General features: G+C 48.4%; 2 protein-coding genes across 23 annotated transcripts; one reads left to right on the top strand and one right to left on the bottom strand.

Annotated features, from left to right (window-relative positions):
• Positions 1-13368: 13368 nt before the first annotated feature.
• On the bottom strand, positions 13369-38612 carry Dhcr7 (7-dehydrocholesterol reductase). Of its 13 annotated transcripts, none has more exons than NM_007856.2 (9): positions 38239-38612; positions 31514-31640; positions 25050-25141; positions 23795-24017; positions 21256-21346; positions 20408-20621; positions 18461-18665; positions 16207-16338; positions 13369-14726 (listed from the first exon to the last, which is right to left on the bottom strand). In NM_007856.2, the coding sequence occupies exons 3-9, from the start codon at positions 25133-25135 to the stop codon at positions 14262-14264; spliced, it is 1416 nt and encodes a 471-aa protein (NP_031882.1). In that variant the 5' UTR covers positions 25136-25141; positions 31514-31640; positions 38239-38612; the 3' UTR covers positions 13369-14261. The 13 variants fall into 13 exon arrangements, with proteins under 13 accessions (NP_031882.1, XP_006508541.1, XP_030097935.1 ...); XM_006508478.1 differs by lacking the exon at positions 38239-38612 and adding an exon at positions 32040-32148; XM_030242075.1 differs by lacking the exon at positions 38239-38612 and adding an exon at positions 31877-32096.
• Positions 38613-38916: 304 nt separating this feature from the next.
• Nadsyn1 (NAD synthetase 1) lies at positions 38917-66190 on the top strand. Of its 10 annotated transcripts, NM_030221.2 has the most exons (21): positions 38927-39120; positions 40547-40607; positions 42570-42686; positions 45552-45605; positions 46104-46193; positions 48338-48389; positions 48928-49016; positions 49172-49289; positions 50479-50610; positions 52913-52987; positions 53670-53794; positions 54344-54392; positions 54797-54899; positions 55696-55864; positions 57630-57765; positions 58477-58583; positions 61857-61988; positions 62669-62738; positions 63196-63324; positions 63778-63954; positions 65723-66188. In NM_030221.2, the coding sequence occupies exons 1-21, from the start codon at positions 39036-39038 to the stop codon at positions 65828-65830; spliced, it is 2178 nt and encodes a 725-aa protein (NP_084497.1). In that variant the 5' UTR covers positions 38927-39035; the 3' UTR covers positions 65831-66188. The 10 variants fall into 10 exon arrangements, 9 of the variants coding, with proteins under 9 accessions (XP_011240324.1, XP_011240325.1, XP_006508718.1 ...); XR_378612.4 differs by lacking the exon at positions 58477-58583 and having other exon boundaries at positions 38919-39120; positions 65723-66190; XM_011242021.3 differs by lacking the exon at positions 40547-40607 and having other exon boundaries at positions 38938-39120; positions 65723-66190.
• Positions 66191-70696: the final 4506 nt, after the last annotated feature.

Below are 70696 nucleotides of genomic sequence, written 5' to 3'. Positions count from 1 at the left end.
GAAAGGTTCCAGTCAGCAATGCAAAGGCTGACAGACTGGTACTAGCACCTGCCTCATTGCTTAAAATCCATTGGTAATATGGCCAAATATTTTCTTTCCCTGTAGCATCTCCTTTATCGTTCATTATAGCAAAATCTAGTGGGGGTGACAAGACAAAACCCTTTGCTATTTCTTTCCGAGGAAAAATTTTTGATTGACAAGGTGAAAAAACTATAGGAAATGCGAGGTCCGGATGACACCAAGGCATGCTGCGTATAGCAGTAGCATTGCCAACAGGCCATCGTGATCTTTTGGGAATGGTCACCTTTCCCTTTATCATAATAGTGGTGATGTTTATAGGTGAAGTTATATTATTTTCAACATCACCTGAGCCTGATTGCGCTCCTTGAGCAACTTGCGTTAAAGCATTAAACAACACTCCAGAGCTCACCTTATTTTGGCTAATGGGATCTGCCCAATTAGAGATAATCTTTTTCTTTAAAAATATACAGGGTGTAAAAGGTTTATCCACATTATGCACAAAGCATAGTGTATAATTCAAATGAAAACTAGTACTATTATACACCCGTGGCTCTTGAGGAGTTTGTCGTGCACAAGGCGCATCCAAATAACATTCCGTTGCAAAAAATAAAGGCAAGGTAGAAGAATTGGAATGTACCGGTAAAGGTACTGGCCATGATCTTACTATGGCCCACAAAGGTATACTTATCCCGGTCTCAATCATCAGGAGCAGGAGAATCATCTTGGAGTTCATCTTGCTCTTTCACGGTCCTTGTCAGTCGCGTCGGGACCCAAAGTGGATTTTCTTCACCCTGTGGGAAAATACAAATAGCTCCCCGGGATCTGATTAAAATAGGATCCGGGCCATACCATTTATTATCAAGGACATTTTTCCATTTGACCATTTCATTGGGCGATTGAGGCCATTGTCCGTGCCTTTCAGCTGGTGATCTTCCAGCATCATCCAATTTTAAAAAATTAAGAGTAAATATTGTAAGGGATAGAGCCATCTTTGGCATCAAATTTTAAAAAATTAAGAGTAAATATTGTAAGGGATAGAGCCATCTTTGGCGTCATAGCCTCTATTCCCCCTTTCTGTTTTTGCAAATATTGTTTCAGAGTGCGATGGGCTCTCTCAATTATGCCTTGGCCCTGTGGATTATAGGGCAATCCAGTAATATGTTTTACTTGCATTTGTTTGCAAAATTGGCTAAATTTAGAAGAAGTATATGCAGGACCATTATCTGTCTTTAACACTAGGGGCTTGCCCCATGCAGCCCAAGCCTCTAAGCAGTGAGATATGACATGAACTGCTTTTTCCCCTGTCAAGGGAGAGGCATGTAGGACACCAGAACTGGTATCGATGGATACATGTACATATTGTAATTTCCCAAAAGATGGGATATGCGTGACGTCCATTTGCCAAACATCTAGGGGTCGCAATCCGCGAGGATTAACACCCACGGAAGGTGCATTAACAAATTCTACACATTTACCACACCGTAGGACAATATCTCGGGCTTCTTTTCTTGTGAGCTTAAACTTTTGTCGTAATGTAGAGGCAGGGACATGATAAAGTTGATGAAATTTTTTTTGCACTTTCTATAGAACTTTGTAATAGGAAAACCATGTCTCTGGTGGCTGAGTCAGCAATTTCATTTCCCTTAACCATAGGTCCAGGTAATGATGTATGTGCTCTAATATGTTGAATATAAAAGGGATGCTCACGCATCAAAATACAATTTTGTATTTTCATCAAAATTTCAGATACAGGACTGGACTGTTTAAAATTTCCGGCAGTCTCTAATGCTAGAACCGCATTAACTACATAAACAGAATCAGAGACAATATTTATGGGCATAGGAAATCTTTTAAAGACTTCTAAAACTACCAAACATTCTACCAATTGAGGGGCTCCTGGTGTAAATTGCAACCTTACAGCCTTTTCATTGATTACATAACTTCCAACTCCTGTTTTGGATCCATCTGTATAAATATCAATGGCTCCCTTTATAGGGGTATTAGCCGTTACCTTTGGAAATATTACTGGATGCAATAACATAAAATGTAATAACGGATGTTTAGGATAATGATTATCATTTAAACCAGAATAACTGCATCTAAGAATGGCCCATTCATCTATAGTAGCACACAATATTTGCATTTGTGCGACAGTATACGGGACAATTATGCTATCAGGCATTTTTCCAAAGTGAGTGATTGAAGTTTTTATCCCTTTGTGGGCCATATTTGCTACCATGGTGGGATAATGCTCTATAGTTTTATTAGGGGATATATGTGGATGTATCCATACTAAAGGACCATTTTGCCATAACACAGCAGTTGGCAGATTGATGGTGCGTAATATGCATAGGCACAAAGGTTCTTGCTCATTTATACGAGTTAACTGTGCTGTTTGGATCGCCTTTTCCACTTTCCTAAGAACATCAGAAGCCTCAGGTGTTAATTGTCTCAATGAGGTAATATGTGAGTCTCCTTCTAAAATTTGAAATAAAGGTTTTAATTCCGAAGTAGGGATCCTTAAATAAGGTCTAATCCAATTTATATCTCCTAATAATTTTTGAAAATCATTTAGTGTCTTTAGATGGTCTTTTCTAATACTAATCTTTTGTGGGGTGACACATCGTAAAGTAATAGTGGCTCCTAGAAAATGACTAACATTAGACTGCTGTACCTTTTCTGGTGCAATACTCAAACCATTATTTTTTAAAGTTTCATTAAGCAAGCCATAAGCTTGCTGTATACTTTCTTCTTCAGGTCCACAGATTACAATGTCATCCATATAGTGACAAATTTTTAAGGAGGGGAAACCATCCCTAACCGGTTGTAAAGCTTTTCCTACATATAACTGACATATGGTAGGGCTATTTGCCATTCCTTGGGGTAATACCCGCCATTGGTACCTTTTATCAGGTTCCATATGATTAATAGAAGGCAAGGTGAATGCAAATCTAGGTTTATCTTTCTTATTTAATGGAATTGAAAAGAAACAATCCTTAATATCTACTACTATAATTCTCCAATCTTTAGGTAGAGCTGAGAGTAGGGGGAGTCCTTTTTGTACAGGACCCATAACTTCCATTTGTGCATTAATGGCTCTTAGGTCATGTAACAATCTCCATTTACCTGACTTTTTCTTTACAACAAAAATGGGGGTATTCCAGGGTGATTGAGTGGGCTCCACATGTCCCAGATCTAATTGTTCTTGTACTAATTCTTTAGCTGCTTTCAATTTCTCAGAGGGTAAAGGCCATTGAGGCACCTACACCGTGTCCTCCGTATGCTACGGGATGGGCAAAGGCTCTTCAGTGGCCCCTAGAAAAAACCCAGCCCTTTCTTGTCTGCCTTTACAGTGGCTTTAACTGGTAAAATTCTACCTTGCAAAATTTTTCCAAGACCTAGTCCAGGTATATATCCCATTCCTTTCATCATTTCCTTGCTTTTCTGAGAGTAATCATTAGTCAATATAAAGTTCATAGCTGATAACACATCTCTCCCCCACAAGTTTACAGGCAAAGGGAGTACATATGGTTGAAAAAGCCCTGTCCTTCCTTCTTTATCTTTCCATTGTAAGGATTTTGCACTTATAGTTGGGGTAGCCTCATATCCTAATCCTTGTAAGCTATGTGACGATTGATTAACAGGCCAAGAAGCAGGCCACCACTTACTAGATATAATGCTTTTATCTGCTCCTGTATCCATTATACCTTGAAAGGTTTTTCCTTCTATTTGTAAAGATATGTACTTTATTTTCAAACATACTCTTTCTACCCTTTGTACATTGCTTTTGCATATTACCTGTTTTCTTATGTTGTTTAGAATAACTCCAACCTTGGGTTTCCAATTTTAAGCTAACTTTCTGTTACAAGCAAAAGGCTGCCTGCCCCTTTAAAAGCTCCATTTGCAATCAGCCTTCAGCAGGGCTTTTTCAGCTGTACTTGACTCCCAGCCACTGTGCAGCTAACTTGTCATTTTTTGCTGTGCAGACTGAGACTGCTTTTTTATTTTTCAACATGAAACACAGAACAACAATCATTCAATCATCCAAGCAAAAACAAACACGAGTTGACAGACATATAGACAATTTGGTGCACCAAAAAACAGAAAATAGAACACAGATATCCTATTCGAAGCTAAAAATATTTCCATAGGAGCCAGAGAGGAAGCAGGACGTCTCCCGTTTTCTGTCTGTCCCTAGGAGGGCTCTGAAATAGCTTATTTTCATTTTTTCTCCTTCTTCTAGGAATTCTGCACAGTGGCTGCTTCTAATAGTTACTCCTCTTTCCCTGAGAGCTATCTTTAAGCCTTTGATGAAGGCTGCCTCTTTAGTCAAAGTCCTCGAGAGGAGGGTAAATTGACTTAATTTTTTGTTCTTCATTTTTTATATTATCCTTTATATCTTTATATTATCCTTTGTATCTTTACATTTTATATTATCCTTTGTGTCTTTATATTTTAGCTTCCTTTCTTTTTTTCTTTTTATATTTCTTAAGTTACTTATTTTTCTGCGCGCGTCTTCTTTTTCCTTTCTCTCTGTTTCTGATATGCCTTCCTGGTACTCCTACAAAGTCGCTGCCCTTCCTTAACAGCTGGTCCCACACAAACCCAGCAACAATTACCAGACCCACTGCGTAAGAAAGCATACCTCTCAGAGACTTACCTTAATTTCTTTATACTTACTGGTACCACCGTTCCTCAGCTGAAGAGTTCTGAATCCACGCAGTTGAATCCTTCTCAGCAGTCTGTTTTGCAGGAACCTTTATTAACACCGCTCCCCAGCTGAAGAGTTCTGAATCCACGCCGGATCCTTCTCAGCAGTCTGTTTTACGGGAACCTTTATTAACCGCTCCTTCCCCGCAATGCAGTTCTGAATCCTCCCTGTAGCAGGGGGTCTTCGCTCGTGCCTGAAGATGTTTCTTGTCCCGGGTTTCCGGCACCACTTCTTGCGCGCGCTCGACTCGACCAGCAAGAACGACGCTGCAACAGGATCCTTCTGCACACGTTTATTGGGAGAGCTTGATTGCAGAGGCGAAAAGACTTTTTGCCCAGAGCTGGTGCTGCTTTTATAGGCCTAGGAGAGGCGTGTCTCATACCCTGATTGGTTATGCACTAAGCCTCATTTGCATGTTCCTCATCTGATTGGCTACTCTCTCTCAGTACCTCACTGAGCCTCATTATCATACCTCATTTGCATGTCTCACATCCGATTGGTTATACTCTCAGTACCTTACAGAACCTCATTATCATGCCTGGGCCAGGCAGTGTTTTTGCAAAAAACTTTACTGCATATGTACACATTGGTTGTTTGTCCAATCTTATGCATGGTGGCCAGCAGTAGTCAGTGCCACTCAGCAACGGCACATGTGGCTTCCCACAGGTAGGGACATCTTACACGCGGTCACGCGACCGGCCAGGAAGAACACAACAAACCAGAATCTTCTGCGGCAAAACTTTATTGCTTACATCTTCAGGAGCAAGAGTGTAAACCCCCCTTTGCTTACATCTTTAGGAGCCAGAGCGCCAGAGCGCCAGAGCGCCAGAGCGCCAGAGCGCAGAGCCAGAGCTCTATTGTTTACATCTTTAGGAGCCAGAGCGCCAGAGCGCCAGAGCGCCAGAGCGCCAGAGCGCAGAGCAAGCCCCAAGCCCCAAAAACGAAAGCGAAACCCCTTCCCTCTTAAGGAGAGTTATCCTTCGCCTAGGACGTATCACTCCCTGATTGGCTGCAGCCCATGGCCGAGTTGTAGTCACGGGGAAGGCAGAGTACATGGGGTGGAGAACTACCTTTGGCACATGCGCAGATTATTTGTTTACCACTTAGAACACAGCTGTCAGCGCCATCTTGTAACGGCGAATGTGGGGGCGGCTTCCCACAGGGACACAGGACAAATGATCCTTCCGGCCACTCTGAAGGTGCTCATGTCTCCAGTATGCAGTCTAGATCTGTCTGATGCCTGATGAGGTATGAGGAGACCGTCAGGGTAGCTCCACCCAGAGCACAGGTCAGCTGGCCTGTAGTGGCTATTCCTGGTTGTCAACTTGACAATATTTGGAATGAACTACAATCCGGAATTGGAAGGCTCACCAGTGACCCTTATCTGGAGGCTTGGAGATCCTTATCTGGATCTTGGTTTGAAGATCTTGAGCCATAGTGGCTATGGATTCCAGAAGATTGAATCTCCGAGTTAAGGAACACACCTTTAATCTGGGCTATGCCTTTCATCTGGGATTAAAGGTGTGGTGGAACACACCTTTAATCTGGGCTACACCTTTTGCTGGAGACAATATAAGGACATTGGAAGAAGGGAGTCTAGCTCTTGCTCTTGCTCCTTCGCCTGCTTGCTGCGTGAGACTGAGTAACTGCTAGATCCTTGGACTTCCATTCACAGCTGCGACTGAACCATTGTTGGGAATTGGGCTGCCGACTGTAAGTCATCAATAAATTCCTTTACTATCTAGAGACTATCCATAAGTTCTGTGACTCTAGAGAACCCTGACTAATACAGAAGTTGGTACCAGGAGTGGTTCTAGAGTAACAGAAGTACAAGGATGAATCTTTTAAAATTCTGGAATTGGCTTGTTGATCCACCAGCACTTTCAACTATTGAAACCTCTCCAGATTCTCTCCCTCCTGGGAGCTCAGAGAATTTTGAAGACCCATGGTTGAAACTATATTCCGAACTTAAAGAAGCTAATGCCCTTGATTTTCTTAATGAATTAGGTGATTCAGTGCACAAAGCTTTCTACAAGATGGGGAAAAAATCGAAAAATGATTTTACTGGCTGGCTGCTCTTAGTATCTGTGGAAAAAATGATGAATGAAAGGAAGGAGTTGTGTGATAAAATCGAAAGGCTCCAGACACAAGTAAACGATCTAAAAGTTGCTAAGTGTGTCCTTGAGGAGAATCTTCTCTCTTGTAGCAATAGAGCTCAAGTTGCAGAAAATCAAACAGAAACTCTCATTGTAAGGTTGGCTGAACTACAGCAAAAATTCAAGTCTCAGCCTCAGAGTGTGTCGACAGTTAAAGTAAGGGCTCTAATTGGCAAAGAATGGGATCCTACAACATGGGATGGGGATGTGTGGGAAGACCATGTTGAAGCTGAGAATTTTGAATCCTCAGATTCTCAAGGGTTTGCCCCACCTGAGGAAGTAGTACCCTCAGCCCCACCTCTTGAAATAATGCCTTCCCCACATGAGGAAATTAATTTTGCAGAGTCTGCTCACGGCCCACCAATAGTTTCTTCTAGACCTGTAACCAGACTCAAAGCAAAACAGGCTCCTAGAGGGGAGGTAGAAAGTGTAGTCCATGAGGAAATTCGCTACACTACTAAGGAGCTTAATGAGTTTGCTAATTCATTTAAGCAGAAACCTGGTGAATATGTGTGGGAATGGATTTTAAGGGTGTGGGATAAGGGTGGAAGGAACATAAAACTAGAGCAGGCTGAGTTTATTGACATGGGTCCTCTGAGTAGAGATTCTAGGTTTAATACGGAAGCTCGCATAGTTAAAAAAGGTGTCAAAAGTTTGTTTGAATGGTTGGCTGAGGTGTTTATCAAAAGATGGCCTACTGGAAATGACTTGGAGATGCCTGATATTCCATGGCTTAGTGTTGATGAAGGGATTTTAAGACTTAGGGAAATTGCAATGCTAGAGTGGATATATTGTGTAAAGCATAATTGTCCACAATGGGAAGGTCCAGAAGATATGCCTTTCACCAGCTCTATAAGACGCAAATTGGTGAGAGGGGCACCAGCACATTTGAAGGGTTTTGTTCTTTCCCTTTTCCTTGTGCCAGATCTTAGCATTGGAGATGCTTCTGCTCAATTAGATGAATTAAATTCACTGGGTTTAGTTGGATTCCGAGGTAACAAGGGCCAGGTGGCAGCATTGAATCGCCCGAGACAAGGTGATTCTAGTTATTATAATGGACAGCGTAGACAAAAGAATGTTTATAATAACATACCCAGTAATGGTCAGCACAGGAGAGGTGAAATTTATAATGGCATGACTCGGTTGGACCTTTGGTACTGGCTAACCAATCATGGTGTTTCCAGGAATGAAATACATAGGAAGCCTACTGCATATTTGTTTGATCTGTATAAGCAGAAAAATTCTCAAACAAATGAAAGAAAGGCTACATTAGATCGTGGTAAACAGCAATCTCGGCCAGTGAATCAATTTCCAGACTTGAGACAGTTTGCAGATCCAGAACCCCTTGAATGAAGGGGTGGCCAGGTTCCGCTGAGGAAGGATCTTGATAAGACACTCAAAGGTTTTGCTGTTACCCTTTCTCCAGTTCTTCCCCAGAGGGACCTACGGCCTTTTACAAGGGTAACTGTACACTGGGGAAAAGGAAATAATCAGACTTTTCGGGGTCTGCTGGATACTGGTTCTGAGTTGACACTGATCCCAGGGGATCCCAAGAAACATTGTGGCCCTCCAGTTAAAGTAGGGGCTTATGGAGGGCAGGTGATTAATGGAGTTTTGACTGATGTCCGACTCACAGTAGGTCCAGTAGGTCCCCGGACACATCCTGTGGTGATTTCCCCAGTTCCAGAATGTATAATTGGGATAGATATACTCAGAAATTGGCAGAATTCTCATATTGGTTCCCTGAACTGTAGAGTGAGGGCTATTATGGTTGGAAAGGCCAAATGGAAGCCTTTAGAGTTGCCTTTGCCAAAGAAAATAGTGAATCAAAAACAGTATCGTATTCCTGGAGGCATTGCAGAAATTACTGCCACTATCAAGGACTTGAAAGACGCAGGGGTGGTGGTTCCCACCACATCTCCGTTTAACTCTCCTATCTGGCCAGTGCAGAAAACAGATGGATCATGGAGAATGACAGTTGATTATCGAAAACTAAATCAGGTAGTAACTCCAATTGCAGCTGCTGTACCAGATGTAGTTTCGTTACTTGAGCAAATTAACACATCTCCTGGCACCTGGTATGCGGCTATTGATCTGGCAAATGCCTTCTTCTCAGTACCTGTCCATAAGGACCACCAGAAGCAATTTGCTTTCAGTTGGCAAGGCCAACAGTATACCTTCACAGTTTTGCCTCAAGGATATATTAACTCTCCTGCCCTGTGTCATAATTTAGTTAGAAGGGATCTTGATCGTTTGGATCTTCCACAAAATATCACATTGGTGCACTATATTGATGACATTATGCTGATTGGACCAAGTGAGCAGGAAGTAGCAACCACTTTGGACTCATTGGTAACACATATGCGTATCAGAGGATGGGAAATAAATCCAACCAAAATTCAAGGACCATCTACCTCAGTGAAATTCTTAGGAGTCCAGTGGTGTGGGGCATGCAGAGATATTCCTTCTAAGGTGAAAGATAAGTTATTGCACCTGGCCCCTCCTACAACCAAGAAAGAAGCACAACGTTTAGTGGGTCTATTTGGATTCTGGAGACAACACATCCCTCACTTGGGTGTGTTACTTAGGCCTATTTACCAAGTGACTCGGAAAGCTGCTAGCTTTGTGTGGGGCCTGGAACAGGAGAAGGCCCTTCAACAGGTCCAGGCTGCTGTGCAGGCTGCTCTACCACTTGGACCATATGACCCAGCAGACCCGATGGTACTTGAGGTGTCTGTGGCTGATAGAGATGCTGTTTGGAGCCTCTGGCAGGCCCCTGTAGGTGAATCACAGAAAAGGCCTTTGGGATTTTGGAGCAAAGCTCTACCATCATCTGCAGACAACTATTCTCCCTTTGAAAAACAGCTCTTGGCCTGCTATTGGGCCTTAGTGGAAACTGAACGTCTGACAATAGGACACCAAGTCACTATGCGACCTGAATTACCCATCATGAGCTGGGTACTATCAGACCCTGCAAGTCATAAAGTGGGACGTGCACAGCAGCAGTCTATTATCAAATGGAAGTGGTATATACGTGATCGGGCCAGAGCAGGTCCTGAAGGCACAAGCAAGTTACATGAAGAAGTTGCTCAAATGCCTATGGTTTCTACTCCTGTTACAATGCCATCTGCTGCCAAGCATGCACCTATAGCCTCATGGGGTGTTCCCTATGATCAACTGACCGAAGAGGAGAAGACTAGAGCCTGGTTTACTGATGGCTCTGCACGTTATGCAGGCACCACCCAGAAGTGGACAGCTGCAGCATTACAACCCCTTTCTGGGACAACCTTGAAAGACACAGGTGAAGGGAAATCTTCACAGTGGGCAGAACTTCGGGCAGTACACATGGTATTACAGTTTGTTTGTAAGAAGAAGTGGCCAGATGTACGATTATTCACTGACTCATGGGCTGTAGCCAATGGATTGGCTGGATGGTCAGGGACTTGGAAAGATCACAATTGGAAAATTGGTGAGAAAGACATCTGGGGAAGAAGTATGTGGATAGATCTCTCCAAATGGGCAAAGGATGTGAAGATATTTGTGTCCCATGTAAATGCTCACCAAAAGGTGACTTCAGCCGAGGAGGAGTTCAATAATCAAGTGGATAAGATGACCCGTTCTGTGGACAGTCAGCCTCTCTCCCCAGCCATCCCTGTCATTGCTCAATGGGTACATGAACAAAGTGGTCATGGTGGTCGAGATGGAGGTTATGCTTGGGCTCAGCAACACGGGCTTCCACTCACCAAAGCTGACCTGGCTACTGCTGCTGCTGATTGCCAGATCTGCCAACAGCAGAAACCAACACTGAGCCCCAGATATGGCACCATTCCTCGAGGTGACCAGCCAGCAACCTGGTGGCAGGTTGACTACATTGGACCACTTCCTTCGTGGAAAGGACAGCGTTTTGTTCTTACTGGAGTAGATACTTATTCTGGTTATGGATTTGCCTTTCCTGCACGTAATGCCTCTGCTAAAACCACCATTCACGGACTGACAGAATGCCTCATCTATCGTCATGGTATTCCACACAGTATTGCTTCTGACCAAGGAACTCATTTCACAGCCAGAGAAGTACGACAGTGGGCTCACGATCATGGAATTCACTGGTCTTACCACATTCCCCATCATCCTGAAGCAGCTGGGCTGATAGAAAGATGGAATGGCCTTTTGAAGACGCAGTTACAGCGCCAATTAGGTGGTAACAGCTTGGAAGGCTGGGGCAGAGTTCTTCAGAAGGCAGTATATGCTTTGAATCAGCGCTCGATATATGGTACAGTTTCACCCATAGCCAGGATTCATGGGTCCAGGAATCAAGGGGTGGAAAACGGAATAGTTCCACTTACTATCACTCCTAGTGACCCTCTAGGAAAATTTTTGCTTCCTGTCCCCATAACTCTAGGTTCTGCTGGCTTAGAAGTTTTGGCTCCAGAGAGGGGAGTGCTCCTACCAGGAGCTACAACAAACATTTCATTGAACTGGAAGCTCAGACTTCCCCCTGGTCATTTTGGGCTTCTAATGCCCTTAAACCAACAGGCTAAAAAAGGAATAACAGTGTTAGGAGGGGTGATAGATCCAGATTACCATGGGGAAATTGGATTACCTCTTCACAATGGTGGTAAGCAAGATTATGTCTGGAGTGCAGGAGATCCCTTAGGGCGTCTCTTAGTACTACCATGTCCTGTGATTAAAGTCAATGGGAAACTACAACAGCCTAATCCAAGCAGGATGACAAAGGACGCAGACCCATCAGGAATGAAGGTATGGGTCAATCCTCCAGGAAAAGAGCCAAGACCTGCTGAGGTGCTGGCTGAAGGTGAAGGAAATACAGAATGGGTAGTAGAGGAAGGTAGTTATAAATACCAATTAAGGCCACGTAACCAGTTGCAGAAACGAGGATTATAAAGTAATATGAATGCCCATTGTAAATTTACTAATGCGTTTGCGATTGTACGAGGGATAGTTATATCATGTTAGGCGTATTTACAACCTTGTTATTGTTTCATGTGAACATGAGATATTATTTGTGTCAAGTTGACAAGGGGTGGATTGTAGTGGCTATTCCTGGTTGTCAACTTGACAATATTTGGAATGAACTACAATCCGGAATTGGAAGGCTCACCAGTGACCCTTATCTGGAGGCTTGGAGATCCTTATCTGGATCTTGGTTTGAAGATCTTGAGCCATAGTGGCTATGGATTCCAGAAGATTGAATCTCCGAGTTAAGGAACACACCTTTAATCTGGGCTATGCCTTTCATCTGGGATTAAAGGTGTGGTGGAACACACCTTTAATCTGGGCTACACCTTTTGCTGGAGACAATATAAGGACATTGGAAGAAGGGAGTCTAGCTCTTGCTCTTGCTCCTTCGCCTGCTTGCTGCGTGAGACTGAGTAACTGCTAGATCCTTGGACTTCCATTCACAGCTGCGACTGAACCATTGTTGGGAATTGGGCTGCCGACTGTAAGTCATCAATAAATTCCTTTACTATCTAGAGACTATCCATAAGTTCTGTGACTCTAGAGAACCCTGACTAATACATGGCCCCACTTTGGAAGGGCCATAAAAAGCCTGGGTTGACGCTGCACGGAGAACTGCAGTGGGTTACTGGCAGAGACTACCACAGTCCAGTCCCTTTATCCCAGAGAGGGAAAAGTAGGCTTTCTCTGCTGGTAGTAGGCCTACAGCTGGCAGAGAGCAGGGAGCAGCAGCCCAGCAGTCACCGAGTACCAGGTATGAGGGCACCATGCACCAAACCCTAACTAGGCTCCCAGGCTAAAACAAACTACAACCATAGCCAATTGGCAAGCACTAGTAACATGGGAACCTCCTGCTATGGCTTGAATGTCTTTCTCCAGCTCTGTAAGACTGACCTTTAGCACACACAAACTAGGTGCTGAGGCCAAGAGAGGGTCGCCTATTTAAGGTTATATACAGCCTTCAGAAGGCACAGCCAGAGTTCACCTGTGAACTGTGGAACCTGGTGTCTAAGGTTACAACCACCACACCCAGGTTCCTTAAAAGGACTTTGCCCGAGGGAAAAATAAAGGTGCTGACTAGCACAGATGCCAGAAACCCTTTGTTAAACGTTCAACCAGCTCTAACTGGAAGCAGACCAGTTGTGCCCTGGCTGTGGGTACCACTCATCTCTCATGCACCTCTACTTTTCCAGAAACAAGAGAAGTCCAGGCCCAGCTATGTGGCTTCTCCATTCACTGTGTGGCTTCCTGTCACTGGCAAATGGAATGAACGCCTCACCTCTGACAAGCAAATGGCCCAGCAGAGTTCTGGACTGATAAGGGAATTATGGAGGAGGGTGTCCCCAATGCTCAGTAGGACATGAAGCTTTGATAGTGTCCTAATAGGCATTGGCTCTAATACTTCCTGGGGTTCCATCCAACAACGTACGACAGCCCTCACTCCCACACCAATTCCCACCCCTGGTACTGGTCAAGCCCATTCAGGAGACAGTACAACATAACTCATTTAACAAAGCAGATTTAATACAAAGAACTGCCTGCAAGGCTAAGATAAGCCTATCTAGTTTTACAGAATACCCTGAGTTTGGGGGGGGGGGCAGTGTCCCTAATGAGAATGTGTTCCTTCCCCAACACTGGGTCTCCAGTTGGGGAAGGTGTGGCTAAGGCCACTGACTGGTGATACGTTCTGGGTTGTCCGAGCCAAGTCTCAGGGGTAAACAAGAAGCACCTTCCAGAAGAGGGCAGGTGGATGAGCTGCTAGGTGGGCACTTGGGGAGTCCTGGGAACCCTGTTTATCAAGTTAGCCAGGGACTGTGCAGTGGGCAGTGCCCCCTGAATATTCCAGTCCACTGTCTGCCATTCCTGGGGTAAAAACAAAAACAAACAAAGAAACAAAAAATCAAGAACCTAAACAAAAAAGCCTCCCTTCTTCAATGGCCTCTGAACCCTTGGCTGATCAATTAACACTGCACATGCTACAGACAAAAATGGAGCCTAGCTCACCAGGATGGGGGGGGGGGGGTGCGGCGGGGGGGTGATGGCATTGCCAAACTCTTTAAATCCTGCATGGTCTCCGGTTTACCAGGATGGCCCAATCATCGGAGACATCTGATAAGCCTAAGTTATCTAGACAGAATAGATGGTGGGCTCCAAGCAGAGAGACATGAAAGGGCCTCTGCTATCAGGATGCTGAACAGAGAGAACAAGCCATTCTGCTGGGGTATCCGTGTGAATTCAGCTCTCCAGCTGTCAGCAGCCACTGTGGGACACCAGGCTCTCCATTCTCCAGATGAGCAAACTGAGGAGGCAGTTTGCAGGGGAGAGCCAGATGCCAGCCCCCATGCATCCAACTCCACACACTCAATGACACCTCTCTATGCTTCCCAAGGCTGCCCTCAGAAGATTCCAGGCAGCAGGCGGTAGGGCACAGCGGCTGTGTAGCGCTCCCAATCACGGCCATACTTGTTGGCACAGCGGTGTTCATCACGGAGGCAGCGGTGGGTGAGCAGGATAGTCATATAGATGATGTAAAAGTAGGGGAGGAGGTGGCCACCGCCACAAGCCAGGCAGTAGGCAAGGCTGCCCATCAGGTCACCAGTATAGTTGAAGTGGCGGGCCACACCCCAGAAGCCTGAGACCAACAGCTTGCTGTGGTGCTTCAGCCCATCAGCTGATGTGTAGGAGCACTCAATGGCCTTGGGCTTCTTGCCCCAGATGAGGCAGCGCCCATCTGTCCTGCGGAACAGGTCCTTCTGATGGTTGGTCATTCGGAAGATATAGTAACCCACGAGGCCAAGCAGCAGGATGCCCAAGGCATTGGGGGTGGAGAGCTGCACAGGGTGGTACACCAAGTACAGGCCCTGGGGGGAAAAGGGGAGAGAAGAAAGGTAAAAGGTGGCCCTACCACAGAGCAGGGTGAGCATCAGTGTGGGCTAGGAAGTGTAGACCCTGACCCTGCCCCTGCCCCAGACTTGTCACGCCAGCTTCCTTTTCTGTTAAGTAAGATACAAGGGGGGCAGGAAGGCACACATCTGTCACCCCAGCCCTCAGGGATTTTTGATCTTGTTTTGAGATAGCCTCATGTAGCCCAAGTTGACTTCGAACGTACCATGCAGCTGAGGGGGACTGAACTCTTAACCCTCCTACCTCAACCTCCCAAGAGCTGGGATTACATGTGTGTGCCCCCAGGCCCAGCAGCAAGTTTTTAAAAAATTACTTCCAATGCATGCTTGGTTTAATCTGTGGACTATTTAACATAGAGGCCACTGTATCCTGAGGCCAAAACGAGGCCTGCTAGATACAAAGACCTGTGTAAGTGTGGTCTCTGTCATCAGTTCACACACTGATGACAGATCTGTTCATACAGATACAATGAGATGCCCCAGGAGCCTGTGCCCAGTCGGTGCAGAAACCCAACCACGTCAGCTGCTTACCGTTGGTGAGGATCCACAGTGTGAGTCTGGGGCTGACACCCACCCAAGTCCTTATTCTCCCCGCTCTGCTCTGCTGGGAACTACTGCTTTCCCAGCAGCAGCAGCACCCTTGCATAGGGAGCCAGACCACTTCCACAACCCACGTCCCCATCAGCTGTGTGATCAGCCAACAGAGGCCCACCTTACTGATTCCCCCGCTCCTGGAGAGGCCAACATCCTTCTGAGCTCCCTCCAGCTGCTCTAGGCAGCAGCAGGGGCCGAGCAGCAGGCAGGCCCACTACTACCATGGTGCCAACACATGCAAGTGGGTGGGAATAGACATATAGGCCAGCTCAAGTCACTGCTGGCCACCCTGGTGGCTCTATCCTGCCTTTGGTGATTTGGGGGGAAGGTGGGAGTCCATGACCATAAGGATGATTAGGGACATGCTCACGTTGGGGCCATGCCAGGCTCTCCCAGACCAACTACAGGTGGCTACATGAATCAGCCTAAGACGGTGTGAAAACCATTCCACATAGTCTGCTATTCAGTTTCAGTATAGGTCTCAGCAGTCCTCCAAGCCTTTGGTGGGATGACTTTCCCAGCCATGGCCATGTATGCGTTAGGGAAGGCAAGGGTGAGCTACAGTTGGTAGGCCAGGTGTGTTAAATGAACTTTCCACTTTTGGTTCGTTCATTGTACGATGGGTGGAGTCGGAGCCAAATCCCATACTGGGTCAAAGACATCTGTGATGCAAGGAGCTTTCCCTGCTTGGGAGAAGACACTGACCCAGTGAACCCCAAGGACTAAGCCCCTGGCAAGCTCAGCATGTGTATCTGCTCAAGGACAGCCTGAAGCACCTGAAGACTACACAGCCAATGCTAATGAAGCTGGTAACACCGTGCCCCACCCCCTGGCTCCTCCTCACCTGCAGTGTGTAGAGGTAGGGCAGCCACACACAATCTCCCCAGCCTAGGTACCACCCAAAGTGGTCATGGCAGATGTCGATGGTCTTCAGATACCAGGTTTCATTCCAGAAGAAGTCTAACACGTAGATGGCCTGTAAGACAGAGACAACACTGTTACCATCACAGTCCCATGCAAGGGAGGGATGGGGGTCAGGCAGTTGGGGTGTTGCTAAGTAACTTGATTAAGTTACTGCGGGGCTGGGAACATTAGAGGGGTGGAGGGGCCACTGTCATCAGCAGGACGGGCTCCCAGCCATAGTTCCCACAGGTGACATTAGATGTGGAGCTCAGAGCAGTGGGGGCTCAAGATGGAGGAGCTCAGGGACTGTCCCTGGGAAGCTGGCACTTAGCACCATGGTAGACACCGATATGTACATCCATATGGTCAATGTCCTAGCGCTGGCCCCTGTCAGCTGCCCATCAGAACCATGACATATACAAGGTATCCAAGGAGACTGAGATCCATTCACAGAGATGGACACAAGCAAAGTCCTTGCTCATCACTTCCCACCTCAAGGGCCATAAGTTGTGACTAGGGCACACAGAGAGCCTTCGAGAGACTCTAGAATCATCAGTAGGGTGCTAAGTGTGCTAGTCAGAGTTGCAAAAGTGGCAATGCTCACCTTGCCTAAGGCAGTCCTTTATAAAGGGGAAGTAGTACATTGCTCAGGCATGCTGGGATTTGCCTATAGCACATAGACACAGTCCCAGCTTCCTGAGCCTTGGCTGTACCAGGAAGCTGGCCTAAGGAGCCCAGACCCCAGTGCTCTGTGGGTCTCTTCTACATCTATCTCTCTTTCCCAGCACTGAAAGAGCTTTATGGAGGACCACAGAGAAGATCCCTCCCAAAGGCCATGGTCCTGGCCATACCACTCGCTCCTCAGGTCCATAGGTCTGCATGACCAGAGTTGGTGAGAGGCAGGGACTTACTCCATCCAGTTGTTCATCTGCAGTCTGGCCCCACCCAGCACACAGTCAGTTAGCCTGAGCTGTGCCCGTGGCCTCCTCCTCATCTGCAGTTACTCTTTCTGGCCCCTGCAGCCCTGCTGGACACACTATAGACCCAGGCCACACTCTGGTACCCCTGGGCATTTTTTTCCATTGGTTTTTAAATCCCCCCCCTTTTTTTCCTTTTGCACACGTGTGTATGTAGTATATGCGTAGGGACATATATGTGGGTGCATGAACAAATGTCTGTGCACGTGGAGGCCACAGATTGAAGTCTTCCATTTTATTCACTGAGGCAAGGTCTCTCTGCCAAACCTAGAGCTTACCGATATGTTTAGTCTCACTGGTCAGCCTGTTCTGGGGATTCCCCTGCCTCTGCCTTTTGAGGCTGGAGTTACACAGGTTCTGGGATATCTGAACTTTGGCCTTTTTAAAAAAAAGATGTATGTATGTATGTATGTATGTATGTATGTATGTATTTTATGTATATGTATATTATGTATATGAGTACATCTTCAGATGCACCAGAAGAGGGCATCAGTTCCCACCTCAGATGGTTGCCAACTACCATGTGGTTGCTGGGAATGGAACTCAGGACCTCTGGAAGAGCAGCCAGTGCTCTTAACCTCTGAGTCATCTCTCCAGCCCTGAACTTTGGCCTTCATGCTCTCAGGGAAAGCCCCTTTAGTCACAGAGCCCTCTCCCTGGTCTTACTGTTGTTCTTAAAATAGAGTCTCACCCTGTAATCCAGGCTACTCTCACACTCAATATGTAGCTCCCAGCTAGTCTTGAACTCATAACAATCCTGCCACAACCTCCTGAGTGACAACTGCCTTTAACTGAAGCATGGAAAACTCCCATGTTTGTCCCACCTGGCCATGAGCTTCCTAGTGGCTGCTCAGGACAGAGGACCTTCCTCAGGGTCTCAACCTCTCCCACTCCCACTATGAAGACTCCACAGGTCACTCCTTGAGCCCACAGCATGCCTGCCATCTCTCTTCTCTAGCTGGTGAACAAAAGCCCATATACTCTCAGATCCTATCTGAGGGCAGCACCTAAGGGAGTCGTCGTCCTTGGACTAGGCCCGACAGCATGGTGTCTCTTTGGGGGCTGGCACAATGGCATCTATGTAGTGGCAGATTTTCAGCATGTCCTCACTGTGACCTTGGAAGGGCCAGCTCTGTACAGGACAGCATGCTGGGAACTCTCTCAGAGTCCAGCAGGTGTGGCACCCTGCCCTTCCTGGCTGCAAGCGCACCAAGTTACCTGCAAGACATTGACCAAAATCATGGAGTTGGTCACATGGCCATAAAGCTCCTGCTGCTTGGCAGCGAAGGACAGGTTAATGAGGGTCCAGGCTACAATCCCTGGTCGTCCATTGAAGAACAGCTTGAAGTCAAACCACTTCCCGATGCGGGGGTTGAACTCAATTCCCATCATATAGTTGTAGAAGAAATTGCCTGTGAATTTGCTTAAAAGCAGACAGAAGACACATTAAAATTTTGTTTTAGATTTATTTTATGTGTTTTATCTGCATGCTTGTACATCATGTGGGTACAGGGCGCTCAGAGGCCAGAAGAGGGAGCTGAACAGTTGTGAGCTGCCTTGTGAGTGCTAGGTACTGAACCCAGGTCCTCTGCAAAAGTAGCCAGTGCTCTTCTTAACCACTGAGCCATATTCCCTGCTCTCCAAAGACACATGTAATCAAGTAGTATATCTCGCCATACATAGCTCATCCAGCTTTGTGGACACCAAGGTTCAGGTTCTGGCAATTGAAAGAGGCAGCCTAAATGCCACTGTGACCTTAAAGTGTCCATGCAGGGGAGAACATAGCAGCCTTGCACTCAAACCGGTATTTGCATTCAGAGGACACTGTGCTCGTGCTCAGCAGAGACACAAAACACAGGGGCACTTGGATTACGAGGCAAATGTCCTGTGCTCATAGCCTAAGCTCCACGTTTCTCCCTGTTCCACAGTTCAGTGACCAAGTTCATGGTCTTGGTCACCTGCCCCACAGTAAACCCTTCATCCAAGACTAGGGGAGAGAATCAGCTGAGATAATTGGGGTGAAGACCCTTCCTAGCTATAGCCTACTGTGCACGCACAGGGATTATTGCTAGCTGGGACAGCAGGTTCTCATGCCTAGTTCCCACAGTCAGGCTAAGTAGAAAGAACCAAATATTACATCTACAAAAGCAGCAACGGCTCTGGGAGCCATAAAAGACAGTAAGGCAGTAAACTGCACATAGGGTAACACAAGCCATACAACATTCTCATCTGAGGCTCACTGCCCAAAGCCAAAGCCAACAGTTAAGGGAGAGATGTTCTCTTTTCATCTGTATCCCCAGACAAAATTAAGAACTCCAGAAGAACTCCCCAATTTTCTGTTCCTGGATGAGTGGATGGAAAGATGGATGGATGGATGGATGGATGGATGGATGGATGGGTGAGTGGGTAGCTAGATGGGTATATAGGTAGACAGACAGATGGATAAGTGGATGAGTGTATGGTGGGTAGATGGATGAGTGGATAGGTAGATGGATGGGTATATGGGTAGATAGGCAGGTAGGCAGATGGATAAGTAGATAGATGGATGGATGATGGGTGGATGGATGGAGGAATGGATGGGTTGGTAAATAGGTTGATAAATAAGATAGGTGTATGGGTGGGTATGTAGAGAGCGAATGGATGATTAGATGGTAGACGGTGAATGGCTGCGTGGGTGGAGAGGTGGGTGAGTAGACAGATATGAGGACAATGAGTGTATGAATAGGAAGAGGAGTAGTTGATGGGCAGATGGGTGAGTAAGCAGGTAAGTAGGTGGGTAGATGGGTGGATGGAGGAGTAGATGGGTAGATGGAATGGACTGGATAGTTGATCTCCAACTATGAAAATGCTGTGAGCAAGCACGGGCTCTCCTAGGAAGCAGCTACGGTAAAGCTGCTGAGATAACAAGAGTTTCTCTAAGGCACTCTCATAAGAAATAATCCAAAGAAAGAGGCAAAGATCTGCCTCCTCCGCAGCCAGAAGTTGCCCTTCTAGTTCAACTGCTCCCATGGCAGCCTTGGCTACCGCTAGCAGTTCTTCAAGCAAGAAAATCCAGGCATCCAAAAGGCTGATCCCAGGTCTCACTTCTCAACTCTCTCTCTGCCAGGCCCTGAGGGGAAGTATGTACCATCCATTCCAGGCTTGCCCAGATGCTAAGGAACTTACCAGTCTTCGGCACTGGTGGGGAACAGGTAGCCCTTGATCATTGCGAACGTGGACACGGCATAGCCCAGGATGTTGGCACACCATAGCAAGGGGATCCAGTTGTCAAAGATGATGGTGGGGGAGAACCAGGATAAGAGGTAAGCGTTCACAAACCAGAGGATGTGGGTAATGAGCCAGGCTTGCAGCCCATTCACCTCATACTTGTTTACAACCCCTGCAGAGAGACAATCAGACAGAGAACTCTGGTTGGATCACCTGGCCTGGCCATGTCCCTGCCTCACACCTATCTGCTCCCTGGTCTCTGTTGCTGTAGACCCTGGCTACAGCTTCCAGGTACCATTCTGAAGGACAGGGGTCATTTTCTGTTTCATACCCAGGCTTAAAGGCTAGTAGCACCCTTCACACTGTGAGGCTTTGGCTGCTCTGTGTTGCTTCTCACCCTTGTTATCCATCCCAACTTGAGGACAGGACTATAAGGTGTGAGCAAGGTCAGACGAAGTCAACCCTATGTTCTCCCAGGCTCCCCTCCCCTTTGCTGCAGTGCCTCTCTGAGATCTCTGCTGGAGGCACAGGTGGGATTCCAACCCCATGGCATTAGCAAGGTAAAGTCGGGGTCCTCCCAGGAAGCAGTAGGACTGAAAGATAGCAAGAGTCAGGGACCGCATTCTTGAGCGCTGAATGTGCCACATCTACAAGAGCAATAGATCTCCTCCAGAACCTTGAGGCCCGGCGGACAGCGTGCAAACTAAATTGGTTCTTATTTGGGATGCAGCATGGAAAAGCCACCCCAGGAGTCAGAGACAGACTAGGCAGGGCAAGTCACCCACCAACTCAGAGGCAAGGGTTACCTGCTGGAGTAATGGCACCTTCTTGGACGCCTCCCACATAACCTGGCAGAAATCTGTGGCAGAAGTCAGGAAGCCAGGAATAAAGCAGCACCTGAAATGGAGTTTTGAGTGGGAAGACCGGCAGCCTGCTCGGTGAGAGCTGTGTGATCTCACCTGGCCTGGTTTTAGTGGACAGACACAGGAAGTACAACTATTGCTATTCTAGAGCTTAGCACTTCAGGGGCTGGGCAGGCTTCCCGGGACACATGGGCCCTCCCAACCCCTTTCCAAAGCCATTTAAAAACATTGAGATGAGGGCAGGAGAGATGGCTCAGTGGTTAAGAGCACTGGCTCCTCTTCTAGAGGACTCAGGTTCAATTCCCAGCAGCCACAGAGCAGCTCACCACTGTCTAACGCCAACTCCGAGAGTTCTGACACATTCGCACAAACATCCATGCAGGCAAAACACCAATGCATATAGAATAAAAATCGATAATTTCTAAAAAGTCTGTTTTAAAAAAACCAACCAAACAAACAAACCATAAAATAACAATAAAAGCATTGACTGTGATCCACGTCCCTTGAAGCCCATTCTTTCAACACTGTGGCTCAGAGTCATGTAATAGGCTCACAAGACCAGGCAGCCATCACCACAAACTGACTCTAGGACACTTGATTGTTTGTATAAGCTCGGCAGAGGGATCGGCACTATCAGAAGGTGTGGCCTTGTTGAAGTAGGTATGGGCTTGTTGGAGTAGGTGTATCACTGTGGGTGTGGCCTTTAAGACCCTCATCCTAGCTGCCTGAAAGCCAGTATCTGCTAGCAGCCTTCAGATGAAGATGTAAAACTCTCAGCTCCTCTTACACCATGCCTGCCTGGATGCTGCCATGTTCCTGCCTTGATGATAATGGACTGAACCCGTGAACCTGTGAGTCAGCCCCAATTAAATGTTGTCCTTATAAGAGTTGCCTTGGTTAAGGTGTCTGTTCACAGCCGTAAAACCCTAACTAAGACAACACTACCAAAGGGAACCCTAGGATGGGAGAGAGAAAACTTGGCTGGTAAAAGCAACTGCTACTCGTCCAGAGGTCATGGGTTAGATTCCCAGCATCAACACCCACATAGCAGCTCACACCTGTCTGTAACTCCAGTTCCAGGAGATCCTATTTCCTCTTCTGGCCTCCACTGAGCACTGTAAACACACAGCGCACATATAGAGGTGTAGTGGGGCTGGAGAGATGGCTCAGCGGTTAAGAGCACTGGCTGCTCTTCCAGAGGTCCTGAGTTCAATCTCCAGCATCCACATGGTGGCTCACAACCATCTATAATAGGGATTTGATGCCCTCTTCTAGTGTGAGTCTGAAGACAGCTGCAGTGTACTCATACAAATAAAAAATAAGTAAATCTAAATATGTGTGTGTGTGTGTGTGTGTGTGTGTGTGTGTGTGTGTGTAGAAAAAACATCCATACACATAAAATAAATATATATTAAAAAAAAACTTAAGTGGTAGTGGTGCATGCCTTTAATGCCAGCACTTGGGAAGCAGAAAGAGGCAGACCTCTTGAGTTCAAGGCCAGTCTGGTATACAGATCAAGTTCCAGGACAGCCCAAGGCTACACAAAGAAACCTTGTCTCAACCCCCACCCCCAAATACTTTTTAAACCTTGTTTAAACAGGGGGAACCATGTTCCCACTGTCAACTGTTTCTCATCTTCTCCTACAGTCCCTGGGAGCCGCCAATCTTTCCAGTGTGTCAATGTGATCTAGACATTTCACATAAATACAATCACTCCAATTGGTCTTAGCATCTTCCACTTGGCAACTATTTCCAACACTGGCCCAGAGGGAGGCCTTGGTCAGAGGCCCATCCTTTCTATGGTCCAGTAGCGTTCTACTGATGGACAGACCATGTATTGTTTATCCAGCCCTCTACTGGACAGCTGGGCTTTTCCATGCTTTAGCAACCTCAACTCATGCTATCCTTCTCACCCAGAGGACAGAGGTAATGAAAAGGAGGAAGACTCTGGAGTCCAAAGGCTTGGGCCCTGGGAGAGACAAGTCTCAAAGCAAGATTCTGCCTGGGAGAAAAATGTGACTTGATTCCCATGTGGTTCCCTACCTAACCTGTCCTAACTGTAGACTTCCATCCCTGTCCAACATCCGACTTGTGAAGGCTGCTCCTGCCTAGTGACCTCTTAGATTTCCTGTTAGAGAGGTTGCATTACAAAAGCACTCATGATCAGGACTATCTGGCAACCTGTGGAAGCAGTGAAGTCTAGGACAACCCCTCCCAGAAGCTACCGTGAAAGATTCCAGCTGTGTGAAGGAACTCCCTCAGGCACCCTATGCCCTCCCACTGGCAGCCCTCACTGCTCAGTCAGGTGGGGGTGGAAGGGGGGGGTAACCATAAAGGATACAATGTGACACACAGGTGCTTCCTGCTCTGTGTATCTGCTTCTATGTAACTGCTGCACCCTGACTTGAACATCACTCTGGGTCAGAAGTCTGCATCCCAGACAGGACCCCACTGCAACCCAACCCCAAAGCAGTGGACTGACCTGGAAGCTGACCCACAAGGCATACAGTTGGGCAGCTTTAGCTGTCACAGGTGGTGTCTTGGCCCAAATGTCTGCCAGACTAGCATGGCCTGTAGCTATATCCAATGCGGGGGCAGTCAGGGAGCAGCTGTACTGGTCACATGCCATGATGAAGTAGTACACAATGAATGGAGCGAAGAGCAGCAGGAAAATGATGCTGGCCAGGGAGAACCAGTCCACTTCCCTGAGAGAAGGACAGAGGGTGGCTACCATGAGGGCTCTTGTTCTCAAGCCCCACAGGGACTTAGAGACCCTCTTCTGTTCCTTGGACAGAAATGTCCCATCCCTTGGGCTCCATGGAGAACTCTGAGATTCCCTTTTGTCCCTCAAACCCCATGGTAGGATGCTTAAGACACTCTTCCATTCCTCTGAGACTCTCTTCTGTCCCTTGAGCCCTACAAGGCTCTCTGACATGCCCTCCTTGGGCCACATGGGGCCTCCAAGTTGCCCTCGGCCTCTCCTTTACACCCATTAGAACCTGGTGGAAAAGGGTATCAGTTGAGAAATCCCTCCAGCCAGGGCAGATCATTTATGCTGTTCCTATGGCAGCACCAGGTGTCCTGTGATCACCAACAAAAAGCCCACAGACCAGTACATGAGTACAGGGGGCTCTTCCTGACCCTCAGGGCCAGTGGCTCCCCAGGCCCCTTCCATTTAATACACTTCTTATATTAAGGACACTTAACACACAATGTATTCATATTCCTCAATGGCAGACAGAGCACCAAGACACCAACCCAGCTTTTCTGGGTTGGTGGCAGGGCTCAAGATGACTCTTAGGGCCTGGATCTGAAAGACCTGGATTCCTGGCAGGGTAAGTCCCAACTCTGCCCTCATGTGATAAGTTGCATTAAAAACATAGGCATGCTAAAAATAGGTTACCTTCATGGAATGAGCATGGGGTTCTTACAACCATCTCCCTAAGATATATCAGATTACATACACATACATATCTCAATGTGTGTGTGCTCGCAAGCACCCACATGTCAGAAATGAGATTATTTCCATTCCCAAGCACTTCAGGCAAGGAACAGAGCACCCAAAATGGCTTCTAAACTCTTCTTTCCAATTCTTCATTTTGTGGAGTGGGAAACAGCTTGCCTTTCATTTGTCTTTATAAAATAATCATTTTTTTCTAGATCCATAATATCCCTGAGACTGAAACCCTCGAGAGTCAGCCTCATCCTCTTGTTAGTAAAATAGGCAAGCCCCTTACCAGGCACGGCCCCATTGTCCTTGAGATCCAGCCTTGCCGTTGGGACTCTTGACTTTGGGAGCGTTGTGCTGGGATTTCGAAGCCATCAGGCCCTGAGGGAAGGAAGAAAGGCTCAGATCTTCCCAGAAAGTCAGACCCCACCAGGACTCAAGTGCTGACTAGAGCAGGCAACCTTTGTAGCTTTCTCAGTACCTGATTACCCCCAACAGATTCTGGGAGAAGAAAAGAAGGCACTTAGGTGTTTGCTGAGCCTGCTGCCTCCCACCCAACCTCCCCACCTCACTCATTAGTATCTTCCCCAGCTGTGGCAGATGCAGAGACTGGCTCCTCCCTGCTCCTCCAGACCCCAGGATCTTCACCATCTTTGAATATGGCTTTCAGCTTTCCTGATAGTACGCACTACTTCTCGAAGCATGTTCACAGATGTCCCTGTACAGCACTAATGTAAAAGGTCCCAGGTCCCCTTCTCAGTTGACTGTGACCAGCTAATGGCAAGCGGCTTCCCTCTATAACTCTGCTCACTGCACAGGCGCGTTTTGTTTGTGCGCTGTCCCTCTCCCTACAATAGAAGGCAGCTCACTATTCATCCCTCCCCCTTCAGGACCCTGAGGGGAGGAGGACACACTTCATAGATAAGGTCTCCAGGTGTCTCCCCAGGCCAGTGCTTCCCCTTCCCCTCTAAAACAAGTCTAGCTTGTAAAAAATTTTAAGATATCAAGGATTTAAAGTGATATCTTAAAAGCCCTCAGAGTGCCAGTAGAGAAGGCTCAGTAAAGCATTTACTATGCAAGCCTAAGGACCTGAGGTCTATCCCCAGCACCCATGTTAAAAAACCAGCCAGGCTCAGCAGCACAGGTCTTGCAATCCCAGTGCTAGAAAGGAAAGAGTAGCCTGCAGTTCTCTGGCAGGCAGTCTAGCCAAATCAGTCAGCCAAGAGTTCAGCATTGGCTGCAGCCTCAAAAGCTAAGGAGGAAAGAGCAAGGAGGGAGGACACTCAATGTTGACCATCGGTGGCCTCCCATGCGCACGTACACGCATACCCACGTGTGCACGCGCGCGCACACACACACACACACACACACACACCATCAGTGAAATGGGGCCAAAGCAGTGCTAGCAGAATGGTTCAGCAGGTTAGGATGCCTGCCACCAAATTTGACCACCTGAGTCTCATCCCCAGGACTATGTGGCAGAGAAAAATTAACTCGCCAAAGTTGACTTCTGACCTCCACTCTCACACCCCATGGCACACGTTCACCCACCCACATATTGTGCACATATGCCTGCATGCACACACCAAGGACAAACAAAGAATGGAAAGGGAACACTGGAGAGATCTGCCAGTATGAAGTCTGTTCTCCAGCAAGCCTGGCCTCAGAGCCTGTGCTGCCTGAATAGATCAACCTGCTTTTGACAGCCCCACCCCTGACTCCCTCAACCTCACCCCACCCACTGAAAACTATCACACTGCTTCCTGCTCAGCAGCACACACAATGCACTTGGTATACGCTCCCATTTACAGTCCCACACAACTACCAAAGCTTCCCTAATCTCCCAGATCTCTAGTGCCTACACTAATCACAGTAAACCCAGGGCCACGTGTCCACATGCCTTCCAGGAGTCTCCAAAGAGGGGACTGATATTCTTCTTGCCCTGACTCACAGATGAGCCCCAAGGATATAAAGCTTGGCACCAGCATCCCTTTCTGATAGTCTACCGTGCTAGGAAACTATGCAAGCCCATGAGACAAGAACCTCAGACCTAAACACGAGATACTAAAGCGCGCTGTCCACAGTACAGGCTGTCTGATTGTTTTTTTGAGTCAGGGACTTACTCTACAACCTAGACTGGCCCGAAACTCACAGCAATCTTCCTGTCTCTCCCTCCCAGTGACTGAGATGACAGATGTGATTTACCACACCTAGCAATAACAAGCACTGTCTACCATGAAACAATAAAAAGACAAAGATTGGCAAGATGGCTCAGTAGGGAAAGGTGTCTGTTGCAGAGGCAGACAGCCTGAGTTCAAACCCTGTTACCCATGTGGTGGAGGGAGAGAAGCAACTCTTATAGCTTGTCATCTGACCTCTAGGCCCTATGATATATTCCTTCTCCAAACACAGGACAGAAATGTGATGAAAATCACACATTGAATGTCTGAGTGGGGCTGGTCCTGTAGCTTACTTGGTAGAATTGGCAGAGCCAAGCCAACTGATAGTGCCAAGTGATAGTACACTCCTGTGTTCCCGCACTTGGAGGCAGGAGATCAGGAGTTCAAGGCCATCTTAAACTATAGATAAAGTTCAAGGCCAGCTTGGTCTACAGGAGACTCTGGAAAAAATACAAAAGTAACTATTTTAAATGTATGTGGAGGTCAGGTATCTGGTCATACCTCTGTCACAGGCACCGGATTCTGTAAAAAGATATAAATGTGTGGTGGCTGGGGAGATGGGATCCCCTTCCACTCCCGAGCCTCACTGAACAGCTGACATGTGACTGGTGCACTGTTTCCTTCATTATTTTTTTAATCTTATGTGCATGTGGATTTTGTCTACTTGTATGTCTGTGCACCACTCACAGAGGGCAGAAAAAAAAACGTCAGATCCTCTGGAACTGAAGAGAGTTACCAAGAGCTGTGAGCCACCATATAGGTGCTGGGCAAACCCAGGTCCTCTGGGAGAACAGCCAGTGCTTTCTGCCACCCAGCCACCTCTCCAGCCTATTCGTCAGCTTTTAAAACAGTACCTCACTTCCACTGCCCGTGCTCAAGGGCACTGTGAGCAACACACTCACCTTTGACCTCTGGGCTACAGGTTTCACAATAGAATGATGTTGTCTTTCTCAAAAATGGTTCTCAAAATGTCCAGGCTCAGAAGTCCCCCAAGGTCTGATAAATCCTTGTCCATATACTGAGCAACACCCTGACATAGAGGCCACAGAAACACCAAGGTCACCCAGGAGGCTGAAATGTCAAGGCGAATGGCAGATAAGGATCCACACTGTATGTGTCAGGGTCACTGTTGACATCAAGCAAGGGCCAGACTCAGGGCTTGGGGTACACCGAGTCCATCTAGGGGTGACAGAGCCATGTCAGCAGGAGCCTGAGAAGTCGAGCTGGGGCAAGTGAATGCAAAGTTCCAGAGGCTCAGGAGTGCTAGAGGGAGCACAGGTAGGCCTGACAGATAGTAACAGATTTCTCTGGGATGCCGACAGCCGCACCTACACATGTAAAACCATCCTGGCATTCACCCTGGAGCTGGCACATTCCCACAGAACATACTAGAAGCCACTGAGATGCCACAAACACAGAGTAGCTCAGAGAAAGACCTGGATTGGGAACCAGTTTTCACGAGAATGCAAGAGAATCAGGGATCTATTGGGTGCCCCATGGCACCTAAGTCTATGTCCCCAAGGATTTGTGATGGTCATCTTTATAAAGGACAGATATGGAAGGTTCACTGGTGCCCCATACGCTAAATGAAACCAACGGGCCAGGCATAGTGGTACTATCATCTTTAATGAGCGCCTGAGAGGCAGAGACAGATAGATCTTTGTGAGTTTGAGGCCCAAATGGTCTACACAGTGAGTTCCAGGTCAGCAGAGCAAAAAACTGAGACCCTGTCTTAAGAAAAGGAAGGAAAAGGAAACAACCTGACTCAGGTCAAGAAAGCTGAAGGCTTTGTTCAGCTGACCAGACAAAGCCACCATGGGCAGCATGGCCATGCAGCAACTGGAAAACTGTCCACCACACCTAAGGCAGTGGGATGATTTCAGTGACAATTCAGGAAGAGAAAAGCAAAAGTGCTCACCATGAACCTGATGGCTGTAGATCCAAGGGGAGGGGTTGTGTTGGGGCACCAAGGCCTGAGATGCCAACACGCTGTAATGGAAGCTGCTGCAGTCAGGGTGGTTGATCCAAAAAGCAGAACACCTGTCGCCTTGAGGGGTGACACCCAGCACAGAGGAAGGTGACAGGCCATTCTTCTACATGGGCATGTGGCCTTGAGCTTACTGTGTAGCCAAGAATAACCTTAAATTTCTAACCCATCTGGCTTCATTTCCTATGTATTAGTGGTTACATGTTTGTGTCAGTTTTTAATAATTTATTTATCCATCCTTCTTATGGAAAGGAGCATGTGTGGAGGCGAGGAGACAGCTATGACATCAGCAGGAAGCACCAAGCCGGGGCATGGCAAACCTAAACAAGCCTTTCAGCATTTCTCAAGGTCTGGGGAAGTATGTCATGGGAGTGGACTCTCCTCCCACAGACCCACGTGGGCTGGCTTGGCCTGGCTTATGGGTGGCCTCCAGGCAGTGAGAAACTCATTCGGGCAGTGCTAGGGAAAGGCAAGCCTTTTAGATCTCTCCTTGGAAAGGATATGAGACATCACCAGACCCTAGTGGTCACAGCTCGGTCATTCCACACCCTGAAGGGGCAACAAAAAGGTGTCTACAAGGAGCTGCCGCCTGATGCTAGAGCTACAATCCATTCAGCATTTGCCGAGTGCCAGGAGCCCAGCCCACCGGAAGAATGAATAATGTTCACAGATGGGACGATGGGGAAAGAACAAGGCAGGGCAATCCGGTGACTGCTCATGCAGCCTACCAGACAAGGCTGGGCCTGGTGCTCCACTTTGGCACACAGGGAGGCTGTGCAGTAACAATGGCATGGTTAACTTTGCATTACCAGATTCCAGGGATCTTCCATACAGAGAAGCATCTATGTCGCCGGAATATTCCAGAAACAGTAGGGTAATGAATCTGGAGATCTGTTAGCCTCAGGTTGGATTTTAAGATGGAAAGGTAGGAAATCCTGGAAATGGGTGTATGGCGAGAAGCATGTCCCCCTACGTGTACCAATGGGAATTTATCCTGGGTAATACTTGGGGCTTTGGCAGCAGGCAGACACAAGATCCTCCTGCAGTGCTCTGTATAGACACGTAAACTTCTGTCACACCCACTGACAATCACCAAAGAAATCAGATGCTCTGGCACTCAGTGCTAGAAAGATCCGGCTCTGCAGGTGTTAGCGGGGACAAGTCACCGAATTGCCCTGTATTACGGAAGGACCTGGAAGACTATAGATAGCATTACAAACGTTGGCATGTTGGGGTTTCCTCGATTTTTCTAGCAGAAGAGCTTCTGTAATTAAATGGCATGTGGGGATTCACTAGGCCCACCACTTTCCCCAGGTCAGGGAGGCTGGCTTCTGGAGTGACCCAAGGCTGGTAAGCTCTGCACAGGGGATACAGAGGATCCTCTCCAGCAGAACACAGAACTGTGGTCTGACTATCTTGAAAGCTTGAGGTCCCTGTGGAGGAACAGCAATTCCTGAAGCCCCCAGAAATGAGTCCAATGAGGAAGGAAATGACCAGAGATTTGGAATAATCTCTGGTTCTAATCGAAGCTATAAGATCTCTGCTTTTCAGAAGTTCCAAAATATACGTCTGATGTGAAACCAAAAGTGTTTTCTCCTCCCTCAAGTCCATCCCAGGCCTCATTACCCTTCCAGATTGTTCCACAAATTCTCATTTATATAATCTACTGTCCCTCCTTTATATCCAAATGGTTTTTGTTGTTGTTTTTGTTTTGTTTTGTTTTTACCAAATTCTTTGGTAGCAGGGCTTTACCATACACTACTAGGTGTACCTCTTTCTGGCATGCAGCATGCAGGCCCTCTCTATACCCATCAACTACTTTGTTTTTGTTTGTTTTAAAGAGCAATTTCAAAAAGATTCTATCAAAGTAGCTCAAAAATTAAAGATGTTCATTTGTTTGAATTCTTCCTTTGAAAACCATCTCGATCTTTAAGGGCACAGGGGACTCTCCACAACCTGGGGAGGCCAGGTATGCCTAGATCGTCCTGTGATCCTTATGCCAGTGGGCAATCCATCTATCTCCTGAGAGAATAATAGAATCATTCAAATCCAATTAAGAGATTCTCCAGGTTGTATATGCTCTGGGATAGGAGAATGGGTCAAGGGGTGAGTTTATACTTGCCCCTCTACATTCTAGCATTCGAAGGTACCCCAGGGAGCTGGATCCTCATCTCACAGGAGATGGTTGCCTCCACCTCCATACCTCATCACAGGTGCACCTGACCATCTGGGCAAAGCATCCCCCCTCCTACTCGGCCTTCAGGCCCCCTCCCTCAGCACACATCTCCCCAAACCAGAACACATAGATCTCTCTCCTGTGCACACGCCTCTAAATCTGCACATCTGTTCGACAATCTACCTAAAACCTGTGCAAACACACATACCCTCATCTACATACACATCTCCTGCCGCCCCCGCAATTGCACAAACTGCCTCCTTCCTGAATACTCACTCTCTTCTTTTATACATACGGTCCACTCTTCTGCACTCTCGACGCTTCCCCCCCCCCGCCCCCACTCACACACACATCTGTGCGCACCGTCCTTCTCCTGCACTCTGGCCTGGTCCGTGCACACGAATTCTCACCTGAGTGCGGAATCCAGGCGGCTGATCCACGCTCTCCAGCAGTGTTCTAAGTGCCTGCCTGAAGCTCCGCCCCAGATGATGTGAGGTCACAGACGACCAATCGGAAGTGGATTTCGCGAGCTGCGTCCTGTGATTGGTGAAGGCAGTGAGCTGACTCAGAGCCCACCAGGCCCGCCAGTCGGCGGCGGCAGTCTTGAGATTGACAGCAGGACGGGCCCCGCCCCACCCACGCCCCGCCCACGCCCCTGGGGTCGGCGGTCTGACTCCGCTTGGTGGGAGGAAGGATGCAAGTGTGGATTCTGCGGCGCAGGCTCTGAGCCTGCCCCTACCGTGCCTCATTTTACTCTGCTGCATAGCTCCTACCTGAAGGAGAGCATCTTGTGCACGGAACAACATATACTGCGGAGACCGAGAGACAAGACCAGACCAGATCAGCAAGGAAGAAGCAGCTAGCAGACTGTGAATGCAGTTGAGGTCCCAGCAGGACAGCCAAACGGGTCCCTTGGTGGGCAGGACTCAGTCATACCTCCGTGCCCCTAAGGGTATTGGGGAGCCTTAACAAAGCAGCTGTGAAGTTTCACTCTTTTCATCTTGTTCCTTCCTGCCACCTGACATTCGTTAGTTACAGTCGCCCTCTCCTGGCGAGAGTCTCTTCTGCAGCCACAATGAATCAAACTGGTAACGGAAGTGACTTCAACACTGTTAGCTACTGTCCATATGCTGGTGCCTCAGCTGCCCAACAATGTCCTTTATTGCTCTTTTTTTCCCCAGGCCCCGGGATCCAGTCAGGGTACACATTTGGATAGAATAATAGGTTGTACAGAATATACGGTCGGGACTGGAAAGATGGCTCAGCAGTAAAGAGTAGTGGCTTCTCTTCAGATAACAGGGTTCAAGCCCCAGCACCCACATGGTTCTTCAACCATCAGTATTTACACTTCCAAGGCATCTAGCGCTTTTGACATGCATACATGCATATGTACATACATACATACATGGTCACCCCTGGAACTGGAGCTATGAGTTGGCACATGGTACTAGGAATCAAGCCTGGATCTTCATCGAGATAAGTCAGTGCTCTTAACCCCTGAGCCATCTCTTTTGCCCCCATCTTTCTCCTGATTAATAAGTAAAATGAGCAGAGTGTTATTTTGAGACTGGTAAATGCAATGTTTCCAAACAACCTTCAACCCTGATAACCTAGCATTCATTGAGGACACTCGGGACATAGCATACTTCTTGGTAGGAAGAGTTGACTTGATTTCAGCATTCTTTCAAACTCATTAAACTATTACCTATCAGCTGATAGTCTTCTATCAAAAATTCAGCTCTTTAACTTTTGACAAATTAAAAAAAAAAAAAAAAAAAAAAAAAAAAATCTCATCCTGAGTGAGGTAACACAATCACAAAGGAACTCACACAATATGTACTCACTGATAAGTGGATACTAGCCCAAAACCTAGGATACCCATGATATAAGATACAATTTCCTAAACACATGAAACTCAAGAAAAATGAAGACTGAAGTGTGGACACTATGCCCCTCCTTAGAAGTGGGAACAAAACACCCATGGAAGGAGTTACAGAAACAAAGTATGGAGCTGAGATGAAAGGATGGACCATGTAGAGACTGCCATATCCAGGGATCCACCCCATAATCAGCTTCCAAATGCTGACACCATTGCATACACTAGCAAGATTTTATTGAAAGGACCCAGATGTAGCTGTCTCTTGTGAGACTATGCCGGGGCCTAGCAAACACAGAAGTGGATGCTCACAGTCAGCTAATGGATGGATCACAGGGCTCCCAATGGAGGAGCTAGAGAAAGTACCCAAGGAGCTAAAGGGATCTTCAACCCTATAGGTGGAACAACATTTTGAACTAACCAGTACCCCTGAGCTCTTGACTCTAGCTGCATATGTATCAAAAGATGGCCTAGTCGGCCATCACTGGAAAGAGAGGCCCATTGGACACGCAGACTTTGTGTGCCCCGGTACAGGGGAACGCCAGGGCCAAAGGGGAGGAGTGGGTGGGTAGGGGAGTGGGGGTGGGTGGGTAAGGGGGACTTTTGGTATAGCATTGGAAATGTAAATGAGCTAAATACCTAATAAAAAAAAATGAAAAAAAAAAAAAAAAAAAAAAAAAAAAAAAAAAAAAAAAAAAAATCTGCTGGGCAGTGGCGGCACATGCCTTCAATCCCAGCACTCAGGAGGCAAAGACAGGCAGACCTCTGTGAGTTTGAGGCCAGCCTGATCTACAGAGCAAGTTACAGAACAAACAAAGCTACACAGAGAAACTCTGTCTCTAAAAACCAGGAAAAAACATTTATTACTAGAGTGCTGTAGTTCTCAGCCTTCCTCATGCTGTGAGCCTTCAATACAGTTCTTCATGTTGCGGTGACCTCCAACCATAAAATTACCTTGTTGCTATTTTATAACTGTAACTTTGCTATTGCTATGAATCATAATGTAAATATCTGAAAGGCAAGGTATGTAAAATGCAACCTCCAAGGGGTTGCAGCCCACAGGTTGAGAACAGCTGCTATAGAATGGGGGAGTGGGGTCGGTGTCAAGTACTTTACCTACTGCACCATCTTGCCAATCCAAACCAACAACTTACTTTTATCAGGATGGACAAACGGGTTTTGTTTTTCTTTACTGACCCTGTGTTCTTGGGTCCCTTATGTGAGCAGTGAAGTCCTTTCAAATTAGATCATGTGAGTGTGTGTGTATGTGGGGGTTGGTTGGGGTGTTTGTGGATGTGTGTGTGTGAGGGATGGACGTGGATGTGTATGGGTATGTGTAACTTTATGCCTGTGTGTCCTTATATGTGGAGACCAGAGGTCTCTATCAAGTGTCTTCCTCTCTCTCTATCTCTATCTTGTCCTTTGAGATAGGGTCTCTCATTCTCTCATTGAAGCTCTCATTCTCTCATTGAAGCTCATCAATTGGCTAGACCTTTTTTTTTTTTTTTTTTGAGTAATATGTCTTAGCCTTGAGAACAGTTCCAAACTAGGTCTTCATTGTCTGCCACACAATGTACCAATCACTGAAAGGAGTTTTGCAAGATAGCTGGGGGGTGGAGATGAGTAACCGAATCTTCAATCCACTCTTGGAGGGTAGGATTTAGAAATATGTATGGAGTAGGGCACATGGCAATGAGTGGCATGGGGAAAAGGGCAGAGGTGAAGTGGCTTGTGGTCTGTGTGTGCATTAATAAAGCATGGTCTTATAAAGGCGTATGTTCAGGAAGGCTGTTAGCTTGAGCTGAGGTTGGAGTTTTCAGGCTCCTAATAGCAAAAGGTTCCCTATTGATGACCCAGATAAGCCAGTCAAAAGGTGGTGTGTGTGTGTGTGTGTGTGTGTGTGTGTGTGTGCGTGCGTGTGTGTAAGGGGGTGGGGTACCTGTGCATATAGGCTGGAATGCAACCTTAGGTGTCATTCCCCAGCACCTGTGGAGTTTTGCTTTGTTTTGTGATGAGCTCTTGCCAGCGTGGACCTTGTGCCAAGTAGGCTAGGTTTGCAGGCTAGAAGAATCCAGGGATCTGTGGTCTCTGTCTCCCCACTGCTGAGATTATGAGCAGTTGTCACCAGGCCAGCTTTTAAAAAAACTTGTTCTAGGCATCAAACTCATGTCTGCCTGCTTGCAAGACAAGCACTCAACCAACTGAGCTGCCTTCCTAGTGCAAGAGCAAGATGGTTTTGATAAAAGCAAACAACAACAAGCTGCCTTGAAGTCTCTGAACTGTAATGTGGCAGCCACTATCCTCAGACCTTCCATCAAGGGGCCTTCTGTGGCAGAGCTAGTGGACATAACTACGCTGCCTGACCTCCAGAATCAACCACATTTAAAAGTCTCCTAGCAAGTCGGGCAGAGGGATCATGGGGGCTGGGGGCATGGGGGGAGAGTTAGAGAAGTGAAAAGAACAAAGGCTCTGTAAGTGTAAGCTTGGAACCCTTCCTCAAAGGAAGTGTTGCAGCTCTGAGGTGGAGAATTTCCCCGGAGGGGACATTATAGCTCTGAACTCTTCCCCAGTGGAGGTGTTCCAGTTCTGAGGGGGAAGGTATCCTGTCAAGGAATACCGCAAAGTCATACCGCACCATAATCTCACACGAGATTATTTGGGAAAAATACTAGAGATTCAATGTCTCTGCTAGGGCAAAAGGCAGCAGGGAACTGAGCAGGAGACAGGCCTATAACTCCTCTTGGGAGAGGAGTTTTCCAGAAAAGAGATTTCTAGGGTGGGGACTTCAAGCTAAGTCCAAGGATTGGTGGGATTCCGTGCTCAGTAATTGGTAGGGTTTCCTGTCAAAGATTGATTCCCCCACCCCCACCCCCCTAGGGATTGGTGGGGTTTGATAGGTCTTCAAATCCTGAAGAGGGCTCAGATCTTTTCCCCTACAGATTCACTTTGCCTGAGACCAGGCCAGTAGCATTTGCTGTCTAGTGGTTTTCAGAGTGGAAGGCTGTCCTCCCACAGAGACAGATATTTCATAAGAATGTTTCCCAGGCCCCTGAAAGTTGCTTCTGAGCTGCCAAAGGTTGATGTGTGCAGCCACAGTAAAAAGCCCCAAGTTCACTTCTAGGTTTTGAAAACCCTCCAGTCCCTAAGCTCAAAAACCCACCAATCCCTGAGCTTAAAGTCCCACCAATCTTTGAGCTTTTCCCAAGCTTAAGACTTTAAATCCCACCAATCCCTCACCCTGGAAATCTCCACCCTGAAAAATACACCTTCCCCAAGAAACTCTACATAAAGCCTGCCTCCCACTCAGGTTTCTGCTGCCTTTAGGCTGAGCAGAGGCAGCCACCCTCTTGTGTCTTTCCTAATAAATTTCTTGTGTGAAATTTGCTATGCACTGTGAATTGTAGTATTCCTTGGCTTCCTACTGCCAGGAAAACTCCCACAGAGCTGCAGTACTTACACTGGGGAAAACTTTCCCCTCAGAGCTGTGTCACTCACACGCTGGCCCTTCTTTTTACAGGTGTCTAGCAGACGCTGTAGCCCATCTATCAAGACACATTCTAAGAACTTCATTCTTGACGCAGCCTGAAGGGTCTAGATTGGCTTTCCTCTGAGGGAGGAAGTGAGGCCTGAATCCCTGGGCCTGAGGAAAAATGGCTGAGGAGGAACTAGACCTAAAGAAGTTGTATCTAGATATGGAAGTCTCTACATGGACCATCCTTTCATCTCAGCTCCAAACTTTGTCTCTGTAACTCCTTCCAAGGGTGTTTTGTTCCCACTTCTAAGGAGGGGCATAGTGTCCACACTTCAGTCTTCATTTTTCTTGAGTTTCATGTGTTTAGGAAATTGTATCTTATATCTTGGGTATCCTAGGTTTTGGGCTAATATCCACTTATCAGTGAGTACATATTGTGTGAGTTCCTTTGTGAATGTGTTACCTCACTCAGGATGATGCCCTCCAGGTCCATCCATTTGGCTAGAAATTTCATAAATTCATTCTTTTTAATAGCTGAGTAGTACTCCATTGTGTAGATGTACCACATTTTCTGTATCCATTCCTCTGTTGAGGGGCATCTGGGTTCTTTCCAGCTTCTGGCTATTATAAATAAGGCTGCTATGAACATAGTGGCTGACACCATTGCATACATGTATTAGTCAGGGTTCTCTAGAGTCACAGAACTTATGGATAATCTCTAAATAGTAAAGGAATTTATTGATGACTTACAGTCGGCAGCCGAATTCCCAACAATTGTTCAGTCGCAGCTGTGAATGGAAGTCCAAGGATCTAGCAGTTACTCAGTCTCACGCAGCAAGCAGGCAAAGGAGCAAGAGCAAGAGCTAGACTCCCTTCTTCCAATGTCCTTATATTGTCTCCAGCAAAAGGTGTAGCCCAGATTAAAGGTGTGTTCCACCACACCTTTAATCCCAAATGAAAGGCATAGCCCAGATTAAAGGTGTGTTCCTTAACTCGGAGATTAAATCTTCTGGAATCCATAGCCACTATGGCTCAAGATCTTCAAACCAAGATCCAGATAAGGATCTCCAAGCCTCCAGATAAGGGTCACTGGTGAGCCTTCCAATTCCGAATTGTAGTTCATTCCAAATATTGTCAAGTTGACAACCAGGAATAGCCACTACAATACACTAGCAAGATTTTATCGAAAGGACCCAGATGTAGCTGTCTCTTGTGAGACTATGCCGGGGCCTAGCAAACACAGAAGTGGATGCTCACAGTCAGCTAATGGATGGATCACAGGGCTCCCAATGGAGGAGCTAGAGAAAGTAGCCAAGGAGCTAAAGGGATCTGCAACCCTATAGGCGGAACAACATTATGAACTAACCAGTACCCCGGAGCTCTTGACTCTAGCTGCATATGTATCAAAAGATGGCCTAGTCGGCCATCACTGGAAAGAGAGGCCCATTGGACACGCAAGCTTTATATGCCCCAGTACAGGGGAACGCCAGGGCCAAAAAGGGGGAGTGGGTGGGTAGGGGATTGGGGGTGGGTGGGTATGGGGGACTTTTGGTATAGCATTGGAAATGTAAATGAGCTAAATACCTAATAAAAAATGGAAAAAAAAAGTTGTATCTACTTTGATTGGTGTTACCCAAACGCAAAAGGGACAGGAATGAGAAAGGGCTCAGGTTGATGCACAGGGAATCCAGACTGCTGTGAGCCAAAGAAGCAGGACACACCCATTCCCTCTGTGAGCTCTCTGTGAGCTCCTACTGACAAAATTGACACAAATTAACTGAACACACCTGCGAAGTGGAAACTTTGAGAGATCCCTTCCATCAGACTGGCCTGTGCTTGTCTGTGGAGCATTTTCATAACCGATGATTGATGTGACGGCCTTGGCCCACTGTGGGTGGCGCTACCCCTGGCTGGTGGTCCTCAGTGGTGCAAAAAAAAAAAAAAAACAGGCTGAGTAAGCCTTCAAGCAAGCCAGTGGGCAGAAGTCCTCTTTGGTCTCTGCTTCAGTTCCTGCCTCAACTTCCCTTCATTACAGACTATGAGCTATAAGGTGAAGTGAGCCCTTTTCCTCCCCAGCTGCTTTTTGCCACGTGTTCATCACAGCGACAGAAAGCAAACCTGACATTACTTTTGGTGGCAGAAAACAAGCCTTTCATGACCTATCAAAAGTCGCTCAGATGGCAAAGGAAATGATCCAGGACGCTCTGACCTTGGGCAACAGCGGGACGCTGAGACAACCTTACTGCGCAGGCGCTCCTTAGGGCCCTACTTTAAAGGGTGCGCTTTGTGCAGGATCTCCGCGGGGGCGGGGTCTCACGGAAGGGCGCGCACTGCGAAAGTGAGAAGGGGTGTGGCTGTGGAGGGCGAAAGGACGGGGCTTCCGGGTAAGACACGGTCTGCGCCGGCGCAGTTCTGGAGGCGGTGCAGAAGCTGGGCTATGACGGCAGAGGGGCGGGGCTATGGCGAGCCGTGGGGAGGGGCCTCTAGGAAACCAAGCTACGCAGGCGTAGACCGGACAGTCCGGCTAGTATCTTCCCTGTGGTCTCCGTTATTACACCGTCCCAGCCTGGAACCTGTAACCAGCATGGGCCGGAAAGTGACCGTGGCCACCTGTGCACTCAATCAGTGGGCCCTGGACTTTGAGGGCAATTTCCAGAGGATTTTAAAGAGTGAGTTTTGGGGTGGCGGGAGACAGGAAGAAGTCAAAGTCCACAATGGGTAGGACATGGCAGTCCAGGCCAGCTTTGCCCAGGAGAGACTCACAGCGCTGGGCGTGGGAACAGATAGAAGGGTAATGCTTGGTGAGCTTTCAGGGCGACTTCCTAATTTGGGGGACATGTGAGGAAGCAAGGCAAGAGTGGAAATAGGAGTGCCCTGCCAGCCAGGCAGACACTGCCCTCATCCATCCTCTAGGATCTGGTGGGTCTCTCTAAGGTTACCTGGGGCAGGGCTGCGCATTCTTGGAACTGTTTCATTGAGATCTAGGCGTTTGCAAAGACTAGAGATCCGTGTTCTAGGGCTCCTGAGGACATTCCTCATGGATTGGCATTGGGAGAAGGCATACTGAAGCCAGAAGAGGTCTCAGGTCAGAGAAGGGTGTTGGCGTTCCATATACCTGTATTGTTGACATTCAGGTCAGCTCATCATTGCCCCCAGAAGATAGAACTGGGGATACTCTGTGCCCAGCTGCAGACTGCTCACCTCAGGTTATCCGTGCTGGAAGCCTCTGCAGGAAGGCTAAATAGGAAAAACAAGAAACAAGCAAAACAACAAGAAAAACCCAAATGTATTATTTATTTCATGTACATATGCACGCCATAATGTGCATGTGGAGGTCAGAGGACAACCTGCAGGAGTCAGCTGTCCTCTTCCACCTTGTGGGTCTGAGTGAGCAGTTCTCAACCTGTGAGCCACAACCCCTGTGAGGGCCAAATGACTCTTGGGCAAGGGTCAAATATCAGATATCGAGCCTCTCAGATATTTACATTATGGTTTATAACAGCAAAATTAGTTGGGGGAGGGGGCAGACGGTCACCACAACATGAGGAGCTGTATTGAAGGGCCATGGTATTAGGATGGTTGAGAACCACTGGTCTAAGTGAACTCAGACTTGTCAGGCTTACCAACGAGTGACTTTACCTACGGAGACATCTGGCTAGCCCAGGCGTTTTTATTTTTTAAAGTAATTTTTGACCTGATTTTGTGGTCAGAGTCTATGTCTTTGCGGTGAAGATGGGCTGCCTTGCCTGCATGTTGGCAGCAGCTCTCAACCTGGGTGCTGGATGCTGACACCAACCTAGGGATGGAAGCCTTCACATCCTGTCTACAGCTTTTCCTTATAGCCAATTTGGGTGTCTGCTTAATGATTATCCATTAAGGTGTGGCTTACCCTCCTAGTACTAAGGTCACCCTACCCTCCCTGTTTCTGAATACCTACACGTGGGTATAGGTGCCTGTTGTCCTCTGCTATTAACAGAAAGGGCTGTAGTTGGTTGGAGCCTGGCTTTGGCTGTATCTACCACAGCAGCCTGCTTTTTCTACCTTTTAATGTATCCTAGCTGCTGAATCCTTCTCCCTCCCTCTCTCTCCATATAGGTATTCAAATTGCCAAAGGCAAAGGTGCAAGATACAGGCTTGGACCAGAACTAGAAATATGGTATGGCTAAGCACACCGGCAGCCCCAACCCCCACCCTTTGGAGGGCAGGTAGTGGAACAAAAGATGGGAAGAAATGGGGCAGAACTGAGAGCAAGAAGATGCATTTAGGATGGCAGCAGCTTGAGAGTGGGCCTTGTTCCGGGCGGGTTGGGGAAGCTGGATAACTTCAGGCTTCCTCATGGTTCAATAGGGGAGTGAGGTTGAACATAAAGCCAACCTGCCTCACCTTCCCTGATGCTGAGGTTTCAATGTCCCGCCAACATTCTTCCATCCCAGGGTGATGGTGTTTAGAGGCAGACTTGGGGGGGGGGCGGTATTAAATCACTGTGAGTGGTATCTTATTATATAAAGGTCCCAGGAAGCCTGCTTGTCTCCCTGACATTAGGCCACCTTCCAGGTGCCTTCTTTGCTAACTGATCGGAGCCAGAATTCGGAGGAGTTATTAGAGGTACCGTATTTGAAGGAGGGAGCAACCTGTAGCAGACATTAGTTTGATAGACACCTTGATTTTATAGCTCCAGCTGCAGAGCTGTATGCAGTGGCCTCCTGTGGTATTTAACATGGTGGGTCTGTGTTTTGAGACACCTTTCCAGCTTTTCAGTTTTTTTCTTTTTTTTTTTAATTAAAAAATATTTTAGATTTATGTATGAGTGTTCTGCTTGCACATCTCTTTTCATGACTGGTGCCCACAAAGGCCCAGAAGAACATGTTGGATCCCCTGAGAACTGGTATTATGGACAGCTATGAGACAGATGGTTGTGAGCCACCATGTGGGTGCTACAGTTGGACCCAGGACCTCTGCAAGAGCAACTGAGCTATCTCTCCAATCCCTTTAAATTTTTTTATATTGTATTTATTTGTGGACGTGTACATTCTCTCTCTCTTTGTGTGCGTGTGTATGGTGGCGGGGGGGGGGGGGGGAATCTGAAGGATCAGATTGGTGGCAAGTGCCTTGACCCACTGAGCCATCTTGCTAAGCCCATGTTTTTGTTTTCCTATTTGGCCATGGAGAGGTTTCCTTCTGCAATCTCAGCATCTTTAATGGTCTCTCCCTGGTGCCCTTTTTGTGAGGGTAGAAACCGATGCCTTGATACCGTCTGCTGTCTTGGTGGGCCACCACCTTGTATGCCTCTTACCAGCTGCAGCTCCTCTCTGGTTTGGGGATACCTACCAGCTGTCTGCTAAGCTCTGCTAGTTTCCTGTCTGTCTTTGAGGCTCCTGGCCACCCATGGGTTCCAGAATGTCCTCTCCTTTCTTTGTCTCCCTCCCTACTGTGCTCTAATGCAGTGGTTCTCAATATGTGGGTCACTACCCCTCTGGGGGTCTGTATCAGGTATTTACATTAGGATTCATAGCAATAGCAAAGTTGCAGTTAAGAAGTAGCAACAGAATAATTTTGTGGTTGGGGGTCACCACGTCATGAGGAACTGTATTAAGGGTGACAGCATTGAGAAGGTTGAGAGCCACTGATCCGTTGTGTGGGCATAAGGGAAGCAGACATGCCCTTCTCTCCCCCACTTTCATATTAGACCTCAGGCACCTTCTTTATCCTCCTGGATTCACCTGCTTCACCAGTCTAATATCTTCCCATAGAATCCCAACTCAAACAAATGCTCAGTCTCCCACGCCATCCAAGAGTGTCTGTGTCCCTCATTGGAATTATTCTTTTTTTAAAAGATTTATTTATTATTATATGTAAGTACACTGTAGCTGTCTTCAGACGCACCAGAAGAGGGAGTCATTACAGATGGTTGTAAGAGCCACCATGTGGTTGTTGGAATTTGACCTCAGGACCTTCAGAAGAGCAGTCAGTGCTCTTAACCGCTGAGCCATCTCTCCAGCCCTGGAATTATTCTTAATAGCTCCCTCAACTGGGAGGCTTCAGGAAAACCTGACCCAACTTATCATGGTATCCTTGGGCCCCTCCTTGCCCTTCACTGGCCTGTTCCTTCTCTCTTCAGCGGCTATGGATGTTGGGATCATTATCACGAATCAGACACTCTCCTGCATTCGCTCCAAGTTCTGGCTGCTCTTCTGGACTCTCCGGTCACTCAGGACATCATCTGTGATGTGGGGATGTAAGTGCCAGCGTGAGGGTGCAGAAGGAAGGGGAAGCTCAGAGGAAAGGCGAGTACAAGGGGGTCCTGCACCCAACACTTCATTCCTGGTGTGGAGTCCTAGTGAGACACAAAAGCCCTTATGTTGAATGTGAGTTTTGTTTGGCCCTGTGGCCGCTTACCCTCCCCAAGGTAGTAGCTCTTAGAAGCAGTTTTTGAGTTCTTCCAGGAGCTTCAGGGTACCCATGAGCTCACTGACAAAAGCAAGCTATATGCGCACCCTGCCACATGGTTTTCTTCATGATAAGTCTTAGGACAGATGCATGCATCTGCTGCCTCCGCACCTACCCAAAGGCTTCCTTGCCCTAATACGCCCTTCCAAACAAGATCAGAGGTAGGATGTGTGCACTCTGCCCTTTATCTGTCAATGACTCTAGTCCTAGCCAGGGCTGGTTATTGTTTGGTTTGGTTCAGGATTTTTGTTAAATTTCCTTATTTTGTGTGTTGTTGTGCATACTTGCAAACCACAGCGTGCATGTGGAAATCAGAGAATAACCTGTTAGAGTCAGCTCTCCTTCTACCATGTGTCCTCAGGATGAAACTCAGGTGGGCTGGCTTGGCAGCAGGTTCCTCACAGCCCTGCATGGGAACATGCAAACCATGAAGCCTCAAGTGTCATGGGTTCCTCAAGCATGGCGCCACCCTGCACACTGGCCTAGAACCTTCTCTTGTGCGTCTGACTGTGCTTTGTGTAGAGGTCCCCTGTTGATGGGCCTCTGCAAGAGCAGCACATGCTGCACACTATGGTGTCTCTTCTCCAGCCCCTGATTTGTTCTCATTATGTTTTCCTATCAGTGGCTGTTGTGTTCTGTTATGAAATTGCCTCTGTATACATTTCTTATTTGGTTGGCGAGTTCTTTATATATGAAAGGTCAAAACCTTTTCCCACATGAAGAAAAACATTTCTTTGTGTATTGCCTGCTATTTAATTTTGCTTCCTGGTTAAACTTGAAAATGTCCCCCTCTGTTCATTATCTGGTGGTGTCTGTTTTTGTTGGAAGGATTTCTTTTAGTTAGAAGACCTTTGTTTTTTGTTTTGTTTTGTTTTGTTTTTATGGTTTTAGAGCTTTATTGTAGAAAGGCAGGGAGGAAGAGAGAAGGTGGAAAGAGAGAGAGACCTGCCATGTCCATGTGGAGAGAGGGAGGGAAGGGAAAGAGAGAAAAAGAGGGCTAGAGAAGAGAGTAAGAGACCTTTGTTATTTTTTTTATTGTTGTTTTGTTTTGTTTTGTTTTGATTTTTTGAGACAGGGTTTCTCTGTATAGCCCTGGCTGTCCTGGAACTCACTTTGCAGACCAGGCTGGCCTCGAACTCAGAAATCTGCCTGCCTCTGCCTCCCGAGTGCTGGGATTCAAGGCGTGCACCACCACACCCGGCTGATTGTTGTTTTTGTTGTTGGTTGGTTTTGTTTGGTTCAGGATTTTTGTTTTGTTTTTGTTTTCTTTTTCCTAATACTTTGTTAAATGTCTTTATTTTGTGTATTGTGTATATTTGCATGCCACAGCATGCATGTGAAAATCAGAATAATCCGTTGGGAGTCAGTTCTCTCCTTCCACCATGTTGAGTCGTTGGGATGAGCCATTTCACCACCAGCCTGGTTTGGTGTCTCTGAGACGGTCTTATATAACCCAGGTTAGCCTTGATGTAGCTGAGTATGACACCAAGCATCTGATCCGCCTCCACTTCCAGAGTGCTGGGGTGAGGCCCTGCTCTCTGTACGGCATCTGTGCATCCAACTCCCTGCACACTGTTGTCCAATCCAAACCACACCAGTCCCATCCCAATGTGCGTCACTTGGCTTGAGAGAGGACTGGAAGCCTTGTGACGTGAGTTGCTCACAGTGGCCATGCATGAGCCATGACTAGGCCTGGGGATGTTGACAGATGAAGGGCAGGGGGGCCTCTGGCTAGATGAGGAGGTAGCAGAGCAAGCAGTGATTTATTAGTTTCTCCAAAGATCTGAGGAAGCCTCATACCAATGCAAAGCATCTGAACCAGACAGCAGGAAACCCTGTGGCAAGCAAGGTGGAAGGTGCCTGACGCTCTCCATCACACACACACACACACACACATACACACACACACACACACACACACACACACACACTACACACACACACACACGCACACACACACACACACACACGCACGCACGCACGCACGCATGCACGCACGCACACAAGCACGGGTGCGAACTCTGAGCTTTAATGAAGGGCTTGCTGTGCAAGTCTGAGGATCCCAGTTAGATCTCCAGGACCCATGTAAAAGCCCCACATACATTGGGATGCTTTTGAAACCCCAGTGCTGAGAGGTGGGGTAGAGGAATCGCTGAGTCTGGGTCTGCGAGTCCCAGGCTCAGTGAGAGACCCTGCCTCAAAAAATAAAGTGGAGCGGCTTGAGAGATGGTTTAGTGGTTAGAGCACTTTCTGTAAACTCTCTGAATTCAGTTCCCAGTGCTCGACAACTTCAGCTCAGGGCATCTGACACCTCTTGCTTCATGCACATGCCCAAGTGTGTGTGCACTTACGTATACACATGCACACAGATGTGTGCACACAAATGTGCATACAAGTATTTGTGCACATATGTACATGCACACATGACCATACAGGCACAAAATTAAAAGTAAAGGTTAATCTTGACAAACAAGATGGAGCTGAATAGGAGGATGCCTGATGTTGACCTCTGCCATCCACATGTGTATGCATGGGTGTACACCTGTGTATACACAACATAAGAACACTTGACTCTGTGGTCAGTGCCACTGCCTCTGCTTGCTGTGCTCATGTGACAAGATAGACACACATCTATCCTCCCTCCTTTCTGCAGGCCTATAATGCACCGGAATGTTCGCTACAACTGCAGAGTCATCTTTCTCAACAGGTAGGTAAGGGCAGCTGGCATACCTGTGCCTGGCTCTTGTTGGGGATACCTTGAGAGGTGCCCCTTAGTGAGCACAGCATACTGGCCCAGCAATTCCTATGACTCTCCTTCTCTGGGACTCAGCCACCCTCACTCAGGCTAGAGGAGGAGACTCAAGGTTGGGTTTGTTTGGGCTTTTTATCCTTGCCACCTGGACAATAGATAAGGTGGGGGAAGTCTCCTTGCCATGCCCCGCCAAACCACCCTCCACACACCAGGCTACAGCAAAGTGCACATGTTGGGTGGATAGAGCCATGGAGTATTTCTTCCCCCACCCCAAACAGAAACCTTTAGCCTAGAGAAAGGGAGGAAGGAAGGGAGGGAGGGAGGGAGGGAGGAAGGTAGGTAGGTAGGTTTGCTCAGGGCCCTGGTCTTGAGCCAGCTCAGTAGCCTTATCTTATCCTATGGACAGATTTTGTGGCAGAAGTGTGGTGTGAACAGTTTTTTCACCTGCTGTAGGAAGATCCTGCTCATCAGACCCAAGATGGCCTTGGCCAACGAAGGCAACTACCGGGAACTGCGCTGGTTTACCCCCTGGACCAGGAGCCGGTGAGTGGCAGGTTCTTCAGCATCAGTGTAGTCCCAGCCTCACACTGATCACTAAATGTCCTCTGCACATGCAGCCTCGGCTGGGAGGTGAGCCACAGGACACTAAGGGGGTGGTGAGGCTGGGAGGACTGTTCCTGCCATTCAGACATGGTCAATTCCATGCTGTCAGTTCAAATCTGAACCAGAAGAAACCATAAAACCTCAGTCACCAGTCAGTGGCACTGGTCACTGGTCACTCTTAAGTGGACGGACATTGTGTCTCAAATTGTTCTTTATAGCAAAACTCTCAGCATAGTCCATTTGACCTTTGGGAACAGGTCATTCTTCATTTGGGTTGGGGGAACTGTCCTGTGCAGTATATGGTAGTCAGAGGTACCTCAGCCTCTGAGTAGAGTTTATTAACCAAAATTATCCTGAGCTAGGTAGGCATGGTTGTGCACGCCGTTCTTCCTGGTGCTTAATGTCAACCTTGACTACATAGCAAGCTCCAGGTTAGCCTGGGGAACATGGAACTCCACACTTTACCAAATGTTTCCTAGGGGGCAAGATGCCCCCATTTGGGAAGCCCTGCTCAGAAGAGTTACTCTGAAGAGACACCATCACTATGGTAATTTGTTTAAAAGTAAGCATTTAATTGGAGCTTGCTTACAGATTCAGAAAGTTAGTGCAGCTTCATCTTAGCTGGGAGCATGGCAGCACACAGGTAGACATGGTGCTGGAGAACTAGTTGATAGTTCTACATTCGGATCCACAGGCATCAGGAAGAGAAAGCCCCTTGGGCCTAGCTTGGGCTTTTGTAATCTCAAATATATGAACCTACTAGGCCACACCTCCTAATAGCCACTCCCTAGGTCAAACATATTCAAACCCCCACATTCCATTCCCTGAACCCGTAGGCTTGTACACACACACGAGTCTATGGGGACCATACCAAGCCATAGCATAATGCAAAATACATTTAGTCCAACTTCAAAAGTCCCATAGTCTATAACAGTCTCAACAGTGTTATAAGTCCAAAGTTCAAAGTTTCTCCTGAGATTCATCCAATCACTTAACTGTAATCCCTTATAAAATAAAAACCAGAAAAGCCGAGTACATGCCTCCAATGTCACAGAATATACATTACCATTCCAAAATGTCATAGTTAGGCTCTTGGTCCAAATATTATTATTATTATTATTTAGTTTGTTGAGACAGGGTTTCTCTGTGTAGCCCTGGCTGTCCTGGAACTCACTTTGTAGACCAGGCTGGCCTCAAATTCAGAAATCCACCTGCTTCTGCCTCCCAAGTGCTGGGATTAAAGGCATGCACCACCACTCCTGGCCTTGGTCCAAATCTTGAGGAATAGTGACCATGAAAAGCTTAGGTCCAGGCAAGATGGAACATGCCTTTAATTTCAGCATTCAGGAAACAGAGCATGCAGATCTCTGAGTTCTGGCCCAGTAAGGAGTTCTCCATGCTAATGAGGTACCTAGAGCCCCCAAAGATTTGACCAATAAGCTTCCCTGCCTAGACATTTCTTCCTACAAAAGGTATTTAACCTCCGGTCCACCCTGAGCAGTCGGTATGCATCCATTTTCCATGATGAACAACCAGTGAACAGTTTGGAGCCAAGGACTGTCCCTTTCACCTACCACTACCCATGGCAGTGGTCGATGAAAGAGAAGGTGTAGAGAAGGCCTTTGCCTACAGAGCCACTGCCTAAGTCTCCCATAGAAGGCCTCTCTGCACTCCCAGCCATAACTGCCACTAAGCTAAGGACAATCAGTCACTGCTGAGCTAAGGCAGACCCCCACCCCATCCTCAGCTTTCGGGCCTTTTCTGTTCTTGGCTCTTCGGCAACTTCCAGCAGTGTCTGAGAACCACCTCAGGCCCGGCCTTGTCACAGGCCTAGGGACCTGTGACACTTCGTTCTGACCCCTCTGTGCGGCACCCTATGGACGACTGGGTGCTTGGGCAGCTTTGGCTTTCGCACATCTCAGACTGCATTTTCCCAACCCTGGAGCACCTTGTTGGCTGCTGCGTGGGATAAGCGCAGTCAAGCACTTCGTGTGTTTCACCTCCCCAGTGGCAGTGCCTCAGCATGGGGTGGAACTCGGACCCCCACGTCTCAGCTTTTCCATGCTTTGATTCTTTCCTTTCAGACAAACTGAGGAATATGTCCTCCCTCGGATGTTACAGGACCTGACAAAGCAGGTGCATCCTCCCCAGGGCTTCCTGCCAGTGCAGGCTGAGGGTGGGACGCAGGAGGAGCTCTTGGGTAGAATCAGATCATAGCTGGGTAGGTGGGAAGCACAGAGTGGAACTTCCATGGTGAGTGTCAGAGATTACAAACCAGGCTGCAGGAGTCAACCCTGCGAGTGGGTAGACTCCGATTCAGGGACAGTTCTAGGAAACCATAGACAATCAGCTGGTGGTTGGCATATCTCTGAGCTTTGTCCCTCTTTTTATATTGTGGACCTGGGATTCTGGCTCTTTTTGCAGCCTTGGTGAATGGTGACATCCTTGGTGGCAGGAGATGGAGTGGAGGAGAGGCCTGTTGCAGCCATAGTAAAGCTGTACGGGGAAATAGGAGTAGTGGTATATGCTGGGGCAGGGTACACCCATGGTGAGGAACGAAAGCCTTAGGCCTAGAACAGTATGTCAGCCTTCAGGAAATCAGACCACGATGTAGCACAGTATGTGGCCCTGGGATCTAAAGCGGTCTCTCCCTCCCCACCCCACCCCCCGCCAGAAAACTGTGCCCTTTGGAGATGTGGTACTGGCCACCCAAGACACCTGTGTCGGGAGTGAGATCTGTGAGGAGCTCTGGACACCACGCAGGTCAGCCGGCTCTCTGTGCCATCCGTTCCCCATCCTGGGCCTGCCAGTGGGAAGACCCAAGCTTTGCAGTTAAGGTCATGTCCTTAACAGTGGAGGTCCCTCCAGATAGATAGCTAAAGGGCTACAGGAACCACTCCACTTGACTCTCTCCACAGCCCCCACATCGACATGGGCCTGGATGGTGTGGAGATCATTACCAATGCCTCGGGCAGCCACCACGTGCTCCGCAAAGCCCATACCAGAGTGGATCTGGTAACCATGGCCACCTCCAAGGTGGGCATTGGGCAGGGAGGGTAGAGCACAGTCCTAAGTTAGGAGTTTATCAGGGAGCCCCCAGGAGCAATGGCACCTGGGCAGGGCTCAGCCACTTCTGGTACATGCTTAAGGCAGTGGTTGCAAGCTATATTCCGTTACCATGCCTGGTCCCTCCCAGACTCCTCTTCCTGATACCTGGCCCTAACTGCCATCATTCAAAGCAGATTCTGTTGACACTGCTGCAACAGGGAACCAGAGTGTGTTCCTGTCTGTGGTTGTCATAAAGATACATATCAACTTGCATGCACCTGCCACTGACCTTGGACACAGTGGAACACAACTGTTAGTCCTTGGTGCAGATAGACCTGACACAGGTGGGTGATAACATCCAGCCCTTACCGAGGTCACCCAAAGTCTCCAGTGCTTCTGGTGTCCCCAAAGCTCAATACTACCCCATCACACTGCTCTCGCTGTAGTGGTCCTATCAGAGAGAGCAGCACTGCAGTGAGAGCGGAGGGAAAGTAAAAGTGAATATTCTATGGGATGCCTGATACCTGGTGTCATGTGACAGGATTCTTAGGAAGACGCAACACAGGTCTACTCATCCCAGATAGGGAACCAACAGGAGACCAAAGTAACAATGCCACCAACATTCAGCATGGTAAACCAATGGGTCCATTGGAATACCCAGCAGTGTAGGTATTACTGTAGGGTTACAGTCATGAACAGCGATGAATCAAAGGCAGCTGCATCACCAAAGTCCATCAACAGCTCGTAAAAGCTGGAGTCCTGGAGCTCTCCTCACAACTTGCAGGCAGTTTGACAGGTCAGAAAATCTCTTCCAGGCAGCTTGGTTGGTCTGAGAGCCTCTCAGCAGTCCTTAATGATTGTGTGATCATGGAGAGGGAGTGGCCTTGGGCATCTGGTAAGTTTCAGGAACTTCCTGAGACTTGTAAATTATTGACTTCCTGATGTTTTAATTTGAAGGAAATTGTAATACATCTGGTAAGGCCTCATGAATTGGAGCTATAGGGCTTTGTGTCCCTTCCTGCATCTACCATTTCTGTCAGAGTCTGGATGCCAATAGCAACTTGGGACCAGGTGGAGAATGGCAGTCTGGTGCATCTAGGTATCCTGTACAATGCTAGCGGTAGTCATAGGTTATATCCATCATTGACAGCTGTACTGTCACCTGTGTTTCTTCTAGAATGGTGGCATCTACCTGCTGGCCAACCAGAAGGGCTGTGATGGTGACCGTCTCTACTACGATGGCTGTGCCATGATTGCTATGAACGGGAGCATCTTTGCCCAGGGCACTCAGTTCTCATTGGATGATGTGGTAATGAGCTGAGCATGGGAATGGGGAGCAACCTTCACACTGCCAAGTCAGTTGACTGCCCGTCTGTATAGCTCCCTCTCCCCTGAGTGTGAGGAGGGAGTCCTCTAGGACATGTTTTGGCTGAACATAGAGCAATGGAAAATGTCCATGTTGAATATGGGCTGTAAAAGTTGCTTTTATTCTCCTGATGTAATTGTTATCTTGGAGGCTTAGTGCCTCCATCTGCTAACCTCAGCCTAGTCCTGGAAGATTTTAGCCCCTATATAATCTCATCAGGACCTAGAATGTTTTCAGCCTCTGAGACTTCCTGCTGAATAAGCTCACCCTTCCTAGCTCTTTCTGATCTCTGGCTGGCTGATTCAACTCAGCTGTCCTGGCTCAGACTCCTCTCTAAGCTGACTGATACACTTTGGCTTCTCTGGGCTTCTCCTGAATTGTCCTACTTGACCTCAGACTAACTCTGGCCATCTCTTCTGATCTTCTGACGCCTCATTCTCTGGGGTTTTCACTCATGTCTAGCTTGTTTTCTGTCTCTGCAGCCTGTCTCCGTACAACTGTCCCAGTAAAGCCGCCCTCTTTCTCTGCACTGTCTCTTGAGTAGCTTCCCTTTCTCTTCTTGTGAGAGTTAGGCATATCCTGCTCTGTCAAATCTTTCTTTGATTTGTCACTTTGCCACTCAATTAGGCATCACTTCTAGACTTGGGTGCTTCCTTCTAAAAAATAACTTAACCTTCATTATTTGAGATTAAAGGTGTGTACTAAGGCCTGAGCCATACCACAACTAGAAACAAAATTTTTTTTTCCAGTAAATAACACAATCTTGGTTTTCACTGTGTGATCAAATATCCTGCAACAATAAGCTAGGGAGGAGGACCCCAGGCTGTGAACACATTGGGGCAGATACCCTGTGACTGGGACACAGGGACACCTGGCTCCATGCCGGGGCTAGGGGGGGGGGCACTTGTTTGATCTGTTTTAGAAGCTGACAGGATGAAGCCCCCAATCTAGGATTAGCAAACACTAGGCCTGGTCCAGTCATAAGGAATGATGATCATCAGGCTTAACTGGGGACATTATTCTTAGGAGAATTTGGCCTGACTAAGACCTATCAGTTTCTCCATGGTCTGGACAGCCTGCATTAAAGGGAGGCCTTCCTCCTGCATTAGTAACTTTTGTAATTAGTGTTACAGAAGCCAGACAGATATTCTTTAGGGAGGGAGGGTTTACCTTGGCTCACAGTTTGAGGGTGCAGTCAGTCATGGTGGGAAGTCCTGGAGGCAGGAGAGTGAGGCAGCTAGTCGTATTGTACCCACAGTCAGCAAACACAGAGATGGGCACAGGTGCTCGGCTTCCTCTCTCCTTTTTATTCAGTTTGGGACTCCAGCCCATGACTGGTGCTACCCACACTCGGAGCTCATCTTTCTACCTCAGTAAATCCAATCTAGAGACTCCCTCTGAGGCAGGACCAACGATTTGGCTCCCTGGTGATTCTAAATTGTATTGAGCTGACAAGCAGCATTAACCATCACATCCCACTTGGGCCCCGGGTGTTGGGAAGCTCAGAGGAGACCTCTTACCTCCTGTGGGAAGGGGTTTTCTAAGCATATGAGGCCGGCCGGGCAAGGGACAGAGTGGAAGTACCACCACAGTTCTTCAGCAGATGGGTTGGAAGGCAGAGGGCAGCTATGTACAAACCCCACTAATCCACCTCAGGGGACCACACAATCCTCAGAGGGGCTGACGAACTGCATGCCCAACACCTGGAAGATGTGGGTGTTGGCTGCCATGTTGCTCTCCATGTTGTCCCCTCCCCCATCTTCTTCTGCTCATAGGATGGCTGCAGTGGTTCCAGCCATCCCATCTATAAATGGCTATGTTCAGAGTTGGAGAAGGAGCCATTGCTTTCTGTGTGTCTTTCAAGTAAAAAACACTCCTACCCCAAGTTTCTGACAGAGTTGTGTCTCCTGCTATAACTGGTGGGTTGCTGGGAAATGTAGTCCAGGTGCTGGTGTCAACTGACAGATGTAGCTGAAGAGAGTTTAGGTCACAGCAGCATCCATGACAGACAGCTCTCACCATCGCCTGTAACTCTAGCACTAGGACTCCACTGCTCTCTTCTGGCCTCTGCAGGAACTGCATTCACATGCACACAGGCACACACATGAATAAAAATAAAATACTTCCTTTTTAAAGAGGAAAAGGTTCAGGAGGGCAATGCTGGGTGCATAGCCCCTGCTGGGAAAGGTTTAACCCATGTACATGAGACAGCAATCCTGTGCTTTCTCTCTGCTTCTCCACCCAGGAGGTTCTCACTGCCACCCTGGACCTGGAGGACGTTAGGAGCTACAAGGCAGAGATCTCATCTCGGAACCTGGAGGTAAGTGCCCTAGGAGATGCCAGCCTGAGTGCTCAGGCAGGCCTTGCAGGTGCCCCGGTATGCTGTGGGCTTGGCCAAGGCCATGAGGCCAGCATGTGGAACCAAGCAGAGATATGCCAGCTTGTTCCCTTCCCCTGATCCCTAGCCACCACTGGTCTGCTTTCTGCCTGTAACCATGGGAACACTTTAAGAGATAGCACTGCCCCACATCTACTGTTGTATGCCTGGCTCTTCTCATTAAGTTTAGCATCCCTGGAGTCCACCATGTGGAAGCATTATGGGGCTCTGCTCTTTTTCATGGTACAGTGGTATTCTACCCAGTGTACTATAGCACTGGGTGCCTACCCACTCCTCCAGAGTTATGAGTGAGCATAGGATTCTTTTTCCTGAGTGTGTCTGCCCAGGAGTAAATCCTCTGGCCCACACGTGGCCCTCACATTCGGGCTATTGAAGAGGACTGCTCTCTTGAGTGGCTGTTCTCCCTTCCCTTCCCACAGTTCAAGGAAAGCTCTGTAACTTCTCTGCTTTTGCAAGCACTGGTCAGCACATGTCAACTTTGATCAGTCCTTCCCACTTCCCCATGGGCTTGTCTGTGTCTCTGATGGCAGTTTGGAGTCCTGTGCCTCACCCGTGAAGGCTCCAAACTGCAGCTGTTGCTGTGTCCTGACGTCTCCCTCAACAGGCAACCAGGGTGAGCCCATATCCCCGGGTGACGGTGGACTTTGCCCTTTCGGTCAGTGAAGACTTGTTGGAGCCAGTGTCAGAGCCTATGGAATGGACATACCACAGGCCTGAGGAGGAGATAAGGTGGGTGCCCATCCCCTGGGCCTAGGTCCTGTTGTTTTGTGGACACCACCGTCTTGGTGGCCATCGATGTTTGTCAGGTGTAGGGGCTGCAAGGATTCCCAAAGTCTGCCCAGGGTAGGTGTTATGCTTCATTGAAGTTAAAGATCCAGTGGCCGCTACATAGTAAATTCAAGGACAGCCAGAACTACCTAGTGAGACTTGCCTGGGCGGGAGCGGGGGTGGGGGGTGGGGGGGTGGGGAGGGGGAGATGCTATGACTGAACAGGCCAGGCTGCCTGGTCCTTCTAGGTAGTCTCCTTGTACTGTGATCTTAACCTCTGAGGCACTGCCCCAGATCTCAGTGTCCCCATTTTATATGAGGTATCTCTGGGGGTTTCCACCAGACTTGTTTCAGAGCTAAAATGCCTAAATTGACATGAAGTATGCTTATAGCAGATAGCCCAGTTGTATCTCTGCTCTGCCTTCTGGGGGCTCCATGCAAGGCTACTGCATAGGTGCAGTGAGCCAGGCTTGAGGCTCCAGACTCAACACTGTCATCTCCCCTCTGCAGCCTCGGCCCTGCCTGCTGGCTCTGGGACTTCCTTCGACGGAGCAAACAGGTAGGCTGTTTTTTCTCCATGTGCTCTCCTAGTTGGTGTGTGAGTCTAGGGTAGGTTAGTGATATTTTTCTTTGGGGGAGTATATTTGAGTGAACTGGCCAGAGGCCAGATGGGTGAAACCTGCTTTGAAACTGGTGGTCTGTGGAGCTGTCTGGAAAAAACTCCCACATCTCCTGATGTGTGCTCACCGTAGGACTGGAGAGGTAGCCTGGGACCCAGAACAGTGTCTCGTGTCCTTTAGGAAACCTCAGTCAGTCACGTGTCATTTGTCCACCTCAGGGATGGTGCTGAGCCCTGCGTTCCTTTAGGGCTCTGGGACTCACAGGGCTATGCTAGGCTGCAGACTGAGTGGGGCATAGCCTGTCTGCAGCTTGGTTCACACAGTACTTGGTTGCCCCTTCCAGGCCGGGTTTTTCCTTCCCCTGAGTGGTGGTGTGGACAGTGCAGCCAGCGCCTGTATCGTCTACTCCATGTGCTGCCTGGTCTGCGATGCTGTGAAGAGCGGAAGTAGGTGACATGGCGTTCATTAATCTGAGGAGGGTGTCAGGTTCAGAACCAGGCAGGGAGCAGAGGACAAACCCAGGTCATGACCATGGGTGAGGGATGCTTCATTGCTGGGGACAGATGTCACCTGTCCTACTCAAGTCCCCAAACCTAGGCCAGTAACAGCTATTCCTGGGCAGTTAGAGATGTGACCTTGTTTGCCTGCCACTGTCTACCAACAGTGCAGCCCTGGGGGATGGCAGACACGAGTTTTGGGGCCTGGCAACCTAGAACCTTATTCCTCCATAGGTGCAATGGTACTGAGAATAGCCTGAGCAACACAAGAGCAGAGGTTAGCCTAGCACAAAACACAGGTTAGCCCAGCACAGACCACAGTTAGCCCAACACAAAGCAGTGAGTTAACACAGCTAACTCGTGGGAACAGGGGCCAGTGTGCAGGCACCAGCGAGAGGGACTTACTCTTTTTTTTTTTTAGGACTATGGGCAATGGACCAGGCTAGATTTGTGTTCTCTAGAATGATCAGTGGGAGCTAGATGCAAGGGAACTTGGGAGATGGACTGTGGGAGATGGATTGGTGACCTTAACCTCAGACCAGGGGTATCTGGGTGAGCTCTAGAGATGGACCAGAGTTAACGTGTGGGAGCTTAGGATCAGACCGGGGTACCTAGGACCTATACAGGTCCCAGGGAGATAGACAGAGGCTGGCACTTGGAAGATGTGCCTGGCTGCATGGGTGCTTGGGAGGGAGGCCAAGACTTTGTGCAGTTAGAGGTTCTCATCCTGCTATGGTGGCCCCAGATCAGCAAGTGCTGACAGACGTCCAGAACCTGGTGGACGAGAGCAGCTACACCCCTCAGGATCCCCGGGAGCTCTGCGGACGGCTGCTCACTACTTGTTACATGGCCAGCGAGAACTCCTCCCAGGAGACCCACAGCAGAGCCACAAAACTGGCTCAGCTGATTGGAAGGTAGGACTCCATCCTCTGCTGAGTTCAGGCTGGCACCATGGCAAAGGTCAGAGCTGTGGCTGCGGTGTCTTCATGTGCGTCTGGCAGCTGAGTGCAGTGCTTGCTGGGGACTGAGTCAGGAAACAACACAGCCAAGCCACACATACAGTTCACACGTACACTATACAGTTCACACGCGCGTGCACACGTGTGCATGTACATGCATAAACATGCATCACCCAGCCTTGCCACTAGGTGCAGATGCAGGTCATATATTCCTATCTGCAGAATACCATAGAGCGGGTCCATCAGTCTTTGGACATAGCTTGCAGGCTGTGTAGGGAAGATCAAGGAGACCGTTCCAAGAGGTGTGACTGCCTCACCCAGAATGTTCTTTTATTCTGGCTCTTTGGAAGAACAAGAAACTGCCTGTCACACAGCCAAAAGCCTCCCACCAGCAGTTCTGTTCTTGGGCTTCTGCCCAAAGTTCTGTTACAAGTCCAAACAGTTCCCTCTACGGGATGCCCCTGGTTGTCAGCTCGTCACAGTAATGAGAGGAGGAAATGACCCAAACGTCCATTGGCTGATGAATGGCTAAACAAAATGCAGTCTGTGCACATTGTAGAGTAGTACTCTGAAGTAAAAGGGTGTGGAGTGCCTTTGCAGCATAAGTGACCCTTGGAACTGTCATACTGGGTGAAACACAGCAGGTGTCAAAGGCCATGGCACGCACAACTCCGTATCTGTGAGTTACCCAGCCCGGCATCTCCCTAGCAGATCTGTTAGTCCCGACAGTGGACTGGCGATTGTCAAGCCGGGGCAGGTGGGAATGGAGAGTGACGACCGCTGAGCAGGATTTCTTTCTGGGGTGGCGAGCAATAACGGTTTTACAGTGTCGTGACTGTGCTGACCATGGTTCAGTCCCATGCTGAGGCGTGGTAATAGAGGACCAGAGAGAGAACTAGTGGGTAAAGGTGCTTGCCGCTGAGCCTAATGCCTGAATTCAATCCCCTGGGACACAGATCCTGTGACGAGAGAACCGACTCCCAAAGGTTGTTCCCTGACCTCTACACACATGCCATGGACTGTGTGTCCCCTCCAATATATGTGATAGGAAAATGTTTTTAATTTATTTTTTAATTATATATGTAGTATAGGTGTGTGCATGTGTGTGACAGTGTGATGAATCCCTGAAACTGGAGTTACAGGCGATTATGAGCCCCCATGTGGGTGCTGGAAATCAAATTCAGGTCCTTTGGAGAAGTAGTCAGTGATCTTAATTAATGAGCCATCTCTCCAGCCCCAAGGGATGGGTGTGTGTGTGTGTGTGTATGTGTATATAATATTATATATATATATATATGTATGTATGTATGTATGTATTTCTCCCCTTTGGAGACAGGTCTTGCTCTGAAGCTCTGGCTGACCTGGAGCTCTCAGAAATCCACCTGCCTCTTTCTCCCCAGTGCTGGGATTAAAGGCATGCACCCCTACACCCAGGCCCAAGAAATGTTTTTAAACAGCAGTTAAGAATATCTTAGCACAAGCCAGGCATGGTGGTGCACGTCTTTAATCCCAGCACTGGGGAGGCAGACTCAGGTGGATTTCTGAGTTCGAGGCCAGCCTGGTCTACAAAGTGAGTTCCAGGGCTATACAGAGAAACCCTGTCTCACAAAACAAAACAAAACAAAACAAAACAAAACAAAACAAAACAAAACAAAACAAAAAGATACTTAAAAAGAATGTCTTAGCACTCCTGTACTGCCCCCTCCTCCTCCTCTTCCAGCTACCACATCAATCTGAGCATCGACACTGCTGTGAAGGCTGTCTTGGGCATCTTCAGCCTGATGACCGGGAAGTTGCCTCGGTTCTCAGCCCACGGAGGGAGCAGCAGGGAGAACCTGGCCTTGCAGAATGTGCAGGTGTGCGTTTGAGCCTGGCTTTGGTCTTCACAAAGACGTGAAGGGGAAGGTAACAGAAGACAGGAGCCTGGGGATGAGATGGGCAGTGCTGGATTAACCTGCAAGTCTACTAGAGACACTGGCCACACAGCCATGCTTTGGTTTGCAGGTCTCTGAGTGTGCGAGTGTGGGAAAGTGCTTGTGGGAGTGTGTGCCCATCTGAGCCTTGGAGAGGCTGTGTGCCAGAGCATAGCCACACACAGGTGTATGTGGGGACCTGTGCATTTCATCGAGGCCTGGTATGGCTGCCCCTGCCCCACCCCTGGGCTGCCTTGATTAGCCTACATGCCACATGTCAACAGGGAGAGAATAGGTTTCAGGGTTTGTCTGTTGGGGTGTCAGCATTGCCATCTTTGTCCCTTGTGTGCATGGCCACCTCTCCAATGGTAAATGGTGTGGAGGGCATTGCTGAATATCTTCCTGACCACCATTACTCAGTGCTGTCCTCCTGTCATACTTGGTGCTACCACCCTGCTGTGGACTGGTGTAGGAGGAACCTGGGAGGCTTCTCCCGGCATGGCACGGCTGGCATGGCACGGCATGGCACAGCACAGCACAGCTCAATTCAGCCTGTCTGTGTTCTAACTCCGTTGCTCCTGTGCTGGGATTGCATTGTAGTGCAGCTGTTTCCTGGGTTCTAGTACAGTATAACTTCCTTTTTCCCTCACCCAGGCTCGGATTAGGATGGTCCTTGCCTACCTGTTTGCTCAGCTGAGCCTCTGGTCTCGGGGTGCTCGAGGAAGCCTTCTTGTGCTTGGATCTGCCAATGTGGATGAGAGGTGCGTGTGGCTGGGATGGACTCGGGCTCCCCAAGTCTCTAGAAAGGAAGTTTGGTCCTTTCAAGACAGTCTCCTTGTAATATCAGGATATCCAGAGAGTGCAGACCAAGATCCTTCTGTCTTTCCCCAGCTCTGCACATACTCATGCAGCTCAGGTTGCTTTGTCCCTGGTCACTGTCAGCCATGCTAGGACCCCCACCTTCTCTTCCTTTCCTGTCCTGTGCATCAAAGGCCATGTCATTGCAAAGTTTTCCAAACAAGATGGCTGTTTTTCTCTGTGAACTGGAGACAGATCCCTTTATTCTTTGCTTTAACAACATCCAGTGCTTCTCTTGTTTCCAGGTACAATCCACCCAACCTCTGACCCAGCAGTGGAGACTGGTAGCTCCCCTTCCCAGGCTCAGTTTTCCCACTTTCTTTGGGTGAGCCGCCACACCTCCTAACGTGCTCCCATGCGTTCCCACGTGCTCCTCATTAGCTGAGGAATTTTAAGACATCATGTATTCATTGATTAGTCTTTTTCACCTGTCTAGTTATGAACTGAGTCACCCATCTGTCTGTTCATTACTCTGACCACCCATCCACCAGCCAATCCCCCATCCATCTGCCCACCCATACATACATACATATATATACATACACCCCACCCACTTATACATACATACATACACTCTATACATACATACATACATACATACATACATACATCCCACCCACCCATACATTCATCTGTCTACCTGTTCATTCACCCTCACATCCATATATCCATCCACCTACTCATCCATCCATTCATCCATCCATCCATCCATCCATACATTCATTCATTCATCCATCCATCCATCCATCCATACATACATCCATACATACATACATACATCTACATTTGGCCTCAATCATCTATCCATCCACCCACTCACATATACATGCACCACCACCACCACCCCAAGCCCCGCCATTCACAGTTTGGTTTGGTTTGACTTTGAGACAGCTTTTTACCATGAAGCACTGGTGGCTTCAAACTTACTATGTAACCCAGACTACCTTCAAACTAGAAGCAATCCCCCTGCCTTCTGAGTTTTGGGATTATAGGATTGTGTCACCATGCCTAGCAAGTTTTATATGAGTGTGAGTGTGTGTGTGTGTGTGTGTGTGTGTGTGTGTGTGTGTGTGTATGATTGTGTGTGTGTGTGTGTGTGCATGTGCATGCATGCTCGATGTGGCATGCATGTGGAGGTCAGAGGACAGCTTCCAGTATCAGTCCTCATCTATCTTGTGTGAGGCAGGCTGTCGTGGTTCACTACTGTGTACTCCAGGCTGGCTGCCCTCCAAGGTTCTGGAAATTCTGTCTCCATAGGAGTGCTGGGATCACTCATAGGAGAGATGGCTACCACTGTGCCCAGCTTTATGTGGGTGCTGGGGATCTGAACTTGGATCCTCGTGATTGTGTAGAGTGCTTTACCTACAGGGCCATTCCCCAGAGCTGTTAAGGAGGGGGTAAGAATCACCAGTGAGGGTGGGGTTGAGAGGAGGAAACAGGAGCATGATGGGGTTGCCACCCCTCTGCAGTGGCACCCAGCTTTTGGGTTTTTTGTTTGTTTTCTTTTTCCAAGAGATGGTGCCAAGAGAAGCAGTGAGTCAGGACCTTGAAGAGGAAGAGAGAGATGATGAGGCACAGCCACAAGAATGATGGATAGTGCCTGTGGCATCTTGGGCCCAATAAGTTCCATGAGTGTTTTTGATGACTTACTAGAGGACTTAGGACTTGGTTTAGAGTTATCCTGCAGCTGTGGCCTCTACTGCAAACAGACTGGCAGTGGGCTCAGGTCAGGACAGAGTAGCCTGGCACGGCTTGCCACGCCTACTCCCACTGACGTTGCGAGGGGTACATCCGGTTCCACATGTTGCTGGCAGGTGGTGTAAAGGGTCACCTCCTGGGCATTGGGTCACTCAGTATTTGGGGTACAGGTAAATCCAGGCTGTCAGGTACCTTCTGATGATTCCTGCCAGAAATCTCACTTTCCAGGAGAAATGCAGGGCTACAGTACAATTCATGTAATTTGTACACATTAACTTGGGCCTAGGAGCGTCCCTCAGGGAGGGACAGGAAAGCCTACAAGCCTGGGGTTCTAACATTAGCCAAGCTACTTGGTGGCTGCCTTCTGAAAGAGGACTGTTGTCCCAAGCCTGTGGGTGACTCATAGGTGAGTGTGTTCTAACAGAAGGCCAGGGTGAGGCCAGAACAATGGCCAGGTGTACACTGTAGGCAGCCATGGCTGATGACTAGTGTCACCTGAGCAGGAGGTAAAAGGACAAAGCCAGATCCCACCAGGGCCCCTGAAGCAATGGAAAGTGTAGATCAGCATGTGTTATGGGCCCTGATGTGTCTCTGCTGGTGGCAGTCTGAGTCCCACCACAGTTGTGCTATCCCTCTGCCCTATCTGAAGACGCTTACCTGAGGCTAGTAGATTTATCACTATTTGCCAGTTTAGCTTGGAGCCATTGGGTCAGCAAAAACTCCTATGTAGCCGGGAGATAGGTCATCTCACCAGGTAACCCAGTGTCCTGGGACAGAGCTGTGGCAGTGGGTGGGTTGGGAGGTGTGTAAGCTCTGAGTTGTTCTCACAGTCACTGCAGGGTAGCTGCTCCAAGCCCTCGAAGTGCTGAGACTGCTGGACCTCCTCCAGGCCCCCGGAAGCTCTCCCCATGCTCACCACCGACCCCACCCTCCCTGGACTCTCCCAACCATCAGCATCTTGATGGCTCCCTGTGGCCTTGGCTCTCTAATTCTTACTCCCCCTGAGGAGGCCTGTGGTTGCCTCTCAACCCCACCCTGTAATCCAGGTCTGTCTCTGTCTGGAGTCAGTTTACCTTTAGGGACCTTTGTGCCATGTGAGGTCCTGGATCTAAAGCTGTGGATAGCAGGCTGAGTGTGTACTTGTGCGAGCTTTATACCAGGCTGAGTGTGTACTTGTGCCAGGTCCTGTCTTCCCTTCCAGGGTCTCTGACCTTTGGCTCCACCTAGCTGACCCTGGCCTTCTAGACAAGCTGTTCCAAGTGGCTGATTGTGGTGCCCAAGCATTCTGAGCCAAAACAGGTGTCTACCCAGTGTGCTCAGTGTAACTTTGATGGCTTCCTCCAGGGCCAGGGCTGGGCTAGGCTGGGCTTCTGACTTCTAGGGTCCCTGGAAGAAGGGAGCCCTTGGCCAGCACTGGTATACCCTATAACCCTCAATACCCCAGGAACCATGAGGACACTGTCCTTTCTCCCTGACAGTCTCCTCGGCTACCTGACCAAGTACGACTGCTCCAGTGCGGACATCAACCCCATAGGCGGCATCAGCAAGACGGACCTGAGAGCCTTTGTCCAGTTTTGCGCAGAGCGCTTCCAGCTTCCTGTTCTGCAGACGTGAGTGCTCCTGCCAGTGCTCCTGTGGCTCCTGGGCCACTGGGGTCACACTTGCCCTACTCAACCACCCTTCTTAGCTCCCTGTGCCCTGCCCTTCAGCTTCTGTTCCTGCACTCACAGTTCTAAGTGTCTTAAGTGACAGTTCTTCCAAGACTGGCTCTTCTGCAGCTGTCTCAAGGCAGGGAGACTGTGCTGGCACCTGACAGGCCTGATCTCTGGGTATCTGTTGAGGACATCACAGCCTATCAGCCTGTCGGGCCACTGCAGCATTGCTCCTAGTACCAGAAAATGTCTGTGTCCTTGCTCCCCTCAGAGAGTCAGTTTTGCCCACAGGGGACCTCAGCAATATGTGGAGATCCCCTTGCTTGTCACAGAGAGTTTGTTCCTGGCAGCTCGTAGCCACAGACTGGGGATCCTCCCAAGTGTGCAGTGTGCCAGACTACCCCACCATACCTGCCCTGCTAAGTCTCCTGACCCCAACAGTCCTGCAGTAGAAGGTCCCTGCCCTGCACTTGTCAGATCCTTCTGCCCTTAATTCATTGTCCTTTGGGTCATGAATGAGCCCAGACATGGCCCTGCCAGGCATGGCCAACCCAACTGCAGTTTGTCTCGGGATGTCCTGCCAGAGCTCCTGAGCACATTAGCAGCCCTGGTGACTGGCTCTGTGTGTCTCCCTGCAGCATCCTGTCAGCACCGGCCACTGCAGAGCTGGAGCCCTTAGCTGATGGGCAGGTGTCTCAGATGGATGAGGTAATGATGGTGGATGTGTCTCCCCTTCTCACTGGATCCTTCTGCCAAAAGGAGCCAGACCTTGCCGCCCCAGGCCCCTGGCTAAGTCAGGCTGACAGAATCACTGACCTCAGACATTCTGACTTAGCTTGCTCATTGTGGTTAGGGCGGAGGAAAGGGGAGATAATGTGGGTCAGAGGGAATGTGAGGAGGGCAAACAAGCAGGTTCTCCACAGTAGATTCTCTACCTCAACAACCTTGGAGTAGAGTCAGCCACCTCCCATGCCTGGCAGGGTTTTGTTCATCTTCCAAACCTATATTTCCTGTCACCCAGTGGGTTCTGAGATCCCTGGCTGGGCACCGATTTCCGGCCCCGTGGAGCCTCACCTCCCTGGACCTTTGGTCCCCAACTGCAGAGGCTGTGAGGACCCTCCCAGCACCACCCCACTGCGTTCTGAACATACTTCTGTCCTCATAGGAAGACATGGGGATGACGTACGCAGAACTCTCCATCTTCGGCAGGCTCCGGAAGGTCGCCAAGGCAGGCCCCTACAGCATGTTCTGCAAACTGCTCAACATGTGGAGAGACAGCTATACACCAACACAGGTGAAGCATGTGTGGCATCAGGCTGAGCCACCTGGGCGTGACCCCAAGATAAGCTCATTTTACACACAATAACATTTTTTGGCTTTCACCCTTAGCTGCTTGGGGATTCCTGGCTGCTCTAGTTAAATAGGTATGAGCCAGCCATGCAGGTATGCTGGCGCATTACAGAGGCCTAAGAATACAGTAGGGCTTTGCCGGCCAGAGGACTTACTGGGCACATAAACCCACCTGGAGACCTCCTGGAGCATAGCTCTGGGCTGTCAGAACCAGGACTCTAGAGTCCTGCAGCTCAGCTAGCACCAGCCCAGCTGATACATCTCCACATTGCTGTCAGGAGAAGCCATAGGCAGGCCTGGCACGTGCTGGCTGCTTATTTTCCCCAAAAGCCCGACTCTCAGCCCTGTGTCTTTCCTGCCTTTCTAACCTGAAACCCGTGTGTCCCTTGCCCACCAGGTAGCTGAGAAGGTGAAGCTATTTTTCTCAAAGTACTCCATGAACAGGCACAAGATGACAACCCTCACACCAGCATATCATGCTGAAAACTACAGTCCTGACGACAACAGGTTTGACCTGAGACCCTTTCTGTATAACACGAGATGGCCCTGGCAGTTCCTCTGCATTGACAACCAGGTAGGCACAGCCAGAGAGCTTTGTGTGTCATGCCTGGGAGGACATACAGGGGCTTCCTTTGAGGAGAAAAACTTTTTAAAATGCAAAATGGCATGCCATGGATTCTTTTTATTTTATATGTACATATGAATGTATGTATGTATGTATGTATGTATGTATGTATACACACATAGATATACATAAATAGTTTTGGTTTGATTTGGTTTGGTTTTTGTGACAGGGTTTCTCTGTGTAACAGTCCTGGCTTTACTGGAACTCGTTTTGTAGACCAGAAGGGTCTTGAACTCATAAGAGTTCTGCCTATGTAGAGTTCTGCCTATGTTTGCCTCCTGAGTGCTGGGATTAAAGGAATGCACAAATATATATTTTTGAGACAGGTTCTCTCTATATAGCCCTATAGAACTTGCTATGTAGACCCTGCAGGGCTCAAACTTGTAGAGACCCTCCCGCCTCTGCCTCTGGAGTACTGGGGTGAAAAGTGACACAACTTTGATTAAAGCAGACTTAGCTCCTTCCCTCCCTCCTTTTCTTAAGACCACAGTGGAAACACCCACAGATGACAAGTTAGACACAGCTCCTTCCCAGCCAGGCTCTGCTCGGCTGAAAAGAGACAGCTGCTCAGCACAGAGACACGATTAGAGAGGGCTAACCCTGGACAGTAGTGTGCTGAGCTGCAGAACCCAAGGGACCACAAGGAACTGGCAGGGACTTGGCTGTGGCAAGGATCCCCGTGTGGCTGGCATGCACTTTGAGGGTGCAAGGTGGACTTCCTACCTCCTTGTTGTTGGGTGGAAGTCATCATGGTCTAGTTATCATGAGAGTCATCATGACTGGGCTGGGGTCAGTGCTTCTGACATTCAGGAAAAAGGTAGGGATGTTGCCAGATGGTCCTGTGCCCCTTAGAGACTCATCCGGTCCCTTTGATCAGTAATACCCCAGCCAAAGAAGGCTGGCATGGTACTGGAAACCCTCTGGGCTTCTCCCTGTAAAGAACTGACTTTGTATCCAGCTGACTTTGGGAACCACCCCCCACACCACACCTATTAACTCAGAAGGCTCAGTAGAAGTCAGTGGGAGGAAGAATGGCCACTGGGAAGCTGAGAGACATGGGTCAGGATGTTAGGTCCTATGTCCCCACTGGATGGGCAGGCCTGCACCCTGTGTAGATGATGTAGCCTATGTAGCATGCTTTGTCCCTGCATCCTGTTGTCACTGAGTCACAGGAACAGAACAGTTTAGCCGCCAAGGGCAGTGGGTGGGAGCTCCATCAGCTCTGTTTAATTTACTGCTGTTCTTTATAACTATTGTGTGTATCTATGCCTGTGGATATGTGCCTGTGAGGCTGGATCTCCTGGAGCTGGGCTTACAGACAGCTTGATATTAGTACTGGGACTTGAACTCAGGTCCCCTGGAAGAGCAGCAAGTGCTCTCATCTACTAAGTTAACTCTCTAGCACCAAGCTCTGGCTTCTTTAGTAGCAATAAAGGCTTGGCCACTCTACCTCCCAGAAAGACCCACTTGGCGGCAGTTTCTACAGATCAGAGAGGGATTTTGATGCTGTGTGGCCTCACGGTGGGCAGAAATAGAGGCACCTGGAATCTCACCATCCACAGTGGCCACCAAGCACTCCCCTGCGCCAATCTATTCCCCAGCACCGTCTGTACACTATACCTGGGCGTTTCATAACCTTCACAGGCCTGGTGGGTAGTTCCAGCTGCTGGTTCTTTGAAGGGTGACAGAGACGGTTCTGATGGGCTTCTCTCTCCAGGTTCTACAGCTTGAGAGGAAAGCATCGCAGACCCGGGAAGAACAGGTCCTGGAGCACTTCAAAGAGCCATCACCTATATGGAAACAGCTCCTCCCCAAGGACCCCTAATGTGAATCCAGATCAGCGGTGGCCGGCACAGCCTGACCAGATCTTAGTTACCTTTTAAGGAAGAGAGATTTATTCTAATGACATAAAAAATATAAACAAGAATGTTCTTTTTAAAGTGTATTTTATTATTATATATATATAGTCTCTTGCTTACATATATGTCTGTGTCCTACATGCATGCCTGGTACCCACAGAAGCCAGAAGAGGGCATTAGGTCCTCTGGGACTAGAGCTAAAGATGATTGTGGGTACTGGGAATCGGACTTGGGTCCTCTGTGAGAGCAGCCAGTGTGGCTTCACAGGCATGCGTGTAGGCAAAAAAGCCATGCACGTAAAAATAAAACTCATAAAATTCTAAACACAAAATAAGCTTATTGATGTGTACGTACATGTATATGTGTGTGTGTGGATGCCCCAAAGGCCAAAAGAGGACATCAGATCACAGGAGCTGCAGATGCAGGCAGGTGTGAGCCACCTGGTCTGGGTACTGGGAACTGAACCCCAGTCCTCTGAAAGTAACAAGCATTGTTAACCACTGAGCATCAAGTGTGCTGTCACGCTGCTCAGTCACAGTGCTTTCCGGTGTGTGTATGGCCATCATGGGCTAGGATGCCCCATGTGGGGATGGGCCTGGGTATCAGAACTGTGACATGACATGCTTTCTGACCAAGGAGGGGCATCTTAAACCTGAAAAACCTGAGAAGCCACTCCCCTCCACCCACACCTGCCTCCCTGCCCTGGGTTCCAGTGGGAACCTGGATGGTACTGCCAAGTTTGCTTGTGTGGTGTCAGGGAACCAGCCATCCTTACCCTTACCTTATCCTGTGGGAACCTTCCAGGTCTGAATGCAGTGGAATGGCATCTGGTCCCTTTCTCTGCCCAGAGGACCTTCCAGGGCTCTCCTCTACCCCGCATCTGTCCCTCTGTCCACATGCAGCCACATCCTCTGCCTGGCTCACGGGCTTAGCTCCTTCTTGCTAGGCTGGCTATCCAAGTGTAGAGTAGGGGCTACTCGCTATATCAGAAACAAAGATGAACACATTTGTGTCTTTTCCACAGTGTTAAGAGTTCATTGAATAACAATATATTCACAAGGTATAGATAGCTGTTTTGGTGGCAATAATGTGCCAGACAACCCGGCTTTCCTTGATAACCTGGCTGAGGCAAAAAGTTTCTTTCACTCCAATCTTAATTACTAATATTAACTATCAGAATATGCATAACATCATATAGCGTGTGTGTGTGTGTGTGTGTAAGTTATCGAGTAACCACAAAGAGTTGACAGGGAGTTCCCAAGAGGTCAAAGAAGTCAAAACTGAAAAAAAAAGAAGGTGCAGCAGTCTCTATTGATAAAAAACAGAAGCCAGGGATGCTGTGGCAACAACTACTACAGTGAAAAGGCAGGATTGGATCTAGGCAAAGAACCAGCAGGGATGGACAGACAGCAATTCAAGTAGGGTGCATGCAGTGGGAAACCAAGCCAAACTGAAGCCCCTGGCGAGTCAGGAGTTCTCTGCCTGTCAGTCCCTGATGGGCACACACTAGCTGTCAGGAAGGGCTATTGCCATAACAGCAGTTGGATTTTTTAGGCTGGTGGAGTTAGGGTTCTAATGTGCTTCTTTCTCCCGGTTCCACAGTTTGAGGAGAAAGCACCATAGAACCAGGATAGGATACAGAGGCCATTGCCTACAATGGAAGAATGGAAGCACTTACCCCAGAGGTCCTTAGTGTGACTTTTTAAATTAAGATGTATGTGTGTGTGTGTGTGTGTGTGTGTGTGTGTGTGTGTGTGTGTGTGTGTGTGAGAGAGAGAGAGAGAGAGAGAGAGAGAGAGAGAGAGAGAGAGATGTATGCACTATACTCTGTGCACAGGTGGCTGCCAAGATCAGAAGAGGATGTTGGAACCAGGGAAGCAAGCATGCAATTGTAAGCAGCCTGATGCGGGTTCTAGGAATTGAACTCAGGTCCTCTGTAAGAGCAGTGAACACTTAATTGCTGATTCATCTTCCCACCTTCCTACTGTGACTTTTTAATCACCAATAGTCAGTGTCTAAACAAACAAACAAACCAATAGCCAGTGTCCGGCGTCCAACGGGGGAAGCTATGCTCCCATCACTCAGGTGGAAGGACCCTGGGGAGTCTGTCACAGTCTCTCCTTGCAAACGGGCTGAAGTTGGGGGAAGCTTGCTTCAGAGAGAACAGGTCCTCAGCTGTGGGGACATGGAGGATGGAAGAAGAGAGAGCTAGGGAGGAACTGAGCCCTTTTCTGGTCTCGGGCCTTTCCTTTATTTCTCAGGCAGACCCCACTAACCAGGATGGCGGAGGAAGCCAGGAACCTGGCCTAGATTTTCTGCTAGGATAGAGGCTGAAATGCTCAGCCTAGACAGATACTATCCCTCTGACAGAAGCAGAAGAGAGCAGGTGAGACCTGGAGGTCCTTAGGGGAGGTTTATGGAGCAAGACAGGAAGCTGAGGGTAAGACTGCAAACCCATCTATGTCCACCTCCAGTACAGAGGTGAAGGGAGTCTTAGATACCTTTACTTCCGTATTCCTGGCCTGTGCTCTGCTTCACCTTGGCATGGTGCCCAGACCCAGGTGCCATTGTCACTGGCCTGCAACCACTAGTCCCTGAACTGAGTCTTGCCCGACTGTGTAGGGGCGGTGCCCTCTTGTGGTAGGTCTTGGGAAACTGTACATGGAATCACATGTAGGTTGGGTCAGTTTATCTGTGTCCATTCTGCTTGGGGTCCTGCAACCTCTTCTGTGGTCCACAGATTGTTTCTGATATTTTCCTCCCTTTGTCTCTCGGAGATTCCCATTTATAATGGACTTCTACGGAGACTTGTGTAGTACGCTGCGCTTTCCTCTGATTTCTTGGTAGGTTCATAGTCTTATGAACTGTGACTGTGTCACAGTCACAGACACTGGCTGTGTGCACTGGCCATTGGCCTGAATCCTCATCTTAAGTCTCATGTGCTTCTGAAGGGACAGTAGTGGAAGAGATGGAAGATCAGGGATACAGAGTTAGATGGTTCAATGGTTAAGATTGTATTTAGCCACTTGTAAAAGAGCTGGCTGCTCTTCCAAAGGTCAGAGTACAATTCACAGCACATACACCGTGGGTGGAACCATCTGTAGCTTTAGTCCCGGGGGATCCGATGTCCTGTTCTAGCCTCCAAGGGCATTGTATGCTGGCAGACACAGGGTGCATAGACATACATGGAAGTGAGAAATCTATACACATAAACAAACAACAAGAACAAAACCCTCCTCCTGTGTGACAGTGCCCTAAGGGAAGGAAGACACATCTCATTGCCACACTCTGCACCAACACTTGGGACCTTTTCACTTTGGGAAGCCAGCCACAGCTCCAGCTTCACGCTGAGGTTTTGTGCTACCTTCTGAACTCTGGAAGCAACCATCTCTGGGGTCATGGGTCACTTGGGATTTCCCCCACGTTACGAGGAACACAGCCAAGTACTTCACAAGGCACTTGTTTGTATCAGGAACTTGCTGGTATCTGTCACAACATATCCACACCCACACACAAAATCCCACAAATGCTACATCCCTGAATCCACAGGGAACAAAGGTCCTCAAGACCAGGAAAGCTGACCCACTGAGCCTCTGGGGTCTACACTACCAACCCCAGAAACCACCATGGAGGGAATGCCACCTCAGGCCAGGCACCTGCTGAAAGCAAGCTGAAACAAGGATTTGAATGAGAATGTTTGCCTAAAAGACAATCCTAGGATGCAGAACTGAGGGACCAAAAGGATCAAACCAAGTTGACCATTCAAGGGAGAATTGCCCAGTCATTCACACGGCTGGGAAATTGAACCCGAGTCTACCCAGAACCTTCTGTGAAGCTGTGAACCATCCATGAATAGATAATGAGAAATCTTTACTAATTGGCCCAGTCAGCCATTGCTTTGGGGCCCAGAGGTGTACTGACCTCTTTACAATGCCAGGCTACTTAATGACTAGCTGGTGCCTCTGCCTTCCCACAGTGCACCTTGGGCTAGACCAACATGGAGTGTTTGCACAGTCTCCGGGGAGCCCAAATCCATCTCTGTTCATGGAATCAGCAGTGGAGTCAAGAAACCCAGGAAGTGATGAAAGAGACGCTTGTAGTCTGTGTATAAACTCACACTCATGAACTGGAGATGGCTCAGTGATGGAGATCAAGCGATGCTCTTACAGAGGAGCTGAGTTCAATTCTCTGCATCCCCACGAGAAGCTCACAACCCTTGGATCATGGAAATAGATGACATCTCAGTGCCATCTGCCACCTCACAGAACAAGGTCACCTTGGTAAAACACTGTTCCTGACCTGACACAAATGTTCATGGTAGTAGTAGTTGGAATGAAAAATGTCCTCCTCTGTAGATTCCTGAATTCAAACACTTGGTCACCTGTTGGCACTGCTGTTTGGGGGAAGTTGTGGGACCTTTAGGAGGTAGAGCCTTGCTGGAAGTATGTCACTGGAGGTGTGTGTGTGTGTGTGTGTGTGTGTGTGTGTGTGTGTGTGTGTGTTACATATTCATGGTGCCCTCACAGGCCAGAAGAGGAAGTCAGATCCTCTTAAACTAGCAGCTAGTGCTCTTACTCCCTGAGAATCTCTCTAACCAGATAAAGCCCTCTCTTTCTTTATTTGCTCTTGGCTGGGGTGTTTTATCACAACAACAGGAAAGTACATAAACAAGTCAAAAGGCAAAGTTCACTGTAAAGGTCTGTGAGGAAGACAGAGCTTGGGAGTCCCCCAAAGACATGCCTAGTTCAAGACCCCAATCCCTTTTCTCTAAAGATACCTCCAGATCTTCCAAGAAGCTGTTACCTGCTGTCTCCAGGTCTCCAGGTGTCCAG

This window comes from Mus musculus, chromosome 7 (assembly GCF_000001635.26).
Source record: "Mus musculus strain C57BL/6J chromosome 7, GRCm38.p6 C57BL/6J".
NCBI classification, from domain to species: domain Eukaryota; kingdom Metazoa; phylum Chordata; class Mammalia; order Rodentia; family Muridae; genus Mus; species Mus musculus.
The sequence above is the reverse complement of the archived record's forward strand: the minus strand, read 5'-3'. Positions and strand labels throughout refer to the sequence as shown.

Coding starts and splice junctions, on each gene's coding strand:
- Nadsyn1 (NM_030221.2), top strand. CDS start 39,036: ATGGGCCGGAAAGTGACCGTGGCCACCTGTGCACTCAATCAGTGGGCC. Junction 55,865..57,629: donor CTGGCTCAGCTGATTGGAAG/GTAGGACTCCAT, acceptor CTCCTCTTCCAG/CTACCACATCAATCTGAGCA. Junction 58,584..61,856: donor TCTGCCAATGTGGATGAGAG/GTGCGTGTGGCT, acceptor TCTCCCTGACAG/TCTCCTCGGCTACCTGACCA.
- Dhcr7 (XM_030242075.1), bottom strand. Junction 25,142..31,513: donor CGCCTGGATTCCGCACTCAG/GTGAGAATTCGT, acceptor TCCTTCCCTCAG/GGCCTGATGGCTTCGAAATC. Junction 14,727..16,206: donor CCTACCTCTACACACTGCAG/GTGAGGAGGAGC, acceptor TTTTCCCCCCAG/GGCCTGTACTTGGTGTACCA.